We start from the raw sequence: 68,228 nt of genomic DNA, 5'->3' as shown, positions 1-68,228 counted from the left end.
ATTTATTTATTTTTCTTCAAAAACAACTCACCCATAGTGGATGGGCATTTACTGCAATCACACTCATGTTGTTTGTTATTTCATGATATCACATTTTCTCTTTCAAGCATTGTTTTTTTTCTTCATGTTGGTTGGTGTTGGGGTATGTTTTATTACATTACATAATATAAACTATATCAGATACACATATGGTGAGTAAAAACTAGTGAAATTTTATGGTGTTTAGTGATAGACGAGAGCATCAAAATAAGAAATAGGATAGAATGACTAATTTTATAACAAATAATAATATTGTAGTTAATTTGAATAAGAAATTTTGACTGAATAAATAATTTTGTCTAATTTTCTCGTTTAATTATACAACTAGAAAAGTTTGTTCTTTACACATCAAAGTCGAGCAAAATGAAAATATAGACGAAAATGGTGGGAATATATATATATACATATATATATATATATATATATATATATATATATATATATATATATATATATATATATTTTGTAGAATGAGCATACATAAACATTAAGGTATTTTGATTTAGACAAAAGTCATTTATTTATTATAATATTGATTAATTAATTAATGCATTACATATATATGCATTACACACTTCACTAGTCCTAAAAGAGGAGTCAAAGTAGATCCTCTAGCTAGCTAGCCAAGTTTGAGGAAGAAGCTTTTATTTGGCTTAATACTCACAATAGCCCCATCGACTACTGACTACAACATTCTCCATTAGAACATTGTTTACCTTTACCACATTGTCCTGATTATACTACTGATCATATATAGGGCTAATGTGTCTGTCGTCCGTCTAGATCTTTGCATTGACTTTGACAAAATGGAGAGTTACACGACCCTAAGAATAATTAGAAGGAACAAAACCAACACAACTTAAGAGTTTCATTTTGTTATGTGGAGTAGTACATTTTCCTTTCAATAGAAAAGGGTTATAAAAAATATTTGGCCTAATGTACTATTTAATTTTTTTTATATATTAAATTAGAAATACATTTAATCTTATATATTTTAAAATTTTAGAATAAATTAGAAGAAAATAATAAATTTATTTTGATTTATTTAAATAGACAAATAAAAAAAATATATTTTTAGTATAAAGACCAAGCGAAGAGATGGTTGAACTATAGCAATTAAAAAGACTCGGGATTGAATCCCTTTCTTAAGCTGTTGAATTTGGTGCAACGTGCAGCTATCTTAAAAAAGGGTGTTCGGCGATATTTCCAGCCCCACTACTTATATATTATTTTTTTTTGTCGAATCTATCGTATTTTACTTTTCTAATTTTGTTTACTTTTTTGGTTTTATTTATGTAGAAAGTTTTGTTACACATCATTAATTATAATTTGCATGAATAAAGATTCGTTCAATTATAATTAGATCAAGTAAAGTTTAATGATATTATAGATTTATGTCATGAAAATAATAGAATAATTTATGATTGAGATTCATTTAAAATCTATATTTATCTTAATAATAAAAACAATAAAGTCGTCAATTATTTTTATTTTTTAAAACTATCAAATAAAATAATTAAGTGTATTCTACCGGGATATCCGGATTTCCCGAATTTTTTACCTGTCAAACCTCGTACTTGTATTGAATTTTTTAAATTATACTAATTTTAAAGAATCCGACACTTTTGAAGAATCTGATTAATATGTTTTTATAATTATTTGAAAACCTTCAAATAAGTTTTTTTAAAAAAAAATATATTATCATCTTCTTTAGTTGAATTTTTATTTAGAACTCAGTTGTGTTTTAAAGTGTGATCTATTTTTGAAGATTGCTTCAGAATTTGAAGAAAGCATGTGTTGTAAAATTACTTTCAAAAAAGTTTGGCAGGTAAAAAGTCACGGAGTTCGTTTATTCATGTCAATCTTAAATTAAAGTTCTTGAAATAATTAGCTTGGATACACTTAATTGCTTTATTTGATAATTTTAAAAAATAAAAAAGCTTGCACCTTTATTGTTTTTATTATTATTATAATATAATGCGTATATAATTTAAATGAATCTCAATCATAAATTATTCTATAGTACATATGACATAAATCTATAATGTCATTAAACATTACTTGACCGGATATTTATTAGCCGTACATGCCCAAGCATATGGGGTTCTTACCTCTTCTTAAAAACCTCGTAAATATTTTTTTTTAGAGTCCAACTTCTTAACTTTTGAAAGGTTAATAAAATATGAAATTTATTTAGCAAAATTATCAAATTTTACATTATTAATAAAGTTATTCAATTTGAAAAATTTATCTATAAAAATTTACTTAAATTACATTTATCACGAAAATGGATTATTTTTACATCTAAACATATACCCCATAAATATGCCTTCAGCACAAAATAAATGATGAAAAATGTAAAGAATCTGATTAACCATTCAATATGTGTGATTCACTTTAGATTGTGTATGTAATTTTAACTTTAATTAAAAAAAATATCATGCGATATTTTACATCTATATTGGAGCTCGATGAAATTTGAATGCCGAAAAGTTTCAAATAAGATAAAGTACTTCCAAATAAAGACACAAAAGGGTTTGATCTGAAATCTTTTGATTAAAAATGAATTACTTAATTACTACTCCACCCGAACCCTCGTTGGTAACTTTTTTCAGCAATACAACTACTCCTCGTTTCATTGTTGTCTTTTTTATCGATAAATATATAGTATAAAAATTATATAGTACTACATTAAAGAGTAAGAACAATAAATAGAAAGTGAAGTTATTTCTTTATCTACCAACTGGATTGATATTAAAGTATACCCTTTGTAAATCTAGGACCACTTGAAAATAAATTTTAAACTCGTTTTCTAACTGATCTAAAAATATGAAAAGTCAAATATTTTTATTTTGGATTGATATTAATGTTTTCGTCGTAGCCATTGAAACGTGTTGAGTGACTACTTGATGAAAGACGTTGTGCAATAGGTTGGGTCGGCAAATTAGTATTTTTATTTTACTGCCCTTATTCAGGAGCTTTCACCATTTTTATAACTTAAAATTACAATTTTAATCTTTAATTCAAGTAAAAGACAAAATAAATAAAGTAATTGAAGACAACTATTTGAATTTTATCTTCAATATGTCCTTGTGATTTTATTCCTTCACAACAAAATGAGGGGGGAAAAGGGGCAAATTTTTTGAAAGATTTTAAAGAGAGAAAAATATATTTGAGTTAGTAGGTCAAAGAAACTTGTCCATATCTATTAGTAAAGCATAATTATAATTTACCCGCAAATATAAATTATATGTTTAATTGTATTGATTTTAAGCACTAATTTATAGAGAAAACTAGTTGCAAATTGTTCATCTGGCTATAAAATAAGCCTATCCTATGAGATACAAAAAAAAGATGAGACAGAAAATATATATTAATTTGTAAAAGCTGAGCTTCGGAATTCTCAAGCAAGAGGAGTTAATTATGTTGATATGTAAGATTTGTTTTTTTCAACTCAATCAGGACTATATATAACACAAGTCTTTGATGGTGGGTGCTCCATCGTTCAATATATTAGTTTTTAATTTTATTTATTTTTGCTTAACTTTGAAGATTCCTATATATAACAAAGGTCCGACTAGCATGTACATCCTCTTGCAGTATTTGGGAATACAGGAACGACGCCAAACATGAAATCTAAATAGTTGTTGTAATTAAAATATGGTTGTAGACAAAAGGTCTTTATTTACTATTATTATGTTCTTCATGCATTATTATTACACACACTTGTCGAGTTCCAAAAGAGGATCCTCTAGAGCATGAAACTTTGAATACGATTGTTGAGGGATGAGGGGAAACGAGGATCGTTGCATTGGCTCACACATTGTGGGTAAGTGCAATGAGCTGATGTGGTCCCACACCAACCAGAGAAACTACAACATTGTCCAGTAGGACATGGTCTACCATCAGCTTGCCATCCGCACCGTCCTGGTGGGAATGGAGCTGAACATTGTTTCTGACAATGTTGAGGATCACAATACTTGTATGTGGCTCCACACAAACCCCATATACTACAACACTCTCCGGGTTTAGTACATCTCTCACCATTCTTTTGCAGTCCACATTCTGGTCGTGGAAATCCGGGTGGAGGTGGTGGTGGAGGAGGAGGTGACGGTAATATACATTGTTTTTGACAGTTTTGACGAGCACAATAATCTGATGTGGTCCCACACCAACCACCATAACTACAACACTTTCCATTAGGACATGATTTACCATCAGCTTGCCAGCCGCAACGTCCCTCTGGGTACGGGGCTGGACATTGTTTCTGACAGTTTTGAGGAGCACAATACCCATATGTCTTTCCACACCAACCCCATACACTACAACACATTCCACTAGGACAGTTTCCGCCATCACCTTGCGCTCCGCATCGTGGGTATCCCCCTACAGATGCATTTATACTTTCAACCCCAATCGTTTCATTCATGGGGACATCAAATACTTCATTGGCTAACACCGCCTCAAGGAGGAACAAAGCCAGCAGAGCCAAAATGCTAATTCTCATCTCTTTCATTTTATTTGTTATACACGTAGGATTGCTTAAATGCTCAAGTATTATTTATACCAAAAACAATCACTATATTTGATATATAAAAAAAATACTCCCTCCGTTTCACAAAGAATGACCTAGTTTAACTTGACACGAAATTTAAGAAAATAAAAAAAGATTTTTGATCATGTGGTCATAAATTAAAGTTATGTTAAATATATGAAATTGTCCTTTAATCTTGTGACCTTAAACATGTCACGTGTAAAGTTGTTACCAAAAAATGAAAGAGATCATTCTTTTCTAATCAGACTAAAAAGGAAACGAGGTCATTCTTTTTTACCGAGGGAGCAGTAACTTTGAGGGAAATAAAACAGATATTTCTTCTAATTAACAAGTGAAGAAATTGACGGTAGTTATTAACACATACAATAATTTTATCCATAAGACAATATTGTGTCACAATTACATCGATTTTATCCTCGATTTCTTGCTTTTTGGATTGGTGTATTATCTTTAAAAGCAATTTAGATTAAACTATTAATTGAAAATATTTTTATTAAATTTACTACAGTTCAACGATATTTAAATCCTTTTGTGTTAAAATAATATGATAATAAGTGAAAAAAAAACTAATGAAAATGTTGCAAAATCAATAAAGACATATGAACTAACCCGGAAATGCGAGCCCTCTTGTGTTACCCTAAGAATTTTATTTAGAAAAACAAAGAGCAATAAGTAGAATATCAAATTACACTTTTTTTTGTTTTTACTTTTGTTGGATTATGACTTGTCATAGAAAAAACAAATTCATATATATAAAATAGTATATTTGAGAAAAAGATTTTTTTGTTAGTGAGTAACGAAATAGATCGTAGTTATTTTCTTGTTATGTCAATCATAAGACAAATATTATATCACCATTATACTGTTTGTAACCCTAATATCTTACTTTTGTAGGATATAATATCAAATGACTGATTATATTTCAATGTTTGATTTCAAAAAGGAAAGTGAGGTGCTAGATAATGATTATTTTTCATTCAAATCATAATATATTGAAATTACGCGGAACACATGAGAGAAGTAACAATAATTTAGAGTAGTCTTCTCTCATCTACCAGCAATATATTACTTCTAAAAGAATTCGTTCTAAATCTAGAATAATATATATAAAAAAAATTTAAAAATCATAATTTATTGTGATAGATGTTACTTTGGTTCTTATAGAGTAAAATATATGTAAATTGAGAGTAAAATCTTTAACTATCAAGAAAGTGTTCAAATAAAATCACCATGGTATGTAATACTCTTTTAGTCTTTCTCCCCTCTGGTTTTTTCCTTATTCTCTTTTTTTTGCTCAATATAACGTATTAATAATTATTATAAATTGAATTTTAAGACGAATCCACATTTTGACATTTTATATTTATTTTTTTTCACCTTCAAAAATGTTACTTTTAACATTGCATCATTGAACGTGTAAAAAACATGACAAGTATTCGAATGCGATTTTAATGATCATGATAATTGAGTGCAATTGTTATTTGTTTCTTTCTAGAGATCAAATACGAATTTGCTTCTTAAGTGGTTGATTGAAAATGAAAAATCAATTACTTTTTTGCAAAAAACTATTTTCAACCAAACATCAAGAGAAAATCATTTAATTTGTTTAGCAAATCACAAAAAAATTATCGTTCTAACTAGAGTTTGATTAAAAATCAATTTCAATTTTTCAAAATACAACTTTTAAACAAAGGATAATCATCGAAAGCATATCTTGAGCAATGAGCATCCCCACACAATATTAATTAGAGTATATTACCCCCATAACTGATTAAATAAGACAATATGTCACTAAATATATGATCAAAGTAAATTTTCTTTTTTATTACTTCTATGATCTATAATTTCATCAGATTGCTATAGTACTTACCATTTTGATAGGTAAATTTTATTTTATTTTATCGAACCATTTTCATTTTACGTTTATTCTCCTAATTATTTAATATCTCTCCTCATTTTTTTTCCTCTTATCCTCGGGGTTCTTTTCTTTTGTTGTTCTTTCTCAATTGATGCCTCTTCTTCTTCTTCTTTTTGGGTGTGATTGATACGAACGAAAATATTCATAGATTGATACGAACCATTTTCAATTACAAAATCGGGGCTTATTGAATCATCGGCTTTGTAGGAAAAAAAATTGATATGTTAAAAATGACTAATAAAAATAAATTTATTTTTGAATAAGTAAACAATAAAAATAAACAAAAGAAGTAGAACTAACCTAACTGATTGAACATTTTCTCCACAAACAACTTTTATAATAATATACTAGGATAATGTAAAACATCTTAGGAGTTTGTTTGAAAAGTCATCTGGTAATTTAAATTAGGTAATTATTAGGATAGAAATTATCAGTCTAATTATCGATAGAAGAAAGGACAATAATATATTGCTCTTATGATTTATTTATTTTTTAATTGCTAAAAGCACAGGATAACGCGTAGAAGCAAACGTCAAAGGGTAATACGAATTTTTCTCATCTTACCTGGGAACTTGATATGTTAGGCTCAAAATACTATTCCTATGTCTAATTTTTACTTTTATCATTATACTAAAAAAGTAAACGCGTCAAAAAACTATTAAAAATAACTTATATTTACTCTTAAAAATATTTCAGCTCAAAATATGTTTTTCGTCAAATTATTTGGTTAAAAATGTTCTTCTTATTAAAGAAAGTTGTTAATTTCTTCAAATTATGAAACGGAAGTTGTTAATTTCCGTCAAATTATGACTCATCATAGAGAACATAAAAAAATATTATCTCCTTTTTACAAAGAATGATCTAGTTTGACTTGACACGAACTTTAAGAAAATAAAAAAGATTTCTGATCATGTGGTTCTAAATTAAAGTTATGTCAAATATACGATATTGTGGTTTAATATTGTGGCCTTAAACATGTCATGTGTAAAGTTATTACCAAAAAAAGAAAGAGGTCATTCTTTTTTAAACAGACTAAAAAGGAAATGAGATCATTCTTTTTTACCGAGGAAGTAGTAATTTTGAGGGAAATAAAATAGATATTTCTTCTAGGCATAATACATATATTAGACCCTAAACTTGGCTTCAAATTTTAATTTTGATCTCAAACTTTCATAGTGCACAAATAAGCACTTTAACTATCCTATCTTTCAATAAATAAACACGCGATTTTTGGAGCCAAAGTGCGTGAAATGCAAACGCTCCCACGTATATCAGTGAGTCAATCAGTGGCTGCCAATTAACTAAACATTTTACATGTCTTTTTTTCAAAAAAAATACCTTACATATCATTTTGAAACTAAAAAAAATTAAAATTAATTTTAATTAATATAAAAGAGATTCATTAAGGGTAGATTTGTCATTTCAACATTTTTTTTATCCTTTGTGGACTTTGAAAATTACCCCTCACTCGTGCATAAAGCGTGCATTTCACGCATTTTGCCAGGTAGAAATCGCGTGTTACTACATGTGGAGAAAAATTTCAGATATAGTTTCAACATATTCTGCTACTCTATCCTTAAAAACAAAATCAACTTTCAACCCCAACAAACTTTTAATGCTAGGGTTCCACTTTTAACCCATATATTCTACTTAAACATATGAGCTTTTTTAACTCATGCATTTGTAATGAGCCGCAATGTCATTTTAAAAACTTTTATAAAATTACCATTTTATCCCTATAGATAGTTATCACGAGTCATTCATGATAGTCAATGAAGTTGATTTGAGAATTTTAAACTATTCGTTTAAGTAGAGTAAATTAATTGATAATTAATTTTTAAATATTTAATTTAATTTATAACTAATAAACTAAGTTCATAATTTATTTAATGACCTATACTATTTGACCCATTTATATTAAAATAAATTTGGAGGATTTGTCACTTTTTAGGTCATAATTAATTTAGAAAAAGATGGGAAAGGGGACGCCGCAAGACTACACGGGAATTGCATGTAGTTACCATTTACAAAATGTAAGTGTACAAATTTAACATTCGTTATAAAAAAGACAATTATATTTATATATGATATGAAGAAAAATCAATAAATAACTACAATAAAATTATTTTAAACTTAAAAAAAAAAAAGGAAGATGACAAAGTTTTTTCTATAAATGTATGTTTAGAAAAATTCAGGAATACAGTTTGTGAAAGGAAAAAAACAAATCAAACATAGGAAGAAAAATAATTAAAAAAAAATCAGCAAAATAAATAAGTAAAAAGAGATGAATTGAATTTTAAACCAAAATTAATGTCCTTGGGGAATTAACTGTGGCATTCGACCGAGAAACGACATTCAGCTCCCACTTATAACCACCAGACCAACCAAAGCATTTGTTTAATGGATGCTTGCCGATAAGTTTTATATGATTTTTTTTAAATTTTTTTTATATAAATATATATAATTTGATATGAAATTAATGGATGCTCGAGAATTTATAAAATACCATGTGGATCCGCCCCTCGCATATGTTGATCAAGCTTTCCAGTAGGTTATAGTTGCCCAATTAGGATAGTCATTAGATAATAGCATGCAACCAAGCATGGGATTACAATTAGGATTAACCATTGGCCAAAACAAGTAAGAAAATTGATGGTAATTGAAAAATCGAAGCACTGTGGGGTGGAATTTCCGTCAAATTATGACTCATCGTAGAGAAACATAAAAAAATAACAAATAAATAGTAACTTTGAGGGAAAAAAGCAGATATTTCTTCTAATTAACAATACTGTGTCACCATTACATCAATTTTATCCTCGATTTCTTGCTTTTTCGAGTCAGTGTATTATATTTAGAAGCAGTTTTGGATCAAACTATTAATTGAAAATATTTTTTATTAAATTTACTATAATTCAACAATATTTAAACCCATTTCTATTAAAATAATATAACAATAAGTGAAACAAGAAAAACGATTAAAAATGTTGCTAAATCAATAAAGACATATGAACTAACATGAAATGCGAGCCTTCTTGTGTTACCCTAAGGATTTTATTTAGAAAAACAAGAGCAATAAGTAGAATATCCAATTACACTTTCTTTTTTTTTTTTTTACTTTTGTTGGATTATGACTTATCATATAGAAAAACAATTCATATATATAAAAATAATACATTTGAGAAAAAGATTTTTTTATTAGCGAGTAACGAAATTGATCGCCGTTATTTTCTTATATAATAATGTCAATTATAACACAAATATTATGTCACCATTATACTGTTTGTAACCCTAATTTCTTACTTTTGTAGGATATAATATCAAATGACGCATTATATTTCAATGTTTGATTTCAAAAGGGAAAGTGAAGGTGCTAGATAATGATTACTTTTCATTAAATCATAATATATTGAAATTATGCCGAATATATGAGAAAATTAACAATAATTTAAAGTAATCTTTTTTAATCTAGCTATCAGATATATATTACTTTTAAAAAATCGTTCAGAATCTAGAATAATATATATAAAAAGAAGTTCATTAATCATAATTTATTGTGACAGATGTTACTTTGGTTCTTAGAGAGTAAAATATATGTAGATTAAGAGTAAAATATTTAACTATCAAGAAGGTGTTCAAAACAAATCACCATGGTATGTAATACTCTTTTAGTCTTTCTCCTCTCTGGTTTTTTCCCCTATTTTTTTTTTTGCTTAATATAGTGTGTTAATAATTAATATAAAATTTTAATTTTTAATATTTAGTTTTAAGACAAATCCACATTTTGACATTTTATATTTATTGTTTTTTGCTTTCAAAAATTTTATTTTTAACATTCAATCATTGAACGTTTATAGAACATGACAAGTACTCGAATGCAATTGTAATAATAATGATAATTGAGTGCAATTGTTATTTGTTTCTTTCTAGAAATCTAATACGATTTTGCTTCTTTAGTTGTTGATTGAAAATGAAAAATGAATTATTTTTTTGCAATGATTATTTTCAACCAAACATCAATAGAGAAATCATTTAATTTGTTTTGTTAAATACAAAAAATTTATCATTTTAGCTAGAGTTTGATTAAAAATAAGTTTTAATTTTTCAAAATACAACTTTTAAACAAGGATAATCGTCGAAAGCACATCTTGAGCATCCCCACACAATATTATTTATTACTTCTATGATCTACAATTTCATCAGGTCGTGATAGTTCTTACCATTTTCATAGGTAAATTTTTTTTATATAGAGAAAAAACATATAGAGTGATGTTGTCATGAATTTGCAAAAAGACATCTTAAATTTGCAACTGTCTTATTTTCCCACTAAAACATTCTGAACATATATTATTATATCATTTTTCGATCAGCTCCAAAATTTTAAGAATTAAGTGTGTTCATACACCAATCATTTTAAAGATATTTTTTTATAAAAATTTTACTTATTATGTTTGCAAGTTAATTCTAATTAAGTTTTCAAGATTTAAATCTTTTGAAGTTTATAAGTTATTACTTATTATTTATTAATATGTTATAATTTATAAGTAATATTTATAACTTTTAATTTAAATAAATTAAATTTGTAATTTTAAAAAATTAAATAAAAATAAGGATAAAACAATTACACAAATTAAAAAATGTCAATTTAATTTATTTAAATTTGTATTATAAATTACAATTTCAATTTACAACTACTAGTAGAGTGCATAGTTTACGCAACTACCTTCTAGGAAGGATTATGTTTCAACTAGGTCTCGAATGTAATACTAATAGGGGATAGTTGGGTTACTTGGGAAGTATTTATTATTTAATATAAAATATAAATTAATTAATAAATATATAATATAAATTAATTAGCAAATAATAATTAATCGGTACCAGATCGAAACAGGATCGGATCGAAACAGAGCCGGAATAAATTGGGATGAATCGGTACCGGTACACCGGTACCAAACCTCGGTTCCATTCCGTGTCCCGATTCGAGATGTCCCGTTCCGTCCCGTAGGCAACCAAATCAGGACGAACCGGAACGATATCGGTACATCCCGTTCCATTGCCCAGCCTTATGAAAAGTTAAGATGTCTTTTTGAAAATTCGAGACAACTTCAGCAGTCTTGATTTTATGTCTTATATCTTTTTTTCATCAACTATTAATTAGTTTAAGTAATGCAAAACTAATATAAAATTAGGTAATTTACTTTCAAAGATTCAGTTGCGAATTATTTAGCTAACTTTGGTATACACAAGGCAATGACTAACAATTTGAGTTAATAATTTTCATGGTGACTCAACTATTAAGTTTTTTCACACAAAGTCACTCAACTTTCATTTTCAACTCAAAAGTCATTCAACTATGTTTTCTTTGCATAGAAAGTCACTCAACCTATTTAATTATTTTTTTCATTAAAATTTGCTGAAATGAAATCTTAATTCTTAACCAAAATTATAAGATCCAAATATATATTCATATAGACCATTTAATGATCCATCCCATTTAATATGACCAGCTAAACATATAACATTGAACATTTTATTTTATCCTTACTTTCCTAAATCAATCTCTCTTGTCCTAATCTTATTTATAATATTGAGCTAAGGGAACACTTCATTTTACCATGAAGAATAAGTGGATGTTGTTTGGCAAAAACAAATAAACCAAAAATTGACGGTGAAACAACAAAATATAAGGTAATATTGTAGAATTCTCACAAATATGTGAAGAATCAAGTATTGTATTGATGATTGAATGATTGTGTTACATACTACCAATCTAGTTTTGAAAAATAAATGTTAAATTTTCATATTCAAGATAGATTACTTCTTTTATTTTGAAACTGATTTTTTAAAAAACAAATAGGTCAATAACAAGATTTAGAAAAACGATAAAAAGCTATCATGCAATATTGAAAAAAGATCCATTGACAAGTTGCTTTCAGCCTTTCACTAATGTTCATCCATTATCGTACCAGATTTAAGTGGACCAATATTGGCTGATTAATATTAGGGAATTTTTTTAAAATGTCAATATTTTAGCATTTAAAAGGACTCATTAGCAACAACTTCAATATTTAGTAAAAATGTCATTTTAGTTTGTTATGTATATTTTTATTATTTATTTTTATTTAAAGAATATAATTTTTTAATAACAAAAAGGAGAAAATTAAGGAGGGGGGGGGGGGGAATTTCAAAAAAAGGCAAGCATCCTTAATTTTTTCATCAGTTACATTTTCAAATTAAATTTAAATTTTATTTTTTTTCTCCAGAATTTTACCTTTTTAAAGTTATATTCATTCCACAATATATTCTATTTATATTTATTATAGTTTTTTATTAGTTTGTATTTATTTCAATAGGTATGCCGAATTTATCTTTATAGTCATTTAAGAAATATATTTGTATTTTCATATTTTTTTTCCCTATATAGTTATTTTTTTCTTCAAAAATCCTATATGTATTCATTTCAATATGTATTTTATTTGTATTTCTATTTATTCTAGTTTTTATTTAGAATTTTGTATAATAATATATAAAATACAAAAAAATTAGTATGATGAAAAAGTGAATGAAATATAAAATTGAAAAGAAATAATTGAATATTTGGTGTACTCATTCTTAAATAAAACACATAACTAGTTGACATACCTTTAGAATAAATACAAATTAGAAAAAAATATCAAATATCTGTTGACATACCTTTATTAGTTTGTATTCATTTCAATATGTATGTCAAATAAAATGTAGCTATTTAAGAAATACATTTGTATTCGTATATATTTTCACTATGTATTTATTTTTCTTTTCAAAATCTTGTTTTCTTTTCTAAGTCGTATTCGTTCCAATATGTCTATTATTTGTATTTGTATTCGAATACAAATAAACTAATAGAAAGTTGTTCTTCTTATAAATAAAATACATAACTAGTTGACAAACATTTGGATGAATACAAATTAGGGACAAATACAAGATTCATAAACCATGCAACATGAAATTTTTAATAAATATAAATATTGATAGTATACATAGTGATTTGAATACAAATTAAAGAAAGCATACCAAATTCTAAAAAAGAACTGTAAATACAAAACAAACTAATAGAAAATTGTTCGACAACTATCCGATCTTCGTCGTTTTTTTCAAGATCCTCACGAGTAGACAAAGATTCTACATTTGCGTTCTGAATTTGAGGAAGGTTTTGCACACCTATGAGTCTTGCAAATGTTCTTACCCTCTTCCTTCCCTCATTTTAGCAGCGGATCATACATTATACACTATTTGTTAAATAATAAATAAATTAAAGGATGAAAAGTCACCAGAAATTGGTTGATTAAGATGAATACCTCTAGTAAGCCTCTTGGATTCAGCCATTGGAGAGTAAATCATAACGGAAATTGAAAAATACAAACAATATTTTTTTAAGATTTAAACAAAAATAAAATTAGAAAAGAAATCTGAAAATAGGATAAAGATTAGAAATACCTTAATCAAAGGGATTCTAGTTGATTCAATTTTGGATTAAAAAAACAACCAAAATATATGGCAAAAAAATATTTGCAACTTGAATGTTGGAGGAAAAGGATATATAGAATTAATTGAAAAAGAGAGATAAAATAGGAAGAAAATTGGGACACATAAATTTTTAAAATAATGACATTTTTGACATTATTGCTAATATTTATAAAGTATGGATATTTTTACTAAATATGTTATTTATTTTGACTAGTTTACTAATTTTTCCTTAATATTATTCATCACGTGTTTAAATCGGACCAGCTGATATTGATTGATAAATACAATAATTTTAGGGCAACTTTCACATATAGCAAACAAAAAATTCATATTTGTATGTTATAGCAAATTTTGCATAATTGCGCTCCATAGCAAACATAAAACTGTATAATTTGCTATACATATACAACTGTATAATTCGCTGGCCTAAATTGTATAATTCGCTGGCCTATTTCGCTGCAATTGTATAATTTGTTTTGCATACAGTTGAATCGACATAAAATATATGTATATTGCATAATTATAAGTGTATAGCAAGAAGATATATGTTTTTCTCGCTTTATACAAAAACAGAAACACAATATATACACTTCTGTTGTATAAAGCTAGAGAAAATTGTATTTCACTGCAATTGTATAATTCGTTGGCCTTTTTCTCTGCAATATTTGAAGTAAAATGTTTGTAAATTGTATAATTAAGTGTATAACACGAAGATATACATTTTTGCATGTGTATATACAATTTTCTCTCGCTTTATACAAAACAGAAACAGAATTATACACTTCTGTGTATAAAGCGAGAGAGGCGAGCGAGAATGGAGAGTGGCGAGCGAGATTTTTGGGAGAGAGACGCTGACAAATTTTAGCTAATGTTTGCTATGGAGCACAATTAAATCAAACCCTAGCTATTCCATTTAATTTAGATTATTAGTTTGCTATTATATACAATTTTCCCATAATTTTATTTGTCCTCATCTCTCCTTATATATATATATATATATATATATATATATATATATATTTAATTATCTTTTATACTTGTAATAATAAAAAATGTTAATAAATTGATGGGTTCTTGATCGTGTAAATTAATTACAACTAATTGAAAAGGAAATGACTCAACTAGTGATGGGCGTGTAACATCATTCATCACGTGTTTAGATTGAACCAACCGGTGATATTTGATTGATACAATAATTTTATTTGTCCTCGTCTCTCCTTTTATCTTTCTATTTGCATCTCCAATAACTTCTACTTCAATTTCAATTTTTGTGATTTTATTTATCGAAATTCCTTATATAAAGTTTACTTTAAACCTTTACTCGATATATATATATATATAATAACAATAATAATAATATAATGTTAATAAAATTAATGGGTTCTTCATAATGTAATATTAATTACACCTAATTTAAAGAAAATGACTTTAGTGACCACGAACGTGCAACATTATTCAACATGTGCTAAATTGGACCATTTGGTGACGTTTGATTGAGACAATAATTGTATTTTTTCCTCGTCTCTCCTTGTATGGTTCTATTTGCATCCCAATAATAGATATTTTGATTTTGATTTTTGTGATTTTAATTATCAAGATTTATTCTATAAAGTTATTCGATATGATTTCTCTTAATGAAGTTTGGCTTAGCCTTCAATGTTCTTTAAGTTGTTTCTAATAAAATTATTGACCCTGAGTTATTATTGCCCAAATTAATTTGAAGACCTATTTTAATATGAACTCAGTTAATAAAATTATTTTCACTTTTCACGAAAGTAGCGTTATCACCTTTTCAGTAAGAAAATCAAACCTACACATATTTTTTTTTTATAATAAATAAGTCAGGTGATATTATATTATATTTTTTTCAATTTCGTTTTTTAGAGTACTTTTTTTTTAATTTGTCTTAAATAATATTCTTTTTGTTCCTTTTTACTTGTCCACTTTTGAATTAACATATCTATTAAGAAAATAATTAATGACGTAGTAAGTTTATCATTTTATCCCTATTAATATAAAGTGGATGAAAAGTTTTACATTTTTAAAAATAATTAGTCATTTAATTGTGGATATAATAATAGGTAAAGAAAATTGTCCTTTCTTGATTTGTCAAAATGGACAAGTAATTAAGGACAACTATAAAAAGAAAAGTAGACAAGTAATTAGGGACGGAGATAATATCAGTTTGCTATAATTAAAAACAATTTACTTTTATAATTTTCCCTATTTTCCCGATGAAATAATGAACAACTACACAAATATATTTTCAATTTCGTTTTATATGATACCTTTTTTAATTCATCTATAAAAAAAATTAATTTACTATAATTAGAAACAATTTACTTTACAATTTTCCCTATTTTCCCAATGAGATAATGAACAACTACATTTATATCTTCTAATGATTTTAAATCACAAATTCAAAGGTTTTTGATTTTTTATTTAAAATACTGAATCAAAGGTACAAGCATTGTAATACTGACTACACATTTGTATTATAGCTCACATTATTATATGTGAAAATTACTCCATGTCTTTTTCTTACAGCTACTGTTTCTTTTTATTTATTTATTTTCTAACAAGTCTTAATTGAACCGAATTAAAAAGAAGTGTAACTTAACATTAAACTTTTTTTTTCACTTGTTTAATCATCTTAATAAATTCTTTAAGTACGTTGTTTGTGCTAGACTGTATGATCTTTATTCGTTTTCTGCTAATTCCTTTTTTCCATTTATTATTATCTTATAATTATAATTTAGCAATTATTGATTCTGACTAATAGATTCAAGATTGTCATTACTCATTAGGGTTATTATCTTATATTTATAATTTAGCAATTATTGTTTCTGTCTAATAGATTCAAGATTATCACTTATTTTTGTAATTCTTATTTTTAAAGTATAAATCTTAACAAACTCAATGCAATTTCTCATTTTTATTCTTACAGTAGTTATTCTTTCTAAAGTATAAAGACGTGTGAAAAGTTTTTAAAGTATAAAGAAGTGTGAAAAGTTCTAAACGAGATAAATTAGTAAAATTATCATTTTCATTTAATTACTCAAAGGACATGCAATATGGAGTGGACAACTAATAGAGACGTTTTTGTTTTGCAAAATTGATTATTCAAAAAATTTCACTATCTTATCACATAAATTGAAATAAAATTAATTTTTTTAAGAAATAAAAAATTTCACTATCTCATCACATAAATAACTTCTTTCTTTTTTTAGTAACAACTTTCCACGTGACAGTGACATGTTAAGACCACAAGATTAAAGTACAATTTTGTATATTTGACATAACTTTTGAGGTTTGCTTTGCTAACTTCCGCGTTTATATTTGCTTATTTTCCGTCCTAACAAGTGGTGTCAGAGTCAGCTTTAATGATGGAGTCAGGTTCAATTGTTGAATAATAGATGATTAAACCAGGTTAGAAAGAGGTGTCTGTTGACACCCAATTTTTGACCCGCGTTGGTATAAATTAATTATCGAACTTCGTGAGTTTTAAATTATTTAAAGTTAGTTGGCTTTATAAATCTTGCGAAAATAAGATAGATGTGTATATATATACATATAGGTATATACATATATGTATATGTATATGTGTGTATCTTAAGGCTTCCCTTCCTCCAACCCATTTCCCTTTTGTTTATTTTCAGCCCACCCCATTTCTCTTCCCCTTTTCCAGCCCAACGCCCAGGCCCAATCTCCCTTTCTTCAGCAGCCCACCCTTTCAAGCAACCCAAACAATTCTCAGGCCCAATGTTTTTAATCCAAACATCCCTAACAACAAATTCTCAGGCCCAAACATCCCAACCCATTAATTTAAAATACCCGCCCATCCCTTCGACCCGCCACCCGACCCGACCCAGACAACCCTTCCCCTTTCTTCTTCCTTTCACGCAATTCCCAGAATCAGAAACCCAAATAATTCCCCAGAAATCACGCGTTTTTCAGAGAAAGAAAAAACGCCAGCAGACCCCGTCGCGTCTCTCCCCGCGTCTCCCTCACGTCCTCTCTCCTCTCCTTCCCTCTCTCCCGCGTCTCCCCCACGCTCGCTCTCTCCTTCCCCTCTCGACAGAACCCAGAAAAATAGACGTCATTTCCTGCAAACGCCAACAACCCCACGTTCTTCTCCTTTCCCCCTCCATTTCGCGACTCGCCAACAACCCCGCAGAGACCCATACCCTGCCGCTGTCGAGCAGGTCTGCAACACGCAAGTCGTCGCTGTCGAACAGGCCTGCAACATGCAATGTCGACCATGTGGGTTTGACCCAAGGGAATTTCGAATTTCGAATTCAAATAGAGGCCTAGCGTCCCTCTCTAAAGGGGTCCATTTTTTTTCAGTCATCGGAGAGGGGGAGATTTTTTTTGGAAAAAACTATTGGGTCGTTCTGTTGTTTTTCTTGGGGGTTTGGAAAACTTTCTGGTTCCTTATTGTAGAAAGATAGTTGGAAATTGTTTGGGAAAGCGGAGAAATTTTCTGTTTCGCTGTCGATTTCGTAAGAACAGAGAGAGGTGAGAGTCTAAAGCAGCCTTGCGTTTCAGTCTCGACCACGACATCGCCTTCCCGTTCCGGCGACGCCAGTCCCTTCGGGCGTCTGTTCGAGATACCAAGTTCGCGTGGTGGAAGATCGTCCTCTTTCAAACTCGTTTTCCCCCGGTATCGCTGCCCCCGAAGAGGTAAATTATTTCATCTTCATACGTTTTCCTCTTTCACGTGTATTTGTTGACTGATATGGAAAGCGTTTAGTTGTTGTTGCTTGTGGGAATTCTGGTTTGCTTCCCGCCTAATCGTTAAATATTGTAAAGTTTGATTCTCTCTGCTGATTTGAATTCATTGTTTAGCTGTTAAGTTTTCAAATGGGTCCTTCTTTCTGCTTGCATTCTGTCTCAAACATTGGATGCAATGCAACGAATGCCTACGGGTTTCTCTATTTCGACTCTGTTTTGGCCCATTTGTTTTGATTTTAGGTTCTTCTTCGATTGAGTATCTTCGCTTCAACATTGTTAGACTGATTGTAGGCGGCGTGATGGTCGTTTTGATCGATACAGATATTGGTTCTTGTGGTGATATTTGGCTATGAAGGTGCCTATTAGGATTAGTTGTGGTTTGTTCGTTGGGTAGTTGTGTATTTGCTTGTCTCGAGTATCGTAGTAAGGGTAACAGGTTTATATCTTTGAGCTCTCTTCTCCTGAAATTTGTTTTCTTTTCTAAACTTGTTCAAGTATATGGTTCTTGAATACATGATGGCTGCTTATCCTCTCCATTGTCTTTATTTCCAAAATTGTTACTTCGCTTGGATAATCTGTCTTGTTAGGAGTCTTGAATGAACGTTTCATTTTTTGTGTGCCACGTTGGTTATCTGAAACTTTTCTGGAAATCTGTGGTTTGAAAGGCCGTCTTCATCTCGCAGTCGCCATTTGTATTTGGCTGGCTTAATCGGTAGTCATGTGGTAAGTTAATGGAGTTGTCTTCTTGTCTAGTCTGCTTGATGTTGGATGGTATCGCTTCATATGTTGAAATCCCTCTTAAAGTTAAATGAGGGATGTTCAAGTGTTTTAAGCATAAATGATTAGCTGATATTTAACCATGTGACGCATTTCAATAGTATTTCACTACTTGTTTCTGGCTAAGTTTTTCTTTAAATGCGATTTGGAGTTATCAACAATTTCGTGTGAAGGTTTCTCTACGCTTGGTTTTGCAGCACAGTTTATGTATCGTTGTATGGTGTCACTTAGGTTGAAACGATCTATATAGCTTTAAATACCATTAAAGTTGTTGGAGGTTGGTTTTGCTATTCTTGTGAATATTTGATTAGTATTACGTGTTAAAGAAGCCCTTGTTGTGTTTGTGAATTTGTTTATTTTAGTTATTATTTTTAAAATGTCAATTCTCATTTCATTTGTTTTTGTGGCATGTGAAAACTCCTCTCGAGTCCATTGCGGGACTCCATTCTTTCTCTATGCATTCGGAAGAGCCGTAAAGGCTCGAAACTCTCTTTATTCGAGTCAAGCCATCAGGATAGACATGCCAAGCGAATGCCTTGAAGATTGAAGAACTTGAAGAAGGCGGATTAGAAGATTATTTATTCGTTATTATGTTGTATTCATTTCGGGCATAAGCCCTTATCCTTTTTATTTCTCTCGAGAGTATTTTGTATGTTTAGATTAGGACAGGCACAAAAATGGGTCAAATACCCAAAGGCAGCTAGGGTCCAAGATTCGGTCAAGGCGAACAGAACCCGAAGACTTGGACCGAAATCTCTCTCTCTCTCTCTCCCTCTCTCTTTACCATTTTGCTTTTCGTGTTTGTTGAATGATGTATAGTTTAGGGTTAGAAACTCCAAACCCCATCGAATGCGTTCCATTTTATCAAACTTAAAAAAAAAAAAAAATTAAAACGGAAGCTTAAAACAATAAATATTGCAAAAAAAAATTGTTTAAATGAAATAATCTTAACTTCAAAACAAGAAATTCGCAAAAGGTTAAAAAGTAGTCAAATAAGTTAATCGCCGGAAAACCGTGTTTAACGGAGTGTCTTAGGTGCCTTACACCTTCCTAAGACACTAATAAGAATCCCGAACCCTTAAAAAATGTTTCAAAACAATTGTTCTGTTTAGGTTGTTTAGAAACAAAGTTTTCTTGATTTTTCTTAAAAAATTAAGTGGCGACTCCTAAAAGTCGAAAATACCCTTTAAACAAACTCTTTTCGAAAATATCCTTTTTTCGATAAAACAGAAATGGCGACTCCGCTGGGGACTTGGAGGATTCTAACCTTAAGATTAACGTATCTGATTATTTGTGATTAACTGTTTAAGTGTTTAAATTATTTAGATTTTTTAAACTGTTGCATACATAGCATACATACTTCCGTCAAACGACACTTTTTACATTTCCACTAAAGGACGATTATGCGGGTTCGCAGTCGTTCGTTAACCAAAAATCTTCTCGGGGCACCCTGACGAGTGTAGTTGATTACTTGATAGTCAACGATCGTTAATTGTCCCAGCCCAAGTAGTCCGCTTGGGTTACCCACTCCACTCTAAATACAACCTACTCTTAGTCAAACTAGGATAGAACGAAACCAAATCCCGAAAATAGCACATTGGCCTAAGATGACCCGACACCCAAGGAGTGTCGGGCCCATTAGAAAAGTCCACCTTGAGTCCAAAGAGCCTGCGGCTCGATAGGACGCTCATGTTTGTTGTTTAAATTTGAAGGATGTATTGCGTGTTTAACTAGTTGTAGTATCGGGGGGATTGAAAATTAACTAGTTGTATATTTTTGTAGATGTCAAGTCAGTTCCTTCACTTCAAAATGGTCACCCAGGCACCCGACATTCTTCGAGTATGGTGGGGCAATCTTAAGGAGTGTCAGAAGAGAGAAATCTCGATTTACTTGGGTCACCTACCTTCGATAATGGACTTCAAGGTATGGCCCACGTTTATCGAAGTCATCACCCGATTTTGGGACGATAAGAAGATGGTCTTTCGATTTGGAGATATCGAAATAACACCCACATTAGAAGAGATCAAAGATTGCCTTGACTCGATTGGGACGTGTGGCAAAAGGAAAAAGCGTCCCGATCATCACATTCTCCTGCCAGATAGGCCAACCGAGACTGAGCTAAGAGACATATTATCCCTAGTGAATGCGAATTGGTTAGAGACCCACAACATTCCACTGATGAGGTTTTTCGAGAGGTGGGGGCACGACAATTATTTTAGATTGTTCCCGGACGAATTTCATGATCACAGTACTTGGAGGCAAACCCAAGCTATCGCTTTCTCCGCATGCCTCTTGGGAACTATGGTGTTCCCTAAAGACGAAGGTAAAGAGGTCGACACCCGGGTAATAATGGTAGTGAATGCCATGTTCGGAGGAGTCGGTAAAAAATCTGAAGAAAAGAAATATTGCTGTTTGGCCCCAGTCATCTTGTCCGACATTTACCGATCTTTGAGCCTGTGCAAGAATGGTTTTCCATTTTTCCAAGGTTGCAACATCTTACTTCAATGGTGGTTGACGGAACATCTATGCAAAAGAGACAACCCCCAGCTACAGGGTTTGGCCGAACCAAGTCAAACAAGTCCTCTCGATAATTATGAGTTCTACTTGAGTATCCGTAAATTTCCAATTCACACCACCAGGGATGCGTGGGCAAAGGTGTTTTACAATTTGAAAGAAGGAGACATACAATGGGTATTACCGAGCTTCAGGTCTCAGATGATAGCAGCACAAGGGGCCAAATTGCCATTTTTAGTCCTTCCCGGCATCAGAGGATTGCGCCCTTACAACCCGACACGAGTAATGCGGCAATTTGGGAAAGTCCAAACCATACCCGCCCAAGGAGATGCCAGCTCTTTCATTGTTGATTACAACGAGAAGGACAAAATACCTTTCGCTAAAATTATCCTCCAGGAATGGGCCGGACGTGTCAACATGAAGTGGGAGGTCACCGAAGACAGGTATGGAGCTGGGTATGTCGACGAATACAAGACATGGTTGCACAAAGATTTGCGTGGTGTAGTGGATCCAACACCACGCACGAGTCGGAAAATCGAAGACGTGGAGACAAGGCTTCAGATTTACGCGTACCATTTTTAGCAAGAGTGGGACCGAAGGGAGCAGGAATTTCATAAGAAGGAACAGGAGTTTCAACAAAGGGAGCAAGCGTACCAACTCCAGGAATTAGAAAATCAGAGACTTTTGGCCGTGACGTCACAAGAATTAGCCGACACAAGGACTTGTCTAATACGTTTGGACACTATTCTGGATGAGCAGATGAACACCTTACAAGCCGTACCAACATCTTCCAAAGCTGCGTTCGCTGAGCCATACATGTTCACCAGCAAGTGCATTATCCGAGAAGAAGTGGAGAAGGCCAGAAGAGGAGCTGGATCATCGACTTTTAACTCCCCTGCGTGGGATTGATTTATATATGTATTTGCATTGCATCCCATTCCCAAGATGTATCCCGTTTGATTTGATTGTGTAATGAACGCTATGACATCTAGTGAAATTTGTTTCGGGGGTACAATTACTTGTTTAAATGGCGCAATACATCCTTCAGATCGCTAGGCCTACCCTTGGCACAAAGGGTCACATGCATGTTTAGGACACAATATATTTGTTTAAATGTTTATGTGTTATGTTGCTTTGAATGAGGATATCGTAGACCCACTCCTAGCCAAAATTCAAAATAGTGTACAGAAGCCAACATTACAAATGTCCGACCAAAATTCCCGAGTCTCAAGTTTCTCACACAAAATCCATACCATAAATCCTAAATACTGCTCTATCATCTCAGGAAAGTCGAATCACCGCTATGGACAAAGGCAAGAACGTCCAGACGGAGCTCACTGAGGAGGAATTGCGAAGAAAAATCGAGCGAGTTACTCGAGAGATTCAGAAGGTTAAGGAGGAAGGGCTCAAAGTAGACATGACCACGGCGATCTACAAAGCTGCGGTCACAACCTTGGATGAAGATCTGGCGTCACAGATAAAGAGAAAGAAGGAAGTTGAGATGGAAACCGAAAGCCTAAGGAAAAGGTTGAACTTGCTTCGTTTGGAGATACACGAAGGAAAGGCGAGAGAGGCGAAGATAGATATCGAGACTGCTGTGTTATTGGACAGAAGCGCGGCGCTCGACGAAGAATTGGCGACCCATAGCGACCCAAAGGGCGGAAAATACCTCGCCCATGATCAGGGAGCAGATAACAGTGGCCCCGACCGTGAAGTGACTGAGGAGGATGATGAAGAAGAAATCGTCTACAAGCCTCCATTTTCGACTGTCTGAAAGGAAAGGAATACGCAGCCACAAGACAAGAAATCTCCGAATTGTGGTCTTCTAGAAGTTTCAATGTTGTTTTCAATTTCCTTGTAATCACAACGGAAGAATGAATGGAAAATTTTCATCCTAAAATCCGAACTACGTTGGGCCTGAATTCTCCCCGTGAGATACGTAGGCAGCCTTCCCGGCCCGGCCCCTATCACAGAAAATTTTCATTCTCCTCCATATTTCGGAGATACGAAGATAAGATCAACGGACGTCGCAAAGCAGCTGCAAGAAGACCATAGCTCAACGTGATTCAGATTTCCCAAGATAGCGCCAAACAAACAAATTCCTGTTTGTTCAAAATATATATCCGTCCTTATTCGTGGGTTAAGATATCCTCAAACAAAACGACTTGTGTGTTTATCTGTTTTATGTGCGATATTATGCATTTTGTACTCTGGATATGCACTAACAAATTTGCCTTTGAGTTGTTTCTACCTCTCAGGTACCTTTTACTGATCTGTGTCGATAAAGCTGGCAGATCATCCTTACTTCACCAGGTCAAAAGGTCCTACAGATTCCTTCCCTCGATCAAATTCAGACAAAGGAAAAACAGTTATGGGAGACAACAATGACGAAGGGCGTCTTACAGACGTTGTGGTGGCTCAGCCCACTGTAGTGGAACAGAACGAATTGATCATGCAACTGATGCAACAGATTGCTGAAATGAAAGTTGAAATGCAACGGAGACAGGATGCGCCTCCACCTGGATTTGGTACTAATATTGCTGATGCAAGACCTCCGGTCTACTTCCCTTCATCAAACATAGATCCAACTCAGAACCAGCCTTCTACACCCGTGCATAATCCGTCTGTGATTGACCTCACAACCCAAAACCCTCAATACGCTTCTGCATCTTACCAAACTCCTTCACCTCTTCCAAATAACCACCCTCAAATACCACCCCATCCTCAGAATACTCAAACTGCCCCACCGCCACAAAATCAAAACCAAACTCAAACTGCCTTCAATACCCAAGCATTTCATCCGCATTTAAGCCAGAACACCAATCCTCAGGCCTACCCACAAAACTACCAGACCGCCCAAAACATTCCAAGTCCCTCTATAGCTCCGCCCCTACCAAAAAGAGCCACCTTCCAAGTTCCCGTTCCTGCCGAGCACGAGGTGCACGGTTCTGAGTTGGATCACTATGAAGAACAGGAAAGAGAATGGAAGGCGAAAGAAGAAGTGAAGATCGATATAAAGGAAGAAATCAAAAGGGCTATGAAAGAGCTGCAGTGCATCCCAGACGCCGTTGGACTTAGCTACGCAGAATTGTGCATCCATCCAGATTTGAACCTTCCTGAAGGTTTTAAAATTCCGAAGTTTGACACCTTCGGAGGAGTGGGCAATCCTATGGCGCATTTGAGAGCGTATTGTGACCAGCTCGTGGGAGTTGGCAGGGATGAGGCCTTGTTGATGCGGCTTTTCAGCCGAAGTCTGTGTGGAGAGGCCCTCGAGTGGTTTACTTCACATGAAACCAGGCAGTGGCCCAGTTGGAATGCACTGGCTAAGGACTTCATTGACCGATTCGCCTACAATGTTGAAATAGTGCCCGATCGGTATTCTCTAGAGAAGATGAAGCAGAAACCAACTGAAAGCTATAGGGAATTTGCCTACAGGTGGAGGAAAGAAGCGGCGAGGGTAAGGCCACCCATGACCGAGAAAGAGATTGTGGAAGTATTCGTGCGGGTACAGGAGCCTGAGTACTATGATCGGATCATATTGCTAGTCGGAGCTAAATTCGCTGAGATAGTCAAAGTTGGTGAGACTATCGAAGATGGTCTAAAATCGGGGAAGATAGCCCGTGTATCTGCGTCGCCTGGGTCTTCAGGATTGATAAGAAAGAGAAGAGAGGAAGTTTCCGCTGTCTCGTATGGGGGAAGAAAAACCCCTAGAAACCCGTCACATTCCCAAGATCGTTTCAGGCCTTCCCCAAAGTCCCACCGATCCAACTACCCACAATCCAATCATCCTAATAACCACAATACTGTCCCCACCTATCAGAGTGCTCAAATTTCGTCGTACCAAAGTCCACCCTCTAATCTCCAAAATTTTTCTCCCATATACCCAAATTACCCTCAACCATACCAGATCCCATCCCCTTATCAGAATATTGCTCCCAACTGTGCCAACGTACAGTTGAGCTACCGACCACCTCCGTCCACTTATCAAGTCCAAGCTCCATTATACCAGGACCCCCTCCAGAATTACCAAGCTACAATGCCAAATTTCCAGGCAAGCCCTTATCCCCGGGGCCAAGCTCCTCGTACAAATACCCAAAATTATCAGCGGGTGCCTCCCCCTCGGCAAAGCAATTATGATACTTCCCGTCCGAGATCTGAAAAAAGGCCTTCAAGGAACTTTACCACACTTGCTGAAAGTCGGACCAAACTATTTGAGAGGCTAGCCGCAGATGGATACATCCACCCTGTGGGGCCCAAACCCGGGGATGTCAACTCAAAGTTCTTCAGGCCAGATCAAAGGTGTGCTTATCATTCCAACAGTGTTGGACATGACACGGAAGATTGCATCAACCTCAAGCACAAAATCCAAGACCTGATCGATCAGGAGGTAGTTTCTCTTCAACCGGCGGTGCCAAATGTCAACACAAATCCGTTGCCGAATCATGGAGGTGACAACCTTAATATGATTGAAACGGATGAAGACGGGTGTGGAACAAAGATGATTACCCCTATTATGCATGAGGACTTGGAAAGGGTTGTCGCTTCTTTAAGCGTCAAAGAAAGGAGGAAGTTTTTTATTCTGACACCTACAAAGGCTGTTGCCTTGGTGCCTTCGAAAACCCTCGTTAAGCCCAAATTTGTCATTGAAACTGCCGTGGCCCAAGGCATGACCAGGTCCGGAAGGTGCTACACTCCTGATGAGCTTGCTCTCGGAGGACAGAAGAAGGACCATGCTAAGAGGCCGATAAGCGAGGGGGAAGCAGAGGAATTCTGGAGAAGGATGCAACCGAAGGACTATTCCATCGTCAAACATTTAGAGAAGACTCCGGCTCAGATCTCCGTGTGGGCCCTGCTGATGAGCTCTCAGTCCCACAGGCAGGCCTTAATGAAAGCTCTTGATGATACATACGTACCCTCAGGTACAAGTAGTGATAACGTGGCCGCTATGATTCATCAAGTCATTCGGGGGCACCGGATCAGCTTTTTTGACGATGAGTTGCCAGTCGAAGGAAGATCCCACAACAAAGCGCTACACATTACCGTGATATGTCGTGGAAAGGTTGTCAACTGTGTTTTGGTAGATGATGGGTCCGGTTTGAATATTTGCCCATTGACGACGTTGAGGCAACTAAATTTTGACCTTGGGAAACTGGAGCAGAATCAGGTCAATGTAAGGGCATTTGATGGTGTGCAAAGAGACACCTTAGGGGCTGTGACTTTGACCCTTCAAATGGGCCCCGCAGAGTTCAGTGCGCAATTCCAAGTATTGGACATAGACACTAGCTACAACCTTCTTTTGGGAAGGCCGTTTATCCACATGGCTGGAGCCGTCCCCTCTACTCTCCATCAGATGATGAAGCTTGTGTGGAAAAATGAAGAGTTAGTGATTCACGGCGAGGGAAGTCGCTCGGGCAAGCAGGTGTCGGTCATTGATGAGATGCCGCAAGGCGCAGACTTTTACACGGTGGAGCTGGTGAATGCCACCAACGAAGATTTGGCCCTCAACTCCATGCCAACCGTGTACAAAATGATAGCCACGGTGATGCTGCAAAATGGGTTCGAGCCAGGTTTCGGATTGGGAAGAGATTCCCAAGGAATTATTGAGCCTGTTCCGGTCCTTGCTCAGGGATCAAAGTATGGTTTGGGGTACATCCCCACAGATGATGATATGAAGATGAGGAGGAGAAGGGATCAAGAGTTGACTAAGCCGATCCCGCATCTCTATCACTCCTTTCCAATTCGGGAGCATACCGAGCCTGAAGACGACGGGGAAGGAATCTGTGACCTGTTCAAGGAGATCAATGCCGTCATAGAGGAAGAGGCCGAGCCATCTGGCTTTCGCGATGCTGAACCGGGGGAGATGCTGAAGAATTGGACGTCCACACCAATCCTGATGTCCCGGACTTTTGGGTAGAAAGGAATTATTTTGTGCATGCCAAAATCGGTGGTCGTTCGGAAGAGGCCCGAGACCCACCATTTCTGCATTTTCTTGATTTTGAATTTTGTTATGATTGTTTAAAGGGCGACATGGCCTTGTGCCATGACCCAACTTTGCATCTTGATTCAATTTAAATGAAAGCCTCCTTATTTTGACTTTGTTTATTCGATTGCTTGTTATATTTTACTTTTCTAATTTTGTCTGTTTATGATTTAAGTAACGTAAGTTACAAACCTGCCAACGTCATGTCATGTCATGAGCTAAACGAACAAAATGAGGCAAATGACGACGAGGCTGACGACTACGACGAAGAAAGTGGGGAACCAGACTATGTAGTAGAAGAGTTTCGACAGTTCGAGAATCAACATAAATCGAATCTGGAGGAAACAGAGACGGTAAATTTGGGAGATTCAGAATGTGTCAAAGAGGTTAAGATCAGCACTCACCTGAATGAAACTCAGAAGGAGAGCCTGATTCATTTGCTTGCCAAATACAGCGATGTGTTTGTTTGGGAGGTCAGTGACATGCAGGGGCTGAGTACCGATGTCGTATCTCATAAGCTGCCTATCAACCCAGGGTTCGAGCCAGTGAAGCAAAAGACTCGGAAATTCAAGCCTGAGTTGAGTTTGAAGATTAAGGAGGAAATCACCAAGCAGATAGAGTCCCGGTTGGTAGAAGTAACGCAATATCCCACCTGGTTGGCGAATGTCGTTCCGGTCGCCAAGAAAGATGGAAAAATCAGGATTTGCGTTGATTACAGAGATCTCAACAAGGCTAGTCCAAAGGATAATTTCCCGTTGCCAAATATCCATATTCTGATTGACAACTGTGCCAAGCATGAGATGCAGTCATTTGTGGATTGTTACGCGGGTTATCACCAGATTTTGATGGATGAAGAAGACGCGGAGAAAACGGCCTTCATCACACCTTGGGGGGTATATCACTACAGGGTGATGCCGTTTGGGCTCAAAAACGCTGGTGCCACTTACATGAGAGCCATGACGACTATCTTCCACGACATGATTCACAAGGAAATTGAAGTGTACGTGGACGACGTCATAATTAAATCCCGCGAGAGTTCGGATCATTTGACACACCTGCGAAAATTCTTTGAACGTTTGCGTAGGTACAACTTGAAGCTAAATCCCGCCAAATGTGCTTTTGGAGTCCCAGCTGGGAAATTGTTAGGGTTTATAGTCAGCAGAAGAGGTATTGAGCTCGACCCTTCCAAGATTAAAGCAATTCAGGAGTTACCTCCGCCAAAAACGAGAAAAGAGGTGATGAGTTTCTTGGGGAGGTTAAACTATATCAGCCGGTTTATAGCATAATCGACAGTGGTATGTGAGCCTATCTTCAAGTTGCTGAAGAAAGATGCCCCAACTAAGTGGACTGAGGAGTGCCAGACAGCTTTCGACGCTATCAAGAGCTACTTGTCTAACCCACCAGTATTGGTTCCTCCGCGAGAAGGGAGTCCTTTGTTGCTGTATTTATCTGTCTCAGATAACGCCTTTGGATGTGTACTTGGTCAACACGACGAGACAGGGAAGAAGGAAAAGGCTATCTACTACATCAGCAAGAAATTTACTCCGTACGAGTCTCGTTACACTTTGCTGGAAAGAACATGCTGTGCTCTGACGTGGCTTGCCCAGAAGCTGAGGCACTACCTGTCGTCGTATACTACATATCTTATCTCCAGGATGGATCCGTTGAAGTATATTTTCCAGAAAGCGATGCCGACCGGGAAGCTAGCTAAATGGCAAATGCTGTTAAGTGAGTTTGACATCGTGTACGTGACTCAGAAGGCAATAAAAGCACAAGCTTTGGCTGATCATCTTGCGGAAAATCCCGTTGATGAAGAGTATGAACCTCTCAAGACATATTTTCACGATGAAGAAGTGTCATTTGTGGGTGAAGATATCTCTGAAGCTTATCCAGGTTGGAGATTATTCTTCGATGGAGCGGTGAATCACCAGGGTAAAGGTGTTGGAGCAGTATTGGTATCAGAATCTGGTCAGCACTATCCTATGGCGGCTAAGCTACGGTTCAACTGCACAAACAACATGGCTGAGTATGAAGCTTGCATCCTCGGTTTGAAAATGGCCGTTGACATAAATGTTTACGAGTTACTGGTTATTGGAGATTCAGACCTCTTGATCCATCAGGTTCAAGGATAATGGGCTGTGAAGAACCCAAAGATTGTACCTTATGTACAATATGTGCAAAACCTGTGTAAAAGGTTTCGCAAGATCGAGTTCAGACATACTCACCGAATACAGAATGAATTAGCTGATGCTCTTGCCACCATCGCTTCAATGATCAAACATCCGGATATTGATTACATCGACCCGCTGGATATAGATTTGAAGGAGCATCCAGTCCATTGTTCACACGTGGAATCAGAACCAGATGGTTTGCCTTGGTATTTCGACATAAAGAGGCACTTGGAGTCTGGGACATATCCAGAAGACGCCACATCTAATCAAAAGAAGTCGATACGTCATATGGCTCTCAATTTCTTTTTGAATGGAGAAGTCCTTTACAGAAGGACTCCAGATTTGGGTCTTTGAGATGCGTGGATGCTGCTGAAGCCGTGAGGCTTATTGAACAGATACATGCTGGAGTCTGTGGCACACATATGAACGGGCTTACCTTGGCAAGAAAAGTCCTTCGAGCCGGTTATTTCTGGATGACTATGGAGCATGACTGTTGCAAATTCGTGCAAAAATGCCACAAATGCCAAGTGCACGGTGATCTGATAAGGGTGCCACCTCACGAACTCAATGCTATGAGCTCACCTTGGCCATTTGTAGCTTGGGGAATGGATGTCATCGGTCCTATAGAACCGGCCGCTTCCAATGGACACAGATTTATTTTGGTTGCCATCAATTATTTCACCAAATGGGTAGAAGCAGCCTCTTACAAATCGGTAACCAAGAAAGTGGTGGCCGACTTTGTCCGCAACAATCTGATCTGCCGATTTGGAGTTCCAGAATCCATCATCACTGATAACGGTGCAAATCTCAACAGTCATCTGATGAAAGAGATATGTGAACAATTTAAGATTATTCACCGAAGGTCAACTACTTATCGCCCTCAAATGAACGGAGCTGTAGAGGCCGCCAACAAGAACATCAAGAAGATTCTGAGGAAAATGATTGACAAGCAGCGGGGTTGGCATGAAATGTTGCCATATGCTCTACTGGGTTATCGAACGACGGTCAGAACATCAACTGGGGCTACTCCATACTTGCTAGTATACGGAACAGAAGCAGTCGTACCTGTTGAAGTCGAGATACCGTCACTGAGGATCATCCAAGAAGCTGAGCTGAGTAATGCTGAGTGGGTTAGCAAACGGATTGATCAACTAGCCTTGATTGATGAAAAGAGGATGGTTGCTGTTTGTCATGGCCAGTTGTATAGACAAAGAATGACTCGCGCTTTTCACAAAAGAGTAAGAGCCAGAAATTTTGAAGTTGGTCAGTTGGTTCTTAAGCGTATTTTTCCTCATCAAGACGAGTACAAAGGAAAGTTCGCACCAAACTGGCAAGGTCCTTACATGGTCCGCAAAGTACTATCTGGAGGTGCTTTAGTCTTGTCAGAGATGGATGGCGCTGTGTGGCCCAAACCTATCAACTCAGATGCTGTCAAGAGATATTACGCGTGAAGTTCGTTTTGCATTTCCCATCATTTACTTGTAATCTTCTGTTTGCTTGTATTGGTTCGAATTTGAATTCTTATCCCTCTTGTAACGAACTACGTCTGACCTGAATTCTCGAGAATGAGATACGTAGGCGGCCTATGTCGGCTTCGGTCACCCCATTTATTCCCCTTGATTATTTCTTGTGTTGGAACTACGTTTGACCTGATTCCTGCCTCAACGGGATACGTAGGCGCCACAACGGCTCGGTCATATACCCAGAAGATTTCCATTTCTCTCCATAATGGAAACTGGGACAGAATTTTTGAGAGGATCTCAAAAATTCATTTGAAGTTGGACTTCTTTAACAAGTCAAAACAGAAGACCAAATTCTACGACCTGAACTACGTCTGACCTGAATTCTCAAGAACGAGATACGTAGGCGGCCTTTGTCGGCTTCGGTCGGTTTCTTTGTAAATTTTATTCTTGTTAACCTTTAAGGGGAAGTACGTTTGACCTGATTCCTGCCTCAACGGGATACGTAGGCGCCACAAGGGCTCGGTCATATATCTCGAAAATTCTATTCCCCCCTTCTACAATAGAAACTGGTATAGAATTTTTTGAGAGGGACTCAAAAATTCTCCAGAAGGAACCTTCTCTTCAGCGGATCAAACTGAAGACATTTCGAATTTGCGACTGGGACAGGAATTTTGAGAAGATCTCAAAAATTCCGAAATCTGTGCAATTACAATGGAAAGAGGAGCAAGATACTAAACTGGGACAGAAATTTTGAGGATAGCCTCAAAATTTTGTCATGGGACTTCCCTACAAGTCCGGAATGCCTCTGAAATTCATTCGACAAGCGTCGGACTCAAAGAAGCTCGTTAAGCCTGACATGACATGACTTGGCAGTGACTTTTTCGAGATACTATTTCTTAAAAATTTCTTGTTTCTCTTAAAAATTTCCCTTTTATATTTCATCTGTTTTGGCATAAGATATTTTCTTATCTATCAAGAGTCGGGAAATCGGGAAATCAACCGAGGACGTCAAGACAAGGAGCAAACAATCGAAGGGATCGACACAGATCAGTATGTTTAAAACTGACAATTTTTCTGTGGATGCAGGTTTATAGCTTCACTTCGAAATCGGCCGAATTCTTCCAACTGATGAATACGGAGAAGGAGAAAACTATCTCCAAAGCCGGTGATTTCATTGAAAACAAGAAGCATTTCATATCTTTATGCCAAGATGCTTGTGAATGTGTTTGCTTATTTCAAGTCATTCCCCAATACATGAAGTTTACAAAGTGCCTGACCAGATTCAAAGGTGGATCAAAAAAAAAGAATCTTAGCGAAGATTTCACGATTTCTATAGAAGACGCTATTTGCATTGCGTTATCAAAGCAAGATGATTATTGTCGATCAAGACAATGCATTACCTCAGAAGAGACAGCTATGCAATTATTATTTTTATCATTATCGATCAAGTCGATATATTATTTGGAGGTCGTCTTGCCGTTACTATTCACGGGGGCAATATAAATAATCATGCATGACGAGAAGATTTCATGCCTCGTCGAAATTTATACATCGCGAGAAGAATTTATGCCTCGCTGGAATTCATGCATCGCGGAATCATGCATCGCGAGTCAATAATCATGCATGACGAGAAGATTTCATGCCTCGTCGAAATTTATACATCGCGAGAAGAATTTATGCCTCGCTGGAATTCATGCATCGCGGAATCATGCATCGCGGAAATCATGCATCGCGAGTCAATAATCATGCATGACGAGAAGATTTCATGCCTCGTCGAAATCTATACATCGCGAGAAGAATTTATGCCTCGCTGAAATTCATGCATCGCGGAATCATGCATCGCGGAAATCATGCATCGCGAGTCAATAATTATGCATGACGAGAAGATTTCATGCCTCGTCGAAATTTATACATCACGAGAAGAATTTATGCCTCGCTGGAATTCATGCATCGCGAGTCAATAATCATGCATGACGAGAAGATTTCATGCCTCGTCGAAATTTATACATCGCGAGAAGAATTTATGCCTCGCTGGAATTCATGCATCGCGGAAATCATGCATCGCGAGTCAATAATCATGCATGACGAGAAGATTTCATGCCTCGTCGAAATTTATACATCGCGAGAAGAATTTATGCCTCGCTGGAATTCATGCATCGCGGAATCATGCATCGCGGAAATCATGCATCGCGAGTCAATAATCATGCATGACGAGAAGATTTCATGCCTCGTCGAAATTTATACATCGCGAGAAGAATTTATGCCTCGCTGGAATTCATGCATCGCGGAATCATGCATCGCGAGTCAATAATCATGCATGACGAGAAGATTTCATGCCTCGTCAAAATTTATACATCACGAGAAGAATTTATGCCTCGCTGGAATTCATGCATTGCGGAATCATGCATCGCGGAAATCATGCATCGCGAGTCAATAATTATGCACGACGAGAAGATTTCATGCCTCGTCAAAATTTATGCACGACGAGAAGAATTCATGCCTCGTCAAAATTTGCACATCGCAAGAAGATTTTATTCTTCGCTGAAAGTTATGCATCGCGAGAAGATTCATATCTCGCAGGAATTTACGTATCGCGGGAAGATATTCATGACCCGCAAGAAGACGTACTTGGATAAAGAAAGAGCAATACTTATCCATTGGCCTCGACTGCATTATGTTATTTCTTATAAAAATAAACATCATGGAGAGCATCGAAGATGACAACAAAAGAAACATCAATATCGCATCAGCATTTATTTATTTATTTCGACATCAAGTATGGAATACATTGAAGATGATATTGCAAAACACAAGGCATAAGCTTTATTTGCTGGACGTCAGACCGATCGAGTCGACGTCGAACATGGAGGAGAACAATGAAGTGTCGACATGATAAAAGACACTGTCTCCCATCTTAATTGCATTTTTTTAAGCTGACGAGTTTTATCTCAGTCTTTGTCGAGAGCATCCAAAAGGATGAATTCTCCAAAAATCACAGGTGCGGACGACATCAAAAAGGATGCAGCACAACGTGGAACTTTTTCTTAGCAGCGAACTGGGACACAATCCAAAGAGGAGTGTCAAACTCTTAGGACGCGAGCAGAGGAGCGACTTCCACCACGATCGAACCACCCCTCTCGAGGCATACGGGTTTTCTCTAGTTCTGTCAGTTTCTGTCTCGCTTCCGAAAGTTTTGTTTTATCGGAAGCAAGTTTCCAATCTGAGTGACAATACGCCAAAAGATTTGGAAATTATGTCTGTGTAAGTTCTTAATTATGGGTGTGAAGCGCGCCACATTCATGGCTAAGAGGTTACAAGCCTCTTTTTCATACTCGTTTAATGTGTCACTCGTCCAAAACCGAAGGTTAGCTAGCATAATAGTTTTCCTTTTCCAACGATCGAGTCGAACTACACACAGCCTGATTCCGAAGGTTTAAGGGTATGTAGGCGGATTCAATATTGAAAACTCGGCTGTATTCCAACATTCGCTCTCGAATTCTATTCTCGAGCATTTCGATACCTTCATAATTCGGTGTCGAGGTGGCTTTTGATTCTTTGAAATCGTGCGGTAAATCAAGCTTATCGAACTACAAGTGGCCTGAATTCTCATATATCTTGAGATATGTAGGAGACCCGTTTGCAAGGGTTCGGCCATAATTCCTAAACTCTTTGTCAAATCCTTCTTCCTAAAGGCGAATGGAGTTGGTCAAAATTGGTTCGGTCAACTTCATTTTCCTCGAGTTGCTTGCATCCACCCAAGTAAAATGAGGGACAGTTGTTGACACCCAATTTTTGACCCGTGTTGGTATAAATTAATTATCGAACTTCGTGAGTTTTAAATTATTTAAAGTTAGTTGGCTTTATAAATCTTGCGAAAATAAGATAGATGTGTATATATATACATATAGGTATATACATATATGTATATGTATATGTGTGTATCTTAAGGCTTCCCTTCCTCCAGCCCATTTCCCTTTTGTTTATTTTCAGCCCACCCCATTTCTCTTCCCCTTTTCCAGCCCAACGCCCAGGCCCAATCTCCCTTTCTTCAGCAGCCCACCCTTTCAAGCAACCCAAACAATTCTCAGGCCCAATGTTTTTAATCCAAACATCCCTAACAACAAATTCTCAGGCCCAAACATCCCAACCCATTAATTTAAAATACCCGCCCATCCCTTCGACCCGCCACCCGACCCGACCCAGACAACCCTTTCCCTTTCTTCTTCCTTTCACGCAATTCCCAGAATCAGAAACCCAAATAATTCCCCAGAAATCACGCGTTTTTCAGAGAAAGAAAAAACGCCAGCAGACCCCGTCGCGTCTCTCCCCGCGTCTCCCTCACGTCCTCTCTCCTCTCCTTCCCTCTCTCCCGCGTCTCCCCCACGCTCGCTCTCTCCTTCCCCTCTCGACAGAACCCAGAAAAACAGACGTCATTTCCTGCAAACGCCAACAACCCCACGTTCTTCTCCTTTCCCCCTTCATTTCGCGACTCGCCAACAACCCCGCAGAGACCCATACCCTGCCGCTGTCGAGCAGGTCTGCAACACGCAAGTCGTCGCTGTCGAACAGGCCTGCAACATGCAATGTCGACCATGTGGGTTTGACCCAAGGGAATTTCGAATTTCGAATTCAAATAGAGGCCTAGCGTCCCTCTCTAAAGGGGTCCATTTTTTTTCAGTCATCGGAGAGGGGGAGATTTTTTTTGGAAAAAACTATTGGGTCGTTCTGTTGTTTTTCTTGGGGGTTTGGAAAACTTTCTGGTTCCTTATTGTAGAAAGATAGTTGGAAATTGTTTGGGAAAGCGGAGAAATTTTCTGTTTCGCTGTCGATTTCGTAAGAACAGAGAGAGGTGAGAGTCTAAAGCAGCCTTGCGTTTCAGTCTCGACCACGACATCGCCTTCCCGTTCCGGCGACGCCAGTCCCTTCGGGCGTCTGTTCGAGATACCAAGTTCGCGTGGTGGAAGATCGTCCTCTTTCAAACTCGTTTTCCCCCGGTATCGCTGCCCCCGAAGAGGTAAATTATTTCATCTTCATACGTTTTCCTCTTTCACGTGTATTTGTTGACTGATATGGAAAGCGTTTAGTTGTTGTTGCTTGTGGGAATTCTGGTTTGCTTCCCGCCTAATCGTTAAATATTGTAAAGTTTGATTCTCTCTGCTGATTTGAATTCATTGTTTAGCTGTTAAGTTTTCAAATGGGTCCTTCTTTCTGCTTGCATTCTGTCTCAAACATTGGATGCAATGCAACGAATGCCTACGGGTTTCTCTATTTCGACTCTGTTTTGGCCCATTTGTTTTGATTTTAGGTTCTTCTTCGATTGAGTATCTTCGCTTCAACACTGTTAGACTGATTGTAGGCGGCGTGATGGTCGTTTTGATCGATACAGATATTGGTTCTTGTGGTGATATTTGGCTATGAAGGTGCCTATTAGGATTAGTTGTGGTTTGTTCGTCGGGTAGTTGTGTATTTGCTTGTCTCGAGTATCGTAGTAAGGGTAACAGGTTTATATCTTTGAGCTCTCTTCTCCTGAAATTTGTTTTCTTTTCTAAACTTGTTCAAGTATATGGTTCTTGAATACATGATGGCTGCTTATCCTCTCCATTGTCTTTATTTCCAAAATTGTTACTTCGCTTGGATAATCTGTCTTGTTAGGAGTCTTGAATGAACGTTTCATTTTTTGTGTGCCACGTTGGTTATCTGAAACTTTTCTGGAAATCTGTGGTTTGAAAGGCCGTCTTCATCTCGCAGTCGCCATTTGTATTTGGCTGGCTTAATCGGTAGTCATGTGGTAAGTTAATGGAGTTGTCTTCTTGTCTAGTCTGCTTGATGTTGGATGGTATCGCTTCATATGTTGAAATCCCTCTTAAAGTTAAATGAGGGATGTTCAAGTGTTTTAAGCATAAATGATTAGCTGATATTTAACCATGTGACGCATTTCAATAGTATTTCACTACTTGTTTCTGGCTAAGTTTTTCTTTAAATGCGATTTGGAGTTATCAACAATTTCGTGTGAAGGTTTCTCTACGCTTGGTTTTGCAGCACAGTTTATGTATCGTTTTATGGTGTCACTTAGGTTGAAACGATCTATATAGCTTTAAATACCATTAAAGTTGTTGGAGGTTGGTTTTGCTATTCTTGTGAATATTTGATTAGTATTACGTGTTAAAGAAGCCCTTGTTGTGTTTGTGAATTTGTTTATTTTAGTTATTATTTTTAAAATGTCAATTCTCATTTCATTTGTTTTTGTGGCATGTGAAAACTCCTCTCGAGTCCATTGCGGGACTCCATTCTTTCTCTATGCATTCGGAAGAGCCGTAAAGGCTCGAAACTCTCTTTATTCGAGTCAAGCCATCAGGATAGACATGCCAAGCGAATGCCTTGAAGATTGAAGAACTTGAAGAAGGCGGATTAGAAGATTATTTATTCGTTATTATGTTGTATTCATTTCGGGCATAAGCCCTTGTCCTTTTTATTTCTCTCGAGAGTATTTTGTATGTTTAGATTAGGACAGGCACAAAAATGGGTCAAATACCCAAAGGCAGCTAGGGTCCAAGATTCGGTCAAGGCGAACAGAACCCGAAGACTTGGACCGAAATCTCTCTCTCTCTCTCCCTCTCTCTTTACCATTTTGCTTTTCGTGTTTGTTGAATGACGTATAGTTTAGGGTTAGAAACTCCAAACCCCATCGAATGCGTTCCATTTTATCAAACTTAAAAAAAAAAAAAAATTAAAACGGAAGCTTAAAACAATAAATATTGCAAAAAAAAAAAATTGTTTAAATGAAATAATCTTAACTTCAAAACAAGAAATTCGCAAAAGGTTAAAAAGTAGTCAAATAAGTTAATCGCCGGAAAACCGTGTTTAACGGAGTGTCTTAGGTGCCTTACACCTTCCTAAGACACTAATAAGAATCCCGAACGCTTAAAAAATGTTTCAAAACAATTGTTCTGTTTAGGTTGTTTAGAAACAAAGTTTTCTTGATTTTTCTTAAAAAATTAAGTGGCGACTCCTAAAAGTCGAAAATACCCTTTAAACAAACTCTTTTCGAAAATATCCTTTTTTCGATAAAACAGTGTCCATCTTGGCGGTGCAGTTCTAGCAACAACCTTTTTGACAGCAATGAAGATTTTGTTAGAGAAATTGTTTCAGAGAGGTTCTCAGTGTTGAGATATAAATTTTGCAAAGGAGATTATGGAGAGGAGAAGCAAGTTGTTGAAGATTAAGTGAAGAAAGTGAACAAATTCATTTTGTCAAAAATTCAGGCCAAGAGGAAATTTGTTGGATTTTATTTTGTGTTAAATCAAACTAAATTATTCTTCGCGAAAGAGAGAGTAATAATTAGTGCGATTGAAAAGGAAAGGACATAAAACGTGATCCACAACGTGCTAAGAGAACATCATTCATGTCTCTCATTTTAACTAGTATCCACTAATTATAGACAATAAAATTACATAATCTAATTATTTTTAGAAATATTATTAAGTATTTTTTCATATTATTAATATTTAAATAAAAACAACAAAAAGAATGTTATAAATCTGGAAGTTGTATTCATGAAGCAATATGAATATCAATTGATTTTATCCAATGATCTAATTAATGTAATAATAATAATGATCAAATTAATGTAATAATAATAATGATCAATAACTTATAAGTTAGTCCAAATTCGGTAAATCGTTTTTTTTTTAGATTCTTTGAAAAAATTTGCAGACATTCTCTTCTCCATGGTAATATTTTTAAACAAATTTCATCTAATTAGTTTTGAATTCAACCTATAGTTGTTCAAAATTAAATTGAAATCAATAATTTAATTATTGGGTCAATAGTTTGGGTTAATGATTTAGCGGTTCGAGTCTCGATTTACTATAAACTTCTTATCAATTTATTGGTTCGGGTCTCAGTTTGGCCATATTCCTAAGCGAGTGCCCCACTAACCTGATAAAAACTTAATTAATTACATTTATATCACTTTAAGACATTATACACTTTTAGTCTTTGGGGGTTTACACTTTCAGACTCTTTACAGTGACTTTATATTTGACACCCAAATTTCACAATAATATTCCAAAGCTGTCACATAACTCATTGATTTACTGTCACTGCTCCCACGCCGATGAGTTATTTTGAATATCGTTCTCTAAGTGTCTAAATTGATGTTCAAATGGTTGATTCCCTTACTTTAAGTCTTTATTTTTATCTTCTCATTAAGTGAGTGAGCCAGTATGATATGCGTCCAATATTGCAATACTACAATCTGCAACAATTTTTTTTTTATTAGTAATGGTTTCTTGATCATTAATGATTTTCGTGAGTAGTGTTGTAATTGTTTTTCTTTATAGTTTATATCGAAATTGATTTGGTTGTTATGAGGAATCCTTTTGAGTTTAACAGTTTGGATAACATTTGACATCTATGTCCAAGTAAATATGGAGTGATATTAAGTGATTTATATAGTAACGGATTAGCAGAGAAAATTTCATCAATGACTGCTGGTTAATGCGTATTGTTAATTAGTGATTAGTTCATTAGTAATTCTCAATGAAAATTGTGTGAACTGTTCACAGTTAACCCGATAACCAAAGTGATAACAATCACTAATTGATAAATCAATAACTGCTACACTGATATCTTAACGGTTCCATAAAAATTTAACATGATTTTAAACCAATAACTTATAAATAAAATCGATATATTCCAAAATCAAATTAAACTGAGCAATACACAGTCTAATCGAAACTTATCTTGTACTTTTAATTAATGTGACCTTATTTTAACAAAAAAATACTTGATGTTGTGAATAATGCATGGATGAAAGTTGAAACCATATATATGATGATGAGATGAGTCGCTATCATAATTTTGTTATAAATAGTTTAGCATGAAGGAGACCAATTCACTCATTCATTCATCCTACAAATAAAAATGAAGGAGACCTTAATTATAAGTGTTTTATGTGTGGTGACTTTGCAATATTTGTTCCTTGTCTCAGCCGATAGGCTATCTCTTCCTCATAATGAAACCTTTGGCATGCCACTTTCATCCCCACCTCCGCATGAACCTTCACCTCCACCTCCATATCCGCGATGTGGAATGGGAGGTGGTGATGGAAAATGTAAAAGCAATGAGTGTTGTAGTATTTGGAGTTGGTGTGGAACAACAGAAAGTTTTTGTGCTCCGCAAAATTGTCAAAGTCAATGTCCACACACACCTTCACCTCCACCTCCATCCCCACCTCCGCCTTCACCTTCACCTCCACCTCCATCCCCACCTCCCCCTTCACCCTCACCTCCACCTCCGACTCCATCCCCACCTCCACCTGCACCTTCACCTCCACCTCCATCCCCACCTCCGCCTTCACCTTCACCTCCACCTCCATCCCCACCTCCCCCTTCACCCTCACCTCCACCTCCGACTCCATCCCCTCCTCCCCCTTCACCCTCACCTCCACCTCCGACTCCATCCCCACCTCCACCTGCACCTTCACCTCCACCTCCATATCCGCGATGTGGAATGGGAGGTGGTGGTGGAAAATGTAAAAGCAATGAGTGTTGTAGTATTTGGAGTTGGTGTGGAACAACAGAAAGTTATTGTGCTCCGCAAAATTGTCAAAGTCAATGTCCACACACACCTTCACCCTCACCTCCACCTACACCTCCACCTCCATATCCGCGATGTGGAATGGGAGGTGGTGGTGGAAAATGTAAAAGCAATGAGTGTTGTAGTATTTGGAGTTGGTGTGGAACAACAGAAAGTTATTGTGCTCCGCAAAATTGTCAAAGTCAATGTCCACACACACCTTCACCCTCACCTCCACCTACACCTCCACCTCCATATCCGCGATGTGGAATGGGAGGTGGTGGTGGAAAATGTAAAAGCAATGAGTGTTGTAGTATTTGGAGTTGGTGTGGAACAACAGAAAGTTATTGTGCTCCGCAAAATTGTCAAAGTCAATGCAAAAAGAATATAATCTCATCCGTCATGAATCCAATGAATGTGACCTACGGCATTGAAAGCTTCTAGATCAACGTTGTTACCTTGTCACTACTCACTATGTATTCCCTATATAGCTAGTAGAGGATATATATGCCTCTTCTGGGACTGTTCGTCAAGTGATTGAATAAAAACGTGTGTAATCATCGTATATTATAAAATGCATTATTAATTAGTAATATTACAATAAATAAATTAAAGGAGTGTTGTATAAATTAAGAGGTTCCTATATTCTACCTTAATTATTCTACTGGAGTATCATTTTTATTTAACTACCACTCTTTACATTACGTTATACAAAACTAAGAAATCAGAGGTACAATCAATAGCGATACGTACAATATTTCTCTTACGGTTTGGCGTTACTATATGAATAAAATAAGCATCAATTTCTTCACGATATAAAGGTGGTCATATACACTCCTACCAATAAGACCTGGACGATTATCCCTATCTTCAATAGTTTACGAGTTTACGTCCATCCCTAAATCAAGGCATCAATATGTATTATTATAACTCCGAGGGTAGTTAAGTACTTATGATTAAGCTTATTGAATTTAGTTCTTCAAAATTAATAATATGGATATACAAGAAATATCAAATGGTTATGTTTTCTCTTCCCCACTTTATTTTACTACTCTAAAACTTTAATATCCTTTTTGTTGACGGACAGAGAATTTTGCGCCTAATTTCCCACATCTTTTTATTTTGTAAGAACCAAAAAAATAATATTACAAGTTCATAATTTTTTTTCAGATCCTAAATTTAGAATTGAGAATCTTTAACATTGATGCAAAATTAGAAATAGTCAATCCGTTTAAATTATTGTTACTTCTCCAAGGACCTGTTTGGAAATAATGATAATTGGATTTGGTGTAATTGAATATAATTACACTTTGACATGCTTGGTTGGTCATGATCAATAAGCAATTCTCCAATAGTGAGGGAGATTAGTGAATTGTTGATAATTACATGATTGATTACTACGCTAATAATTTCTATCCTAATAATTACCTAAATCTAACTACCAGATGACTTCAAATTATTTTAGTATATCATTATAAAAGTTTGTTTGTGGAGAAAATGTTCAATTAGTTAGGTTAGTTCTACTTCTTTTGTTTATTTTTATCTATTTACTTATTCAAAAATAAATTTATTTTTACTAGCCACTTTTAATATATCAATTTTTTTTGCACATTAAGCCGATGATTCAATAAGCCCCGATTTTGTAATTGGCTTATCAGTGATTCTCAAATAATCCTAAATCTTATTAAAAATGGTGAATAATAAGATTCAATAAGCCCCGATTTTAAATACTTTTTTAAAATATTATTTTTAAGCAAGATTTGATCAATTTAACATTGAAAATATTATTTTATTGAGAAAATTATTACATGAATCGAAAATATGATTCTACAAGTAATACGTTGATAAATTTTAAATAAAGATAAGAGTTAGAATTATAGAATCTAATTCAAAAAGTTGATAACTTGATATATCCTACTTTAATATAAAAATTACGAAGAAATAAAAGGATATTTGTAATTTATTTTATTACACTTTTCAACTATTGGTTCATATTTTTGACAAATTATTACTCTAACTATCAAAGATTTGAAGAAATAGATTCTTAGAGTGCATAAGGAGTTAAAAAGATATTTAAAATGTGAGTGTTAGCAAAGAAAATATATAAATATATTATGAATAATTAATTCTATTTCATGAAAAAATTAAACATAATTTTTATTTTTTAGATATTTGAGGCAGCGGCCTAAAAAATTATATGGAAGAGCCGGCACTGGGCCCACCCTTCCACGTGTTCAAATTTTAGTATATGCACATGAAAAATAATTTTTGATCTATATAATTTCTACAATCTTTTATATATATAGTGTAACTCATTGACAAAAGGTGTTGACGTTCACCATGTATTACACTGATTCCACACTCACCCCACATCCCCCACCCACCCTCTTTTACCCCGCAATCTATGAATATTTTTGTTCTTTTATCGAAATCGAAAAAATATTTGATTTGAAGAATTTTTGAGTCGCCACTTAATTTTTGAGAAAAATCAAGAAAAACTTCTGTTTTCAAAAGACTTGATAGAAAAATCGATTGAAAACTTAAAGGGGTTCGGGGATTCAAATAAATATTTTAGAAAGGTGTTAGGCACCTAAAACATTCCGTTAGCCTACATTTATCCGACAACTAATTCGGTTTGGCTAAAATATTTAACTTAATTTATTTTGGGGTAAATTTAAAGTTGTTTGAAAATGAATACTTAGCTTTTCTAAATGAAACGTCTAAATTGAAAATTTTATTATTTTAAAACTATTGAAACTCGCTTCAATTTTAAGTCGCTAAAACATTCACGACATTCTACGGGGATGTGAAGTTTTCTAACTTTAAACTAGCGACATACAAAAACAAATAAATAAATGAAAGTAAGAGAGAGAGATAGAGAGAGAGTTGGACTCAAATCTGGGTTATCTGTCCGTCTGGACCAGTAATTGGACCCGTTTGACCTTTTGGGTCTTTGGCCCACTTCACTTATACCTATCCTAAACTCTAAGGATACAGTAAAATAATGGGAATTAAATGAGCTTATGCCCAACGACAACAAATACAAATTTTAAAAATAAACTTTGTAGTCTTTGGTCCAATCCTTCAATTTCTCCAACTTGTCCCGCTCGGAATTTCTCATCCTTGGACATGTTCTTCGATTCTGCGAGATACTTGATTGAATATGTAAAATTAGGCCTCCGTGGCCCAAGGGAAAAATGTGAGGATAGGATCCATATGCAAACAAAAAAAATGGAATGTAAGTGACAACTTAATCAATTAACATGAGGAAATATTGAAAATAGAATAAATATCACTATTTGAATATTGTTAGAGGCATTCAAGCAATCTAACTAGTAGTTGAGATGATTAAGATAAGAATCTTAAAATGATAAACATAAAAATGTGACTTTTGACTAATAAGAAAGTTACTGTATTGGGACTAAACCCAAGTATCTCTATATAAATAAATTAAAAGTAACAAATAAACATGCTAAGACTCACTGTTCAAACTAAAGATAGTTTTCATACACAAACTAAATGGGATTTCGAAGTCAAAACTTATCAACTATTAGCAACAGACAGTAAGGAAAACAAAATCTACGACCTTTGAACATGAACTGAAAGACATCTCTTTTTTTTTAAAGACAACATACATATCAACTGTCGATGGTATCACCTAACATGGAAAATTAATGCTCATTAAAAATAGTTCCAAAAAAATATGCCATTTAAAAATAAAATAAAAATATTTAATATCAAAATAATACACATTTCGTAGTATAAAATGTCAAAAAAAATAATACAAACATTGCATTACAAATTAGAAACAGACAAACAAACTAGCACTTCATATTTCATACCATATTAATATGCAATCCAGACAACTGACATCATGTTGACCAATTTTATACGATTTTTTCACCAACAATTCCATTAATATTACACATATCCACAAATAACAAAAAAAAATACCAATCAAAAAAATAAATATAGTACAATCTTACAACACTTTTAATACAATGAATTTGAAATACAAAGTAACACACTGTAATATCAATTTGTTTTATATTTTCAGAAAATAACTTTTGCTTATATTTTCAATTTTAATAAATATATATATTGTAACACGTTGTTGGTCTAAACATTCACATATTGCAATTTTTATTGTATGTAACATTTTTTATAGTAATATTTACCTACCAAAATGTATTGTGAAACAAAAACATCACAAACTTTATTATTAACAGAGATTACTAAGAACAAATCAGAAAACTATAATAAATATCAACATGACATATCCCATCTTCCACCATGTTTAATTAATATTGATAAGTTAATTTGAATGGTAAAGTGAACACATAAAATTTAAAAATATTGGTATACAATTAAAATGAAAACATAACAAAGGAAAGTTGATCTAACATAATGAAAAAGGAGTTTTTTTAAAAAAAAATTGTTAATGATGAAAATTTTAAGTGATATGTTCCTTCTCTAATAACTATTATCTCACTTTTTCATCATACTACTTTTTTGTATTTTATATATTATTATACAATATTCTAAATAAAAATTAGAATAAATAGAAATACGAATAAAATACATATTGAAATGAATACGAAATATAAAATTTTCGAAGAAATAAATAAATACACATGAAAAAAATATATGAATACAAATATATTTCTTAAATAACTATAAATTCATTTGGCATACCTATTGGAATGACTACAAACTAATAAAAAAAGATTAAGATTATCGAGAGAAAAAAAAGAACAAAGTTTGAGTTTTATTTGAAAATGTAACTGATGAGAAAATTTAGTGATCTTTACTTTTTTTTTTTAAATATTCGCTCTCTTGATTTTCTCCCTTTTGTTATTAAATAATTTTATTTTTTAAATAAAACAAATAATAAAAACATAAATAAGATACATAACAAAATAAAATTTTGATATTTTTACTAAATATTGAAAGTGTTGCTAATGAGCCCTTTTAAATGTTAAAATATTGACATTTTAAAAAATTTTCCTAAAAATATACATTAAGAACTGTAATATGAGCTCCTCCGGTTCTTTAGAAAAATATTTAGGTTCCTCCGATTCTTCAAAAGAATTAAAAATATATTAATAATAAATTAAAAAAGTGACATGACATCCTAGTAGTAGAGAAATAATGTGTTTTTTTTTGTGTCAAGTATATTTTGAGAAAAATAGGTAAAGTTAAGTGATATTGTAGTCCTAAAACAAACTTAAGTAATATTCCTATGTAATTTTCCAAACATGATGACTATTTAGGAAAATTACTCAGTTCTAAATATTATATAATTGTTTTTTCAATAAATGAGATGATAGATTTGATAATCTATGGGGATAGCTAGAGTGTCCGAGTGATTTTTGAATTTAAAATTTAAAATTGAATTACTTTTTTTTTTAAAAATGTATTATTAAATGATTTTTAAATTAAAATTTAAAATGTAAAATTTTTTAATTTTTAAAAAATTACAATTGAGTGACCATATGAGATGATACGTTAATTATTAATGTAATACTAGTAACATAATATTTGTCTTATATTATGGCTGATATTATTAGATGCGAAAATTGCGGCAATCAATTTCCTCGCTCACTAACCAAAAAGAAATGTCCATTTTTTTTATACTATTTCTTTTTTCTAAGATGAAGTCATAATCCAACAAAAGAAGAACGTGATATTATACTTATTTCTTTTGTTTTTCTCAATAAATTCTTAGGGTAACACGTGATGGTTGTCATTTCATTTCACGCTACATCATATATCTTTATTAATTTTTGCGTCATTTTTTTATTTTTTATTTCATTTATTGTCGTATTATGTTATCGTAAAAAAATTAAAATATTCTTAAAATATATATAATTGAATAAAAATATCTTCTATTAATAATTTGATCTAAAAATACCTCCAAAATTAATATTTTAATCCAAATAAAGCAAGAAATTAGGGGTGCAGTCGATGTAATAGTACACAAATTGTCTTACGGAGAAAATATTATATGTGAAAATATGGACGATTAATTTCTTCACTAATTAATTAAACCTTTTCTCAAAGTTCCTAACTTTTTATTTTGTTTTTGTTTTTGTTTTTCTATGATGAATTATAATTGATAATACTTGCCCTTAACATTTGTTGGAAGTTGTTAGTCATTAAATATTGTAATTTGAATAGCGATTTGCCTTGTGTACACCAAAGTTAGCCAAACAATTTTTAACCTTGTTTGCCTCTATGAAAATGGTTGAATCTTCAAAAGTAAGTTATTTGATTTTGTATTAGTTTCGAATTATTGAAACTGATAAATAATAAATATGGTCTTATTTAATTATGAGGGTAATATTCTCTTAATATATTGTAAAAATATTGAAGATATGCATTGGATGATTATCCTCTGTTTTTTTAAAAAAATGTGAATTAAATCTTTTTTTTTTGAAATCAAACTCAACCTAGAACTAGAACATTTGGGGGTTTTGCTAAAAATTAAAAGATACCTCTCTTAATATTTGGTTACAAAAACTATTGTTGTTCTTATTTCAATCAAACAAACAAAATCGTAATTGATTTCTATGAAAAAACAAGTAACAATTGTATTCGTATATCATTGTCATTACAATTACATTCAAATACTTGACATATATTTAAAACGTTCAATGATTGAAAATTAAAAATAAATTTTTGAAAGCAGCAAAAACAATAAATTCAAAAGGTCAAAATGTGGATTTATTAAAATTTTAATTTTGAATTGAGACAATAATAAATATAAAAAACTACTGATGTGTTTAGTAATATGGTCTTATTTAATTATGTGGTTAATATTCTCTTAATATATTGTGGAAATTTTAAAGATATGCATCGGTTGATTTTCGTTTGTTTTTAAAAAAATGTGAAGTTTTAAAAAAATTAAAACTTTTTTAAAAATCAAATTCAACCTAAATTTAGAAATTTTGGGGGTTCTGCTAAAAATTAAAAGATACCTCTCTTAATATTTGGTTACAAAAACTATTGTTGTTCTTATTTCAATCAAACAAGCAAAATCATAATTGATTTCTATGAAAAAGTAAGTTGCAATTGCACTTGTATATCATTGTCATTACAATTCAAATACTTAAGTGACTTGACATATTTTTAAAACGTTCAATAATTGAATATTAACAATAATTTTTTGAAAGCAGCAAAAATAATAAATACCAAAAGGTCAAAATGTGGATTTATTAAAATTTAATTTTGAATTGAAACAATAATAAATAGAAAAAACTACTAATGTATTTAGTAATGCGGTTTTATTATTTATGTGGGTAATATTCTTTTAATATATTGTGGAAATGTTAAAGATATGCATCGGATGATTATCCTTTGTTTTAAGAAAAATGTGAAGAAGAGTTTTATAAAAAAAATAAAACTTTTTTTCAAATAAAACTCACTCTAGAACTAGAATTTTTGGGGAGTTTTGCTAAAAAATAAAAGATACCTCTCTTAATATTTGGTTACAAAAACTATTGTTGTTCTTATTTCAATCAAAGAAGTAAAATTGTAATTGATTTCTATGAGAACACAAGTTAAAATTGCACTCCTATATCATTATCATTTGTCATTACAATCTAATACTTATAATATTTTTAAAACGTTCAATGATTGAATATTAAAAATAAAATTTTGAAAACAGCAAAAATAATAAACACGAAAAGGTCAAAATGTGGATTTATTAAAAATTTAATTTTGAATTGTGACAATTATAAATAAAAAATATTGTTGATATATTTAGTAAAACGTAGAGTTGTCAATATGAGCTAGCCACCCCATCCAGGTTAAATAATATAGGCTTTGCAGTTTGATGAGTCAAGCCGGCTGACTCATTTTTTGTGTAGACAAAAAATGATCGGCCCACCATGTGTGGGCTACCGTATTTACCGGGTCAACCCTCTTTTCTTAAAATTATATTTTTTTTATCTATAATTTTTTAAATTAAATTTTAATTTGAAATAAAATCAGAAATATCGAAAAAACAATATTACATGATATTAATTTTACTACTTGTTAATCAAATACACAAATAAAATTATCTATATAATATTTATTATGTTTAATTTCAAGTAAAAAATATAAATAGCCAAATAGAAATATCAATCTAATTATTTTCTAATAATCATAATAAATCGAAAAATCTATGATGATATTTCATAGGCTATATGACCTACGTAGTGATTTTCTAGAAATATTAGAATTTTTTTATTTCAAGTAGTACATATTTATAAACATAATTTGTATTTAAACTGTGTTCAAAATTTAAACAGATTTTGAGTGTAGACTCTTGTCTTTTTTAATACTTTATTTTATTTTTATTTTTATTTGACTCACGGGCCGGCCCTATCTATATTTCTCAAGCCCCACAAATTGCCAAACTTATTCAGGTCGAGCTAAAAAGTAATTTTATTAAATGGGCACAAAATGTCATAGCTCAACCCTATCAATTATGGTTAGGCCAGACCAGCCCGACGAACCTAACCCATATTTACGACACTAGTAATATTATCTTATTTAATTATGAGGGTGATGTTCTCTTAATATATTGTGGAAATGTTGACGATATGCATAAGATGATTATTCTTTGTATAAAAAAATGTGAAGAAGAGTTTTAAAAAATTAAAACATTTTTTAAAATCAAACTCAACCCTAGGACTACAAATTTTCGGGTATCTGCTAAAGATTTAAAGACCCCTCTCTTAATATTTGGTTACAAAAATTATTGTTTTTCTTATTCTCAGTCAAACAAGCAAAATCGTAATTGATTTCTATGAAAAAACAAATTACAATTGCATTCGTATATCAGAATCATAACAATTGCATTTCTATACTTGTCATACTTTTAAAACATTTAATGATAGAATATTAAAAATATTTTTTTTGAAAGCAGCAAAAATAATAAATATAAAAGGTCAAAATGTAGATTTATAAAAATTTTAATTTTTATATAAATTATTACACATTATATTAAGCCAAAAAAATTGAAAATTTCTAACTTCTTTGAAATATTTATTTTGAATTTGAAGCTTTGAGGGTTTGGAAACCAATCGCCAATTTTATTTTATTCTTTTAATTTGAGAGCACGTAGGTCTGTTTTTTTTTACTTATTAATTTATTTATTTTCTAATTAAAGTTCTGAGAAATAAAAGGATAATTATGAAATGTTTATGCTTGATATCTCTTCCTCGTCTTTTTAATTGGGGAAATTGTGCGGTAAACATTTAAATGTTGTAGCTAATTGTTTAGGAAAATTCTTATTCGCAATTACAGTTTTCCTTAATTTTGTTATTTGTCTGATTTGTATAATTCGGCTAATTTGTATAAAAAAAAATTATTGTATAACTTTTAAATTTTATATATGTTTATTCTAGCTATTTATATACTATTTATGAAAAAATCATAATAAATTATCTTGTTTATATATTGGCAAGCGAAATATACAATTGAAGTTGTGAAAAATTCCTATATTTATAAACAAAGAATTTGTATATTTTTTTAAAAATAAATGACATTTTTACGTAATTGGAATTTTGAAGGAAATCAAATAAATAGTTTAGCAAAGAATTAAATGTCATGAAGATTTGAATGAAAAGTTTTAGAGGACCCTAAAGTATTCTATACAAGTTTAAATAAAAGTTGTTACTCTATTTTATTTGTCCAACTTACATGTATTAGATGGATAAGGGTAACGATATATTGTTGTTTCTACTACTAATAATAATAATAAAAAAAAAAGACGCTGTTATCAAGTTTACATTCAGTAATAATAATTTTGTTATAAATAGTCGAAGAGCATTTCATTCATGTTTGTAGAAAATAAAAATGATGATGAGGATTACTATCATTTTAGCTTTTGAATTGTTGGTTTTTACGATGGGGTCAGACTTTGATGTTCGAAAGAATGAAACTTTGGAAGGTATTGATGAGCCATACCCATCGGGGCGATGCGGATGGCAAGCTGGTGGTAGAAAATGTCCTCCTAAACTGTGTTGTAGTAGGCATGGTTGGTGTGGAACCGAACGGGGCTGTTGTGATCCAGATTTTTGTCAAAGTCAATGTAGCGGTACACCAATGCCACCTTATATAGCACCATTTCTAACCGCACGACAACAGCCTGCTAGAGGTATGAGAGGCATTCGAAGCTTCTTCCTCAACGCAGATATTGTCTGGTGGATCTATTATTATTATTAATATTAATGCTATGTGTGTAATCATAATGCATATAAAAAAATGCATCAAACAATGTTTATAAATAAATGAATGAATGAACGAACGAACTATGATGATATCCAATACTATTCCTATCAATAGGAATTTATTACCGGTCTCTTCAATCATAATTAATTAGAAATTGTTGGTTGTGATAATTTATTGCGTGGCATAAATTATGTATCGTACAGCTCTCTTGGTAAAACATCCACTTTCTAAAGCGTAAAAAAATGTTTCACTTCATAAAGGGTATGAAAACACTATTTCATACACTTTATAAGGTGTGATAAATAATTTCGTTATATATTAAATTATATACATTAGGAGACTAACGAAAAAGTTTACATGATATATTAATGTTTCATAGGTTCGAATATTAAAATATTACACTTAATGTTTCATATGTTCAAATCTTTCCAACATATGAAATATTATGTCGTTTTTGTTGATGATCATAGGGGTAGGCATTCGGTATTTCGGTTCGGTTCGGGTTTTTTTCGATTTTTTCGGTTTTCGATTTTTTAAAATTACGTACCGAATACCGAACCGAAATATTTCGGTTCGGTTCGGTTTTTATTAATTCGGTTTGGTTTTTTATTTCGGGTTTTTAATGGGCCTGTTTAGTGGGCTTTTTAAAATTTTAAACTTTACAATTTTTTGTTTGATTTTTCAACTTAATGGGCTAAAAAGTAAAAATAGACAATATATAAAAAAATCATAATAAATTCCCAATAACTATTAACTAGTAACAAAAACAAAATCAGATGAAAATATCAAAAAAAAAAATCAAAAAAACTGAAATTACGATTTACATACCTGCACCTGGGTTGGCTGGTGGCTGGCTGCTGCTGCTGTCGCCGGCGGCTGGCTGCGGCTGACCTGCTGGCTGCTGCTACTTGCTGTCGCGGCTCGCGGGCGGCTGCTGACCTGCTGGCTGCTGCTCGAGGACGGCGGCTGGCGACGCTGCTACTGGTGGCGGTGGACGCCGGCTGGAGTAAAAGAGGAAGAGGAGAAAAGAAGGCAGAAGTTGTGCTGAAGAGTGAAGAGGAGAGGATGAAGTTGAAGAGAGAGGATGAAGTTGAAGAGATGAAGTTGAAGAGAGAGGATGAAGTTGAAGAAGTTGTGCTGAAGAGTGAAGAGGATATGGTATTAGGGATTTAGGGTTTTTTATTTTTTTTAAAAAAATTATTTAATACTAATAATTATTAAATATAATATAATTTATAAATTAAAATATAATATTTCGATTTAAATCAAAATACCAAATTTCAAAGTAATGCGTACCGAAAATCGAACCGAAATACCGAAAATACAAAAAAATAAACCGAATACCTAACCGAAAACCAAAATTCCGGTGTTTATGCCCACCCCTAGATGATCACACAACATATACATGGATTTATCCACTGAAAAAGAAGTTTGAATTCTTTGAGGTGTTTCTAAAATTTCAAAAAATGGTAGAAAAACAATTTTCTAAAGAGATTAAGACTTTTCAGTGTGATAGAGGTGGTGAGTTTATCCAAACAGACATCATTAAGCATTTGGAAGATCATGGCAGTGTGAGATATGTTTCATGTTCTAACACACCTGAACAAAATGGAGTTGCAGAGAGAAAACATAGGCATATTGTGGAGACTGACTTAATTTTACTACTTCATGCTAATCTGCCTTTGTTTTAATGGGTTGAAGCTTTCCCCACTTCAGTATTTCTCATCAATAGACTGCCTTTATTAGTCCTAAAAATGGTGACTCCATCTGTTAAGTTGTATGAGGAACAACATGATTACAACAGTCTAAAAGTGTTCGGGTATAGATGTTTTTCATATATCAAGGGTAACAATAAGTTTAGTCCTAAGACCTATCCTTGTGAGTTCATTGGGTACAACAGCTTACACAAAGGATATAAATGCTATCATTCCTCTACAAGGAGAGTTTACATATTTAGACATGTTTTGGTTGATGAAAACACATTACCCTATGTGTCTCAAAAATATTCTCAGACTAACATTGATGTCTCACCTCACCTTGCTACTTTTGTTGAATCTTTCTCTAGACTTTAGGCACATGATAATTATGATTTAGGAAAAGTACAGACTGTTAGCCCACATATTACTAGTTATAATGCTGCTACACCTCATGTACTCATTGATGATGAGAGTATTATTGACCTCTTAGGCGCAAAATCAAATACTAAGAAACAGGTTGAGGTCGATGATCCATATAGTAATATTGAAAGTCCAGCTGTAGATTTTGAATCTGCCAACAACAGTGAGGAACATGTTGCTCTTACAGGTGCAACCAATGATCATCATCAAACAACAACTTTAGTTGATGTACCAGTTGACCATCAACTTAACAATACTACACTCCAGTCCACTACCTTAGTTGATGTACCAGTTGAGGAACTTCCTGCACCACAATGGCATCATTTGAGCACCATGAACAAGGCGAAGAAACAACAGTTCACTTGTTGCTCGTAGCAACTGTTTTATTTAAAAATTACTATTAACTATTTTTTGGTTTAAAAATGGAAAAATTGACTAGGTTTCGAAAAATCAATTAATCTTATTGTTTAAGAAAAATCGACCTTCAAAATCGGAGTCGCCACTTGATTTTCGATAAAATCAAGAAAACTTCAAAAGATTTAAAAAACAGATTAAAAATCAATTGAAAAGGGTTCGAAGTTCAATGTACATCTCGAGAAGGTGTTAGGCCCTCGGGATGCCCGCTAACTTGCGGTTGACCGGCGAGTTGACTAAATGACTTTTAAAATAAAATTTTTAACTAAGTAAAGAGAAAATTCATTTTGATATTTTGTATTTCATTCTTTTTACTCTTTTTTTTTTTTCTAAAGGGAAATGTTTAGAGGAATTAATTTAAGGAAAACTAAATGGTGATAAAAGTGAATAAAATAGTAAAATTTAAAATAATGAAAAATGGCTACCCTTTAGGAGATTATTAAAATTCTACCAAGATATTAAATAATTCAAACAAATAAATAATAGAGAAAGAAATATTTGAACTTGGGCTTGATTGCCCAGATTCTTTCATTTGGGCTTTGGCCCACTTGTCATAAACTAATCCTTATACTTGGGCCTTCTTTAAAATCTGCAGAAACAAATGGCCTTTGGGCCTGTTAATAAAAGGGGGGCTGAAGGGCCCTGGCCCCATCCTGAAAAAGAATCACAAAGTATACACAAATGTATACATGCTGTATACAGCATATATTTGACCCATTTGGACCTCTCAAGCCCTGCACCTATTTGAATATATATTTTCCGTTACTTTTCCCTGTATTGCCTTGCGTATTTGTACCTGTACAATTTTTAAAACTTACTTAACAAGTGTATATCGTCGCTCGATAATGTATACTAATGTATACGGGCTGCACCCTACGTCCGCATTGTTTGCCTAATTCCGAATTTTAATTAGAATAGGCGTCCCTCTACGTTCCCCTGCCAATCACATTTTTTACACATATTTATATTATATCGTGTCTGTATATCAGTGTATACAGACTGTATATCTGCCTGTTTTTCAACTTTCTGAAGTTGAAAACTCCTTCCCAGGAGCGTAATTTCCCTGCTATCAAACCAGATTTCGAGTTCGGATTTCCTGTGCATTTTCGACATGTATACCAGTGTATATCAGATGTATACAACTGGTATACAGCTTCTTCAACATCTGCAGATTATTTCCAGCACTGCATTTCCACCTGTTCTTCAACTTGTCCATCAATTTACCAATTTTGGAGAGGCTGGACGACTCGAGAGTGGAGGTTTGAGCCTTTACGGCTCAATGAGAAAGTGCAACGAGATGGATTAAAGTTCATGAGGACTCGAGGAGAATTTTCCATGCAATAAAAACAAGACAAAAGAAGGGAATTAGGAGGGTAGAATTCAATATCACATCATAATATTAATGTCACCCATAAACAAAATAACCATGATAATCCATACGATTTACATCAATCAAACCCAACTTAGAAAAGCAAATCGGAGACGAAGTGAGATATATTTCAAACAAAATCCTACAAACTTCGGCTATGCATGCTGGAATGTATGAAAGCGACAGCCTATAGCTTCCAAAATTTCAAAAGTAATACTTCAAACTCAAATATGCAGAAATACAGCCATTAAGTATGAAGGAAGTGAGCTGCTAAAAATTGAAAGGAAACAGATACACAACACACATACGAACTTTAATCACGCACAATCCAACTGTTTATCAAACTAGGCAAGAAAACAATTCCTTTAACTCACTACAAGACTTCGTATTAATGCAGTCAACCACAAGTGACCTTGCAAGAGGAAAAAACAGCCTCTTAAACTACAGATTTCCCAAAAATTTTGGATAATTGACGTTGGTTCATAACCGGTTTAAACACAAGAACAGTGGCTTAACGTCAAATGCAAAACACACACATTCATTCCTGCTGACTATAGGCAGACTATATGAGAAGCATAGCAATTCAAATATATATATATATATATATATATAAAATGTAGACAAGCTAAGCAACATTCATGTTCTCTTGAACCGTGTACTTCAACAAAACTTAGAGATGGTTCAAATGAAGAGAGGCTTCAGCTACAACTCCAGCGAGATAAACAACATGAACAAACTTAGAACGAGATAGGCAAAACAAGAGAAGACTACACTCTAAACACACAAAAACGCACAAACAGTTCAATAGCATTCGAACGAACAGACTCGATAAGAGAATTAGCGAGCCAGCTGCAACATACATCCGTATTCAAATTTCATAACCGTCATCACCACACGAATCGTCAGAAGAAGCCATTTCGAAATGAAAGAAACAAGAAAGTTTATGCGAAGTAGGGGATTACCTGTCGACGAGCAGCGAATTGAGACGCTACGAGCAGGTGCGAACTGCTTCTGCCACGAATGACAACTCGAACACCCAAGCGAGGGAAGGAAGCCGATGGATCGATCAACTCTTCCGAAGTGCGTAAGGAAAGCTGAAGAACTGGACTGTTCTTATGCTAAAATGTTAACAAAGTTTCAACCAACGATTCAACTTAAACTTTCGACTAAATTTCCAAAAATATCCAACCCAAATTCTGCTTTTTTTTCCGAATTTTTCGATGAAAATCTCCCCCCTTCTCTGACGAAGAAATGGGGTATTTATAGAGGAGAAGAATTAGCCCCTTCTTGAATTCAAAAAATTTCAAATTCACTTTGAGTCAAACCTCACATGGCAATCGCGTGCCGGCGAGGATGATTGCGACGTTTCGCAGACCTGCTTGACAGGGGCAGGTATGGGTCTCTGCGCTTCCGTCTTGTTCATGCGAAGAGGAGGGTGGAAGGGAGAAGAGCGTGGGGAGAAAGACGCGGGTGAGAGATCGCGGAGGAGAGAGTGAGAGAGCGTGGGGAGAGATGCGATGGGGGGAGAGATCGCGTCTATTTTTCGCTGGGTTGTTGGGGGTTCTGAGAATTGTGCGATTTCAGGGGAATTTGTCGCGTTTCTTTCTGGGAATTATTGGCTGCTGGTCTGGGGACGCGCTTAGGGGAAGAAGAAGGGAAGGGGGTCGGGTCGGAGCGGGTCACAAGGGTTTGGGTCGTTGGGTTTGAATTTGGTTGGGTATTTGATTGGTGTTTAATGAATTGGGTATTTAGGTGTGGGCTGAGGGAAATTTGGGCTGTTGGATAGAGAATGGGCCTCAGAATTGAGGTGGGGTTGACAAGGGGAAAGGGAAATGGGCCGCTCATCCTTTGGGCCTGGGGCGGCTGGAAAGGAGAGGGGGGGAAATTGGAGTGGGCTGGTAGGTTGGAGAAGGGCCCAATTTCGGCTCTAAAGTGAATAAAAGGGAAAACAAGTCAAATTTAAGAAGAGTCAATCGATTTAAAACGAATTTGATATAAATTTATTAACGAGCTTATTTATTTAGCAACATAACTACTTAAATTATAAAATAATGATTCAAAATATAGTTGTGATTTAAAGTAAACTAGTTTAATAGAATACCTTCAAAACTTAAGATATACATATATACATATACATATGCATACATATGTATATGTATATATACATATTTTTATTTTTTTATTTTTTTATTTTTTTTATTTTCGCAAGACTTATAAAACTAATTAACTTAAATAATTTGAAAACTAATGAAGCTCGATAATTAATTTATACCAACGCGGGTCAAAAATTGGGTATCAACAGCAACACAGAAATTTTGAGAGAAACAAATAGTACTAAGGAAACACTAAAATCACCTTATTGGATTGCAGCAATGCAGGAAGAGATTAATGTTTTAAATACTAATAAGACATGAATTTTGGTGCTTAAATCTTCTGATATGAACTTGGTTGGATTAAAATAGGTGTTCAAGACAAAATTAAAAGATGATGGAACAATAGATAGATACCAGGTCAGACTTGTGGAAACGGGATTCTTGCACTTGAAAGGATATTTTTTAAAGAAACATTCAGTTTTATAGTTAAAGTAACAACTATTAGGGTGGTTCAATCCATTGTTGTCAGTTCAAAGTGGGAAGTTAGACAACTCGATGTCAGAAATATCTTTTTCCATGGCTTCTTACAAGAGGAGGTGTACATGAGTCAACATCCTGGTTTTATTGATCCCAGTATCCTCAGTATATATGTCTACTTAAAAAGGCGTTGTATGGTCTTAAACAAGCAGCAAGAGCCTAGTTTGATAAGTTCAATATATATATCTCTTACACCTTAGTTTCATTTGTAGTAAGGTTGACCCTTTCTTATTTACTTTGAAAACTCACAAGCGAACAATATTTCTCTTGTTATATGTGGATGATATTATTGTCACAGGAAGTAATTCATCTCATGTCTCAGAGTTGGTTCTACAACTTGGGAAGGAGTTCGCCATGAAAGATCTTGGCCATTTACACGTTTTTCTTGCAGTTGAGGTTAAGTATTTTAATGGGGGCATACACTTAAGTCATAGTAAGTATGTTGCTGAGCTGTTAAACAAGACTGAAATGACTTTTGCAACGGGTATAGCCACTCCTTTGGCTCAAGAACATGATCTTCATAAAGCTGTTGGAAGCCTGGTTGAACCATCATTTTATATAATGATAGTAGAGAGTCTTCAATACTTGATTCTTACAAGACCAAATATTACTCATGTTGTGAATTTAGCAAGTCAATTTATGCAAAATTCGAACAGTGAGGGGTGAAAAGAACTCTCAAATACATCAAAGACACTCTACACTTAGGACTTAGACTTATTTCACAATCACCATGAAGGTTGTATGGGTACTCCAATGCTCATTAGGGAGGTTGTACCACCAGTAAGAGATCAACAACAGACTATTACATCTACCGAGGTGCAAACTGTATTTCTTGGACCTCTAAGAAACAATCCATAGTTAGTCGTTCAAGTGTTTGTTGACACCCAATTTTGACCGACCTTTAACCATTTTTTAGGATTATATTCGACTAAATACGTATTTTAAAATTTACTTAAAGTTTCGAAGTTTTAATCGATTTTTCTCAAAAATTATATATTTTAGTATCATTTTCTTTATAAAATTATTGTAAATATTATTTCAAATGTTTTAAAATTTAAATGATTTTCAATTATACAAATATTTTAATGTATGTAGTATTTTAATAAAATTATTTAAATTCTAGCCTATTCTATTCTAAAATCTTCCAATTCTAGCCACTTGAATTAGAGTTTTATTACAATCATAGCCTCCCTTTCATTTCAATTCTAGCCACTTTAATTGTAATTTTAGCCATTCTATATCTTTGCTAATATAATTTCAAAACTTCATCTTTTGATCTCATCCGTCCATCTTAAAAAATAAATCCTAGATCGAATCCTAACCCTTCATCGCTATCTAATCTAACGGTTGTGATTAACTCTCATATTCGCTCAACATCTAAAATAACCCCTAAGATTTTTCATTCAATTCTTCTCCTTCCCCTTCCTTGGCAGCCGCCAGCCCCCTCTCTCTTTCTCCCCATTCTTTTCCGGCGACCGCCTCTTTCTCCCTCTTTCCCTTCTCCTTCTTCCCTCCTCTTCTCTCCCATCCGCTTCCTCCACTGCTCCATCTCTCCCCACCTTCTCTTCCCCGTCATTGGCAACAACAAAACAACAATAAAAGAAGACCGGTGGACGGCAGCAGCTCCGGTGGAGGATCAGCAAAGGCATCGACCAGCATCCCGGCGTCATCCTCTCCTCTCTTCTCTTCTCCGTCCATCTCTTCATCTCTTCTCCGCATTTTTTTAATCTTTGGCAGCATTCAGGCGAGCTGCCAGGCAGTAGCAACTCCACGCAGCAGCAGCCAGGAGAGGCGACCAGACGCAGCAGCAGCAACGCTAGCCAGCAGCCCCATCGTCCCCCTCTCTCCAGCCGTCTCTTTCTCTCCCCCCTCATCCCTTCTCTCTTCTCCCTCCGCCTCTCGCTCTTCTTCTTTTTGCAGGACTAGGAGCAGCAGCGAGAACATGCGATAAACAAGGAGGCTCCTACAAGAAACGGGAGGTAAATCAACAGATAAGGTGAATCTTTTCAGATATGTCCCAGGTACATGTTTTTTATGCGAACTTCTATTACTTAAATCGATGCATGTGGGCTGTTGTTCTATATCGATATTTTTGTTAGTTTATTGTGCTTGAAATTCATCTTTTGTATCTGTTTAAATATAATATATCGCGATTTAATATGATTTCGGTGTTAAAGCTAGATGTGATTGAGTTGAGAATTGCTGTTAATATGTTATTGTCGGAAATTACAGCATGTTATCTTGCTTATGTTCCTTTCACCTTGAATCTGATTTGGTGGGTTTGATTAAGGATTTTAATTGGCCCCAATAATATTCATTGTGACTATATCATTTTTTGTTTGTCAATATTGCTCTTGTGACAATGACAGTTGGTGTAAATTGGCATAAATTGCTTATATGATTAACATATATTTATGCCCTCTTGATGTAATGTAAAAAAAAAAGAAATTGGTGATTCATTTTACCTCTCTGTTATTCACTCCGTAACCGATTGTTAACCTTTTGAAATTAGAATAATTGGTTGTCTTATCGGAAATGGTATAATAGTTTGAGTAATAACTTAATTTCAATTCAATTTAATTTATTTAGTGAGCTCATTTAAGCTTAGGATTTGCTTATGGTAAGTATATATTGATCCAATTGTGATTTGTTACGGTGTCTTTTAAATGGTATTTGTTGATTTCTTGTATCCCTTAAAATATTATATTCATCTTTAGTTGATTATTTGATTAATTTTAATATTCTAACATGTTGTATTTTAGAAAAGTAATATTTAATTAAGTTAAGAGAATTGCATTGATTTCTTACTTGCTTATTTATGGTAAAATAATATTTTCTGATTTTGGCTTCTTTTTATTTAAGGAAAATATATATTACTCTTCTCATTTTATTACTTGCTTATATTTTGGTAAAATATTTAAATAATTTGGCTGATTTGACTTCCTTCAAAATAAGAAAATAGTATTATAATTGATTCCTTAATTTATTTATCTTCCTTATTAAGTGCACCCCTCTTTGCTATATAAATAAGACCCCTTTTTATTTATTAAAAAAAAACTAATCAACTCACAACTCATACATTCATTCACTCTCAATCACAAAACTCTCTCATCATTCTCCCTTCTCTCATTTGCTCTCTTACTACTTAACAAACATTAATATTCCGGTAATTATTCAAGGGTTCTTCTTTGCTATCTTATTACTTTGTTCAAGTAAAGGTTGAATCAATTCGTTTTGCTTAACGGGTTTCATATTTGAAGTTCAAGTTGAAGATTAACTGAAGAAGGATTTATTTATTTGTTTGAATGTATATATATATCTATATATTTTTATTTTTTCGCTATTTTATTTATTCGAATGATGTAACAATTGTAACCCTAAAGATCATATAATAAATTTATTTGGGGGTCGTCTAGGGGAGGGGGATTTATATGCTTATTTGTTCGTTATATTTTTTAGAAATCATGCCTATAAGTTTGTCTTTAACCACCTAGATTTAATGTTTATAGGTGTTATAATCTAATCAATTTTCAATTTGCTTGACACTTTTGTTAATAAAGTCTAAAAATAATAAACTAGATTCCGTTAATGTTAAAAGTAAATCATAGTAATAGGCCGATTAGGTGTTTTAATAATGTTATAATTTTAGCATCATCTTGTCATGTAGAAACCATGTCTAAGGTTTAATTTGTTCATATCATTTACAAAATCATGCATATATATGTTACATTGTTTTTTTTAAACACCTAGAAATCATGTCTATAGGTTTGTAAATAATTTTTTAACAAAATTTGTTTGTGCATATTTGTGCCCTCCCCTTAAAATTAGTTAATATCATTAGAAATCCTATTTGTCCTCTTGAAGATTTCCGCATTCATTATGCAATTTTTTTTATTAGAATCATTTTATGCATCTAGCAAGTTACTTAGTTTAAAAATATTTCATATCAAAACCTTGCAACATAATTCAATCTTTCTTTAAATTTTGGATTGATTATGACTCTGCTTATTTTTGAAATAAATTATAAAGTACTATCTCCTAACCTATCGTTAGTGGGAAAGTCAAAGGAACTACGAGGTCTAGTTCCAATTTTTTTAAACCCGATGCGTCCCTGGAAGTACCACTTCCCATGAATTTCAAAAAGAATTATGTGCATTTATATGTAAATGTTTATGTGCCTACGTGTGAACTAAATCTTTTAAATCATTTTTCAAAACATAACTATTTTTAGACCGACCTCAAATCAAAATTGTTTCTATGGTGGAGGAGCGCGATAAATAATATCGTGGCATCATACCTATAAAGAAACAAACATTTTTTTAAAATAAAAATTCCTATTCAAAACTTATCAATTTTCAAACTTTATTTTCGCACATATTAATTGCTTAATATTTGCCAATTTTGTTTATAACATAGTGTCGTATGTCAAAATAAATAAAATGAGCTTAATTGTTTATTTATTGCCATCACCTAGCTTTACATATCTAAATAAATAAGAATAATAGTCTTAATTGTTTCGTATTTGTTATCACTTAGTAAGATTAAATAAATTAATAAACGACCTTGATTGCTACTTGTACCCTCACATAGATTGCATGAGATATGGTCGGGACCCACACTTGTGGGCCTCGAGGGATGTCTAACACCTTCCCCTCGAGGTAATTTGAACCCTTACCCTAATTCTCTGGCTCGTTGACCTTAGTTAGACATAGTTAGGTTAGATAGGTGCCTTAACGCGCCTTAATTCGTTAGGTGGCGACTCCAAAACTCAAAAATCCCAAAAGAGTTGTTAGGTCGTGCACAAAACCCGTTTTTCGCGAAAATGGGGCGCGACAGTGTTGAAGCTGAGTATAAAACACTTGCCTCCACTGCATCAGAGATGGCATGGATCATGTATCTACTTCATGATCTTGGGGTGTTTCTTCGATGTGTACCTACATTGTATTGTGAAACCATGAGTGCTTTGTACATGACAGTTAATCCAGTTATGCATACTAGGACTAAACATGTTGAAATGGACTATCATTTTGTTCGTGAGAAGGTGGTTGGAGGACAACTTGTTACTCAATTTGTGAGGCTAAGGATCAGCTAGCAGATATTTATACAAAAGCATTAACCAAACAGGTTTTTGCTGAGTTTTATCGCAAGTTAGGAGCTACAGTTCCTCCACTCACTAGCTTGTGGAGAAGTGTTGAAGGAAGCTAATGGAACAGGTCAAATGAACAGGTTCGCTGAAGTTGTCTGACGAGTTAGAGTTTGAGTTACAGTAGAGCTAAACTACTCAATCCTAATTTATGTACAAGTCTATACTTTGTACGACTAAAGCTGATGTAGTCGACTAGGATTAGGTGTACATAATATATTTGTGTTGTATTAGGCTTCCTAGTGTAGCTAGTATAAGACTTTTCTTCTATATAAGGAGTATGTAACTCAATCATTCAATCATCAATACAATCTTTGATTCTTCACATATTTGTGAGAATTCTACAATATTACCTTATATTTTGTTGTTTCACCGTCAATTTCTGGTTTATTTATTTTTGCCAAACAACAACATCCACTTATTCTTCATGGTAAAATAAAGTGTTCCCTTAGCTCAATATTATAAATAAGATTAGGACAAGAGAGATTAATTTAGGAAAGTAAGGGTAAAATAAAATGTTCAATGTTATATGTTTAGCTGATCGGGTTAAATGGGATGGGTCATTAAATGGTCTAAATGAATATATATTTGGATCTTATAATTTTGGTTAAGAATTAAGATTCCATTTCAGCAAATTTTAACGAAAAAAATAATTAAATAGGTTGAGTGACTTTCTATGCAAAGAAAACATAGTTGAATGACTTTTGAATTGAAAATGAAAGTTGAGTGACTTTGTGTGAAAAGACTTAATAGTTGAGTCACCATCAAAATTATTAACTCAAATTGTTAGTCATTGCCTTGTGTATTCAAAAGTTAGCTAAATAATTCGCAACTGAATCTTCGAAAGTAAATTACCTAATTTTATATTAGTTTTGCATTACTTAAACTAATTAATAGTTGATAAAAAAAATATATGAGACATAAAATCAAGACTGAAGTTGTCTCGAATTTTCAAAAAGACATCTTAACTTTTCATAAGGCTGGGCAATGGAACGGGATGTCCCGATACCGTTCCGATTCGTTCCGGTTCGTCCCAGTTTGGTTGCCTACGGGATGGAAAGGGACATCTCGAACTAGGACACAGAATGAAATCAAGTTTTGGTACCGGTGCACAGGTAACGATTCATTCCGATTTATTCCGGTTGTGTTTCGATCCGGTCCGGTTTCGATCTGGTACCGATTAATTAATATTTGTTAATTAATTTATATTATATATTAAATAATAAATAATACCCAAATAACCCAACTACCCCCCTATTAGTATTACATTAGTATTACATTCGAGACCTAGTTGAAACAGAACCCTTCCTAGAAGGTGGTTGCGTAAACTACGCACTCTACTAGTAGTTGTAAATTGAAATTGTAATTTATAATACAAATTTAAATAAATTAAATTGACATTTTTTAATTTGTGTAATTGTTTTATCCTTATTTTTATTTAATTTTTTAAAATTACAAATCTAATTTATTTAAATTAAAAGTTATAAATATTACTTATAAATTATAACATATTAATAAATAATAAGTAATAACTTATAAACTTCAAAAGATTTAAATCTTGAAAACTTAATTAGAGTTAACTTGCAAACTTAATCAGATACTGAGAAACAGGAGGTCGATGATCCATATAGTAATATTGAAAGTCCAGCTGCAGATTTTGATACTGCTGGCAATAGTGAGGAACATGTTGCTTTTACAGGTGCAACCAATGACCATCATCAAACAACCACTTTAGATGATGTACTAGTTGACCATCAACTTAACAATGCTACACTCCAGTCCACTACCTTAGTTGATGTACCAGTTGAGGAACTTCCTGCACCACAAGGGCATCATTTTAGCATCATGAACAAGGCGAAGAAACAACAGTTCATTGTTGCTCGTAGCAGCACATATATTTTGAGAGAAACAAATAGTACTAAGGAAGCACTAAAATAACCTTATTGGCTTGCAGCAATGCAGGAAAAGATTAATGTTTTAAATACTAATAAGACATGGATTTTGGTGCCCAAATCTTCTGATATGAACTTGGTTGGATTAAAATGGGTGTTCAAGACAAAATTAAAAGCTGATGGAACAATAGATAGATGCCAGGTCAGACTTGTGGAAAGGGGATTCTCGCACTTGAAAGGATATTTTTTAAAGAAACATTCAGTTTTGTAGTTAAAGTAACAACTATTAGGGTGGTTCAATCCATTGTTGTCAGTTTAAAGTGGGAAGTTAGACAACTCGATGTCAAAAATGTCTTTTTCCATGGCTTTTTACAAGAGGAGATGTACATGAGTCAACATCATGATTTTATTGATCCCAGTATCCTCAGTATATATGTCTACTTAAAAAGGCATTGTATGGTCTTAAACAAGCAGCAAGAGCCTAGTTTGATAAGTTCAATATATATCTCTTACACCTTGGTTTCATTTGTAGTAAGGTTGACCCTTTCTTATTTACTATGAAAACTCACAAGCGAAAAATATTTCTCTTGTTATATGTGGATGATATTATTGTCACAGGAAGTAATTCATCTCATGTCTCAGAGTTGGTTCTACAACTTGGGAAGGAGTTCGCTATGAAAGATCTTGGCCATTTACATTTTTTTCTTGCAGTTGAGGTTACGTATTTTGATAAGGGAATACACTTAAGCCATAGTAAGTATGTTGCTGAGCTGCTAAACAAGACTGAAATGACTTTTGCAACGGCTATACCCACTTCTTTGGCTCAAGAACATGATTTACATGAAGCTGTTAGAAGCCTGGTTGAAGCATCCTTTTACATAATGATAGTAGGGAATCGTCAATACTTGACTATTACAAGATCAAATATTACTCATGCTGTGAATTAGCAAGCCAATTTATGCAAAATCCGAACAGTGAGGGGTGAAAAGAACTCTCAAGTATATCAAAGACACTCTACACTTAGGACTTAGACTTATTTCACAATTACCATGTAGTTTGTATGGGTACTCCGATGCTCACTAGTGAGGTTGTACCACCAGTAGGAGATCAACTACAGGCTATTACATCTACAGAGGTGCAAACTGTATTTCTTGGACCTCTAAGAGACAATCCATAGTTGGTCGTTCAAGTGTTGAAGCTGAGTATAGAGCACTTTCCTCCACTGCATCAGAGATGACATGGATCATGTATCTACTTCATGATGTTGGGGTGTTTCTTCGATCTGTACCTAAATTGTATTGTGAAACCATGAGTGCTTTGTACATGACAGTTAATCCAGTTATGCATACTATCATTTTGTTCGTGAGAAGGTGGTTGGAGGATAACTTGTTACCCAATTTGTGAGGCTAAGGATCAGCTAGCAGATATTCATACAAAAGCATTAACCAAATAGTTTTTTGCTGAGTTTTGTCGCAAGTTAGGAGCTACAGTTCCTCCACTCACTAGCTTGTGGAGAAGTGTTGAAGGAAGCTAATGGAACAGGTCAAATGGACAGGTTCGGTGAAGTTGTCTGACGAGTTAGAGTTTGAGTTACAGTAGAGCTTGAATACTCAATCCTAATTCATGTACAAGTCTATACTTCTTATGACTAAAGCTGATGTAGTCGACTAAGAGAAGGTGTACTAATATATTTGTGTTGTATTGAGATTCCTAGTGTAGCTAGTATAAGACTCTTCTCTTATATAAGGAGTATGTAACTCAATCATTCAATCATCAATACAATCCTTGATTCTTCACATATTTGTGAGAATTCTACAATATTACCTTATATTTTGTTGTTTCACCGTCAATTTTTGGTTTATTTGTTTTTGCCAAACAACAACATCCACTTATTCTTCATGGTAAAATGAAGTGTTCCCTTAGCTCAATATTATAAATAAGATTAGGACAAGAGAGATTGATTTAGGAAAGTAAGGGTAAAATAAAATGTTCAATGTTATATGTTTAGCTGGTCATATTAAATGGGATGGATCATTAAATGGTCTATATGAATATATATTTGGATCTTATAATTTTGGTTAAGAATTAAGATTCCATTTCAGCAAATTTTAATGATAAAAATAATTAAATAGGTTGAGTGACTTTCTATGCAAAGAAAACATAGTTGAATGATTTTTGAATTGAAAATGAAAGTTGAGTGACTTTGTGTGAAAAAACTTAATAGTTGAATCACCATGAAAATTATTAACTCAAATTGTTAGTCATTGCCTTGTGTATACCAAAGTTAGCTAAATAATTCGCAACTGAATCTTTGAAAGTAAATTACCTAATTTTATATTAGTTTTGCATTACTTAAACTAATTAATAGTTGATGAAAAAAAAGATATAAGACATAAAATCAAGACTGTTGAAGTTGTCTCGAATTTTCAAAAAGACATCTTAACTTTTCATAAGGCTGGGCAATGGAACAGGATGTACCAATATCGTTCCGGTTCGTCCTGATTTGGTTGCCTACGGGACGGAACGGGACATCTCGAATCGGGACACGGAATGGAACTGAGGTTTGGTACCGGTGTACCGGTACCGATTCATCCCAATTTATTCCGGCTCTGTTTCGATCCGATCCGATTTCGATCTGGTACCGATTAATTATTATTTGCTAATTAATTTATATTATATATTTATTAATTAATTTATATTTTATATTAAATAATAAATACTTCCCAAGTAACCCAACTACCCCCTATTAGTATTACATTCGAGACCTAGTTGAAACATAATCCTTCCTAGAAGGTAGTTGCGTAAACTATGCACTCTACTAGTAGTTGTAAATTGAAATTGTAATTTATAATACAAATTTAAATAAATTAAATTGACATTTTTTAATTTGTGTAATTGTTTTATCCTTATTTTTATTTAATTTTTTAAAATTACAAATTTAATTTTTTAAAATTACAAATTTAATTTATTTAAATTAAAAGTTATAAATATTACTTATAAATTATAACATATTAATAAATAATAAGTAATAACTTATAAACTTCAAAAGATTTAAATCTTGAAAACTTAATTAGAATTAACTTGCAAACATAATAAGTAAAATTTTTATAAAAAAATATCTTTAAAATAATTGGTGTATGAACACACTTAATTCTTAAAATTTTGGGGCTGATCGAAAAATGATATAATAATATATGTTCAGAATG

At 33.8% G+C, this 68,228-nt stretch overlaps 2 protein-coding genes and 2 long non-coding RNA genes across 4 annotated transcripts; 2 read left to right on the top strand and 2 right to left on the bottom strand.

Annotated features, from left to right (window-relative positions):
* Positions 1-3,703: 3,703 nt before the first annotated feature.
* Positions 3,704-4,597, bottom strand: LOC101249342 (chitin-binding lectin 1). Its single transcript, XM_010320505.4, has one exon. The coding sequence runs from the start codon at positions 4,553-4,555 to the stop codon at positions 3,791-3,793; it is 765 nt and encodes a 254-aa protein (XP_010318807.1). The 5' UTR covers positions 4,556-4,597; the 3' UTR covers positions 3,704-3,790.
* A 35,955-nt stretch (positions 4,598-40,552) lies between these two features.
* LTL (lectin) lies at positions 40,553-41,919 on the top strand. The gene has a single exon (XM_069295333.1). It carries the CDS (start codon positions 40,580-40,582, stop codon positions 41,675-41,677), a length of 1,098 nt encoding a protein of 365 aa, XP_069151434.1. The 5' UTR covers positions 40,553-40,579; the 3' UTR covers positions 41,678-41,919.
* A 9,035-nt stretch (positions 41,920-50,954) lies between these two features.
* Positions 50,955-56,975, bottom strand: LOC138347313 (uncharacterized). The gene is made up of 2 exons (XR_011220149.1): positions 52,286-56,975; positions 50,955-51,435 (listed from the first exon to the last, which is right to left on the bottom strand). It is a non-coding gene; the product is annotated as an uncharacterized lncRNA (long non-coding RNA).
* Positions 56,976-59,054: 2,079 nt separating this feature from the next.
* On the top strand, positions 59,055-63,457 carry LOC138347312 (uncharacterized). The gene is made up of 2 exons (XR_011220148.1): positions 59,055-60,008; positions 61,206-63,457. It is a non-coding gene; the product is annotated as an uncharacterized lncRNA (long non-coding RNA).
* The last annotated feature ends 4,771 nt before the right edge of the window (positions 63,458-68,228 follow it).

Source organism: Solanum lycopersicum, chromosome 3 (genome assembly GCF_036512215.1).
Source record: "Solanum lycopersicum chromosome 3, SLM_r2.1".
In the NCBI taxonomy this organism is placed as follows: domain Eukaryota; kingdom Viridiplantae; phylum Streptophyta; class Magnoliopsida; order Solanales; family Solanaceae; genus Solanum; species Solanum lycopersicum.
Note: the sequence above shows the minus strand (reverse complement) of the source record. Positions and strands in the feature narration are given on the sequence as shown.

Excerpts from the sequence above, each read along its gene's own strand:
- LTL (XM_069295333.1), top strand. The coding sequence starts at position 40,580 with ATGAAGGAGACCTTAATTATAAGTGTTTTATGTGTGGTGACTTTGCAA.
- LOC101249342 (XM_010320505.4), bottom strand. The coding sequence starts at position 4,555 with ATGAAAGAGATGAGAATTAGCATTTTGGCTCTGCTGGCTTTGTTCCTC.